A 70,363-nucleotide genomic window follows, 5' to 3' on the forward strand; every position below is an offset into this window, starting at 1 on the left:
ACGATCTTGCACCCCCTCCTACTACAGGAGCTAAGGGCGAAGAGGAAGATGCTGGCACAGGAGTAATAGAAGACGGGAGAGAAGAGCAAGAAGCTGAAGAGGAAGAGATAGAAGAAGAAAGTGAAGAAGAAGATGCTGAATAAGATGATGAGAACATTGAGGAGCACTCTTCACGAGTAAAGGGGAGCAAGGGAAAGAAACGGTCAATTTCGGATGTGGAAGACGACAGATTGGTTGGGGTTCCTGCTTTTAAGAAGAAACATGACTCCTGGGCAAGTCTTGAGGTGAGCCCGCGTGAATACATGGAGAAAATGCATCAAAAGATTGTGATCAAAGAAGTTATCCATACGGCTCGACGCAACGCTGCACTTCGATCTCAAGTTCGATTCAAGGGACGGCCGGACTCCGAGATCCCCCTTGTTCCTTCGGAGCTAAAACCCTTCCAACGCAAGTACATTTGTACTCACGGTTGGTCGGAGCGTGAAAGATCTACCGGAAAAAGAACGTTACACACGCTACGGCGCACGGAGTGTCCGCTCCAGATGCTGGCGTAGCTAACGCAGAAGACGGACGGATCGTGGGTCGTCATGATGAGGCGCGAGGTCTACCAACACAACAACTTGGTTTCAGAGGACATCTACAGGTATTATCCAGGTATCCGTCAGGTTACCGATGACTCGCCTCTTATACCTGGCGTAGAGGTGCTACTGGAGGCACATGCCGGTACTACGAGCATCTATGACTACATCCGAAGTAATTCTAACCCCCGCGTTACCATGGATGATGTTCGCAACCTTACTTGATTGAAGCGCAAAGGTAAGCTTGGGAAATCATGAGCAATGTGTAATCATTTTTTATCTATTTGCTGGTGTGTGTGTACAGGCGCAGATCTGTCCGACAATGACGCAGTTGCGGAAATGATTTTGGATTTCAATATTGAGTCACCTAAGAACGTTTCTACGGTCAATGAAAATGCTCGTAGGGATACTGGCGTGATTTCATTCTTAAGTGGACACATGCGTGCAATGATGGATAGCTTTCCGGAAGTAATCCAGATGGACTGTACACATAAGACCAACGAGTAAGTACTTCCTGTGGTGGTGCCGGATAATGGTATGCAGGTTTTCTCCAGGTATTTTCCAGGTATTAATTGTTCTTGTGAACAGGTACAACTATCAGTTACTGAGCATAGTTGCCATGGATCAGTTCGGAGGAGGCAAACCGATTCAGTACTCGCTTTTGAAGACAAATTCTGATTGGCACATGGGCAAGTGCCTTGATCATTTTAAGTGCTCTAACGAACATTGGCGACTGGTTCGAATTGTGATTGTTGACAAGGTCATGAAAGACATTGAAGTGATCCGCCAGAAACTCCCTGAGGCACGTATACTGTTGTGTCATTTTCACGTTATTAAATGGCTACACAACTATCCGGAACTCAAAGAAGTACGGACCCTACGAAGATTCGGCTCTCGTGCAGATGAAGCACAATATCTCCAACATGACCTACGCACGGACGGTTGCCGACTATGAAATGTACCGAGGGGAGTTTGAACACCTGTCGTGCATCGACGGAAGGAAGGATCTATGGGAGTACTTCAAAAAAAAAACCTGGGATTCTCTCTCATAAATGTGGGTGATGGCGCATCGCGTGTATCTCCCTCACTTTGGTATCCACACCAACAACCGAGTGGAAAGTCTCTTTGGGAAGTTGAAGCTAAGGCTGAAAGCCAAGCTGAAGATGAAAGCTAGTTTGGCGGCACTGTTTGAATATCAAAGACGCCTGGAAGAAGACTATTATTCGAAGGTGGAAATGCCAAAGACCTTGCGCGACGTGGCTTTCCCTGATGAGATGAACGTTGTATTAGGAATGACTACGCGTTGGGTGGCAGACGCAATTAAGCCACACTATGATGTAGCCATGGACCCAACAATTTGTGACTCCTACGTTTTTAGAGACAACGGAGCCACTGTTACTGTCAGAAGAAATGAACGGGAGTTTCTTCTCGAGAAGGAGAGCTGGAAATGCGATTGCGAGTTTTCCCAGACAATGCAGCTTCCATGTCGGCATGCGATGGTATACAGGAAGACGTGTGGGCGCCCGTTTGTCATTCCCTACGCTGCAAATTCACCCAGGTAAGTGCATTTACTGTCCAGGTATTATAGGTTTTTTCTGCATCACCTCAGTAACATAATGCTTGGTATTTTGCGTTTGATAGATGGTTTGGACAGTGTCGCTGTTCACCTGTGCATCTACCCGAGATATCCGAGCCGTTCCTGGCCAAAATATATAAAGCCAGGAAAAGTTCTGCGTCAGCGAGAGCTGGTCTTAGTGAGCCAGAAAAGTATAGGCGAGTCCAACAAGTTTTTGTTTGCATCGGTGGGGAAGTAGCACGACTTGAAGACGATAAATTCAGCACCGCCCTTCAAGAATTAGACCTGTGGTGGTACACTTTGAGGCAAGGAACCCAAGTTGCAGCCCCTATAGGGCAAACAAATGATCATACCAACACCTGTGATGATGATAAAGACGACGAGGTAGAAGGTAGAGAGACAGAGAAACCGACCCAACAGACTACTGGCCAATCTTGCTCGAGTGCCGTAGGGAAGCTAAAAGGTGGTACTGTACCGAAGACTTTGGTGCCAACAGTGCGGCTTTCGGGCAAAGTTCGAAGAATGGGGCGGCCGAACTTGAACCGGGCACAAGCGAGGGAAAAGGCGAGAACAGGCCACAAAGAGTACAGCCGAGGGATGAAATTGAGAGTCCTCCTTCGTGATAGTGACGTTTGCGACGTTGTCACTACCTTAAGGGAAATAATGCCTGCTGTACGTGAAGTTGGGTCTTATTTGGCCACCCATGTCGTCAAGAAGGATGCAAACAAGGGGGTGGCTAAGTGGAGTACCAACGATGATTTTGTGCCTTCACGAGTGCGTTTTAGGCTCTACATGGAAGAGATCAGCAGCGTGCTAAGGCTTTTGACAACCGAGAGAGTCGACGGTGACACAGAGATTAAACTTGGCAGCAACGGAGAACGAACCGGTGATATTAATCGCTGTGTGGTGACAATTGAAAAACTGGGCCAGTTTACTCGTGAGCAACTCAAAGCCATGCAATGGATTTGAAACCTGCAATCAGCTTGCAGAGACGCTGTACTGTGTTGCACGTGGCTCTCTAACTCAGTTAAAAAGGTGGAAATTGACACTGCACAGCCACATGTGGCTTTACTGCAGTTATTGGAGTGCTGGCCGTACGCGGCGATAAAAGGGTTCGGATTTGACCTGACTTACGCTGACCTGTTTTGCCTGAGGGACTCGGAATGGCTGAACGATAACGCAATGAGGGCAGTGGCGGTAAGCTTGGCCCGCTACAAGAACAATCAGAGTGTCATGCCGCCTCCTCCTAGAAGTGACGAAAAGCTACAATTAGCCCTGCATGAAAAAACGATTGGTTTGGTCGCCCAAGCGGTATCATCGCGTCCTTTCGTCCTGATACCTGTTATAATCTTGGAGGCGTTCATTGGACATGCATTGTCGTGGATCGCAGTGAAAAGAGGGTAAAGATTTACGACAGCTTGAATGGGACCAAGAACCGGAAGATGTTGAAAAAGATGGCGGGTGACATCATTGCGAAGGCACTGAAAGGTGATGCGTACGAGCAGGTGGCTGTTACGGAACCGAAGCAGAAAGATGGCAACAATTGCGGAGTGTTCGTGTCACTGTTCTTCTGGCGCTGTGTAAGTGATGAGGCGCCGAGTGATCTGTCAGCTTCTGGCATAACAAAGCTGCGTTGGGCTCTGCTCCAAGCCATTTTGAAGATGAAGCAGTGCTAGTTCAGAGACGTTGGTGACTACGTTTTCAATACCCGTTTAATACTGGATCAATACCTGTGTTCGTCTAATGAGGTCTTGGGTTTGTGGCATTGCAGAACTTGCAGTCGACACAATGAAGTGGTGTTCATTCCATCTTTTTTTTCAGTCGGGTACATGCTAATTAACCAGGTTTTATACCTGGACAATACATGGACCGCATTTGACCGTATTGGTTGGCTGCGAGACCATCAGCTCTGGTCACTTCCGTTTTTTGCTTAGCGCTGCACATACGTATTGTCCAGATCCTTACCTGGAAAAAACCTGGTAGTGAAAAATACACATCCAAAATAAATTACGCCTTCTGATTCGGAGATACCTGCATGAAACCTGGATCACAACCTGGAGAATACATGGAGAATCAGAATTCTGAGTATTATCTCTATCTGGAAAACCTGGACGCGAAGGTCGTCCTAATATTATTTTCAACCAGGAAATAAAGCTTTATTCAATGGCACCTTAGTGACATCACCAATTTCCCTCACGCCTCCTGTTTGTACTCTATACATTAATACGAAAAACGTTTTGTTCCAGGAACAAACCCAGTTCTAGAATCTTTCTAATTTAAGAACATTGCTCTAATTAATTTCTAGAAGACTCTCAATAATTAACGATATTCTAAATTACAAACCTTTCATGTCTCAGATATACTGATATATTTATGTCTATTTCGGCCAATCGAAAGGTCCAAAAAGCGTGACGTGACGAGACGGACATCCATTTTATTTATTTAGATATTAAAACTACTAGCGCTCTGGGCGCCCGCTCCGCGGACGCTAGGGCATGGTTGGTTGGTATAGGGTGGGTTGACCGCCTCCGCTGCGCTGCGGCGGATTAAAGAACATTTCGAAATCAAAGCTAAATGTATTATATGCATTACGTGACCTACCAAGTCCGCGTTCGAACGACCTCTCTGTACACAATATTGTTGGTGTGTACGTTCCCGTCCTCATCGATGACCTCTGGATCCACAGCAATCTTGATAGCCTTCCTTGAAGTAACTCTCGACAAAGCCACATACAGCTGCCCATGTGCGAAGACCGGTGATTCCAAGTAGATTCCCACGTGGTGGATCGATTGTCCTTGGGCCTTGTTGATAGTCATGGCGAGCGCTGGAACCACGGGGAACTGCTTACGCTTGAGTTTGAACGGGAACTCCTTGTCATCGTCCTCACTATAAAAGACGATCCGAGGAATGAACACCTTTTTACCCTTAAACGGCCCGGACATAATGCTGGCCTCGATGCTTCTCTCGCGCAGCGACACAACCCGAAGCCGCGTTCCGTTGCAAAGTCCTGCGTCGCTATTCAGGCTTCTAATCATGATGATAGGTGTTCCAACCTTCAGAACAATCCTGTGCGTAGGGATACCGGAGAAGTTAAGAGAGTTTAAGAACTCCTGCTCAAACATATTTGCATCCGCGACCCCTTCGAGGCTGTCCACCGAGAGATACTCCTTCGTTTCACCCGACAGCCGTTCCGCAACCATGTCGTTGATACGCCGAACACTTGCATTTGCGGGGGCTAGTATGGCTCGCTCAACAAAGTATTCATCGGGTAAATTCTCCGTATCAACGCTCGGGTACACCGCATCTATGAGTGCGTTGACGTTGCGGACTCGTCGGTTATCTTCAACTTCGCCCAAGTCTCGCTCGTGTTCCTCGTCCGCCGGAGGGCGTAACCTGAAACTTGGGGAGGCTCCATACCCACGTCTTCTACATCAGAGGTCATTTGTTGTACCCGTCGTTCTGGGATTATACACATGTCGCGTGGGAGGCATATATCGCCATCACCGATCTCATGGCTGACTGGATAACGACCTTCTCCGATTTGAAGTAAAAATTCAGAGAATTCGGCTAGCTCAGCTGCACTGGCCACGTCTGGAGCGGTGCCAACACGCATATTCTCGGTCAGGCGCATTTGACGCAAATGCTCGCATAGCGGCGAAGACTTGAAGCAAGCTTGAATCGTCTCCGCCCGCGATGCATCCTTCAGTACAGGTAGAATCTGGCGGCGATCACCGCTGAACACCATTACCTTTCCGCCGAACGGCTCCAGCCCGTTCTTCATAATATCCCGAAGCGACCTGTCAACAGCTTCAAAGCCAGCTCGGTTCATCATCGGCGCTTCGTCCCAAATGATCAAACTCGCGCTACGAATCAATTCGGCTTTCCGGCTCTGCCATGAAAGGCTGCACGTCGACGTCTCTGTTAGTTTGAGGGAATCCGGAACGTAGAATGCACGATATGGCCTCCAGTTAACAGAGTGGCTGCAATCCCACTCCATGCAACCGCGATGGCAACCTTACGCTGCATCCGAACGTGAGCGAGTATTTGATCGAGTAGAAACGACTTCCCTGTTTCACCCGGACCATCCAAAAAGAAAAGCGTCTCCCCTCTTGCTCACAGCCGCAATAACTTAGTCAAAACCGCTCTCTCTCTCTGGCTGCTGCTCAAGTGGCTCGCCTGCTCTGCAACAGGCTCCAGCTCGCTCTGGGGGTACGCGTCAATCTCTTGCTGGACAACATCAACAGACGCTGTATCCGGGTCGCCCACTTGAGCAGATACATCGTCGTAATCGGCTAGCAGAGGAAGGCCGCACATGTCGAGGGACGTTTGGTTCGAAACCAAGTAATCAGCTAAGTTCTTCAATGCCTTGTACTCCGCCATTCGAAGCCGCACCTCCTCATCGCGTACATTAGCAGGTCTGCGTCTCTTACCTCTATGCTTCGTGCATAATTTTCTGACATATCCTTCTTGAACCTGTCCCATAGATCTTTGGCATTACCAGGCATCGAGTAAACCAAAATGATGCCGAAGCGTTGGCGTAGCTGGTATGGCATCTTGACCTCGGCGGCTTCGCGTAAGCAATGTATCCACTCGTCGTCATTTTTCAAATACCCAAGCGCCAAAGCTGCTTGCTGATATGTAGGATGTTCGGTACCATCAACCGTTCGAAGATCCGCAAAGGACTTAGGCGAGCATCGGCTACACAGGAGAAGTCGCAAGTAGAAGCGTTCCGGGCCTGCGGCGATACATGTACCAAGCGTCCCAGAGAAGCACCGTACTTCTTGTACGGTTCCCACGTCTTGTGTTCCGTCCACCTGTACTTCCGCGGTACATCCTTGTACAGTAGATTGACCGTAGCTTCTGGGTTACGCGCGCACGGCTTGAAAAACTCCGTCAGCATTGATCTGTCCCCGCGGTTAATCAAGTTGTGAAGCTGGGGGTCGTCGCTTGGTCGCGATAAGCAACCATGCTCATTCTTTCCAAATGGATATGTGGTGAAGTGCTTTCTCAGAAATAAGAGAATGGGCCTGACGCGGGGTCACTATCCCGAATCAGTGACAATTTCAAGTGATTAGAGAGGATTTGGGTTGTTTGGCACGGGTGCAAGTTGCCTGTGGTGGATTAGCCATGACGAGCGGCACCCCGTATGGAATGACGATGAATATGGTATGAGCGATGTACGAGAAGGCAAGATCCACCAAGACTTATCTCGGATCCACCCTTACCTGGATTCACTTAGGTGGATATGGGATATACTATGTACCAGTGGATCGAGTGTGGATCTTATGAAGGAATGGTGGTAGGTGCCATCCGAAGGTGGATCTAGTAGCCACGGCTAACGAGAAGTCAGGATCCACCGCGAGGTACCCCGGATCCCATACTTCCGAGTTCGGATCCAAGGAGGGAGAATCCCGCATAGAAGGACCTGGATCCAGGGTACTGGGATGAGGGATGCAGTGGATCTGGAACTTTCGTGGGACAATGGAGATCACAGACGGTTGCAAGATGATGTTGGATGATTGGAGAGCTCGGATCCACGGCGAGTGTACAATTACAGTGAGGTGGATCCAAGCGACCTGGATCCGGATGAGTGTACCCATAATAGGGTGACCATGATGATTACGTCATGGATCCGGTGGATCTGAAGATAACACAGCTGGGATGATGGGTCAAGGGAAGAAGGGACATGCAGCCGAGCCTGGTAAGGAATTTAGCAGATGAAAGACATAGAAGGTAGAAATCCAGGCAGGTATAGGCTTAAATATTAATACAGACTTCTATTTGCACGATAACACGCAAGTGCCTTCCTGCCCTCAAGAACCGGAACTACATTGGCCGTACGAGCTCGGAGAAGGTTGGGAATTGCGAACCTAGTGTTGGTATTGATAACTGGATAATACATTGGCCAGATCCTACAACCTAGCGAGATTTTCCTATACACGTGCAGATCCAACAGGTTAACCGAATTACTACTTGGTCGGTTACACCCTAGAGGATCTCAACTCTCAAGATCCCGTCACAGGAGGCGGCAAGTATAACGCAAAGGAACTACAAAGGCAAGGGAACACACCCGCAAGGCAACCCTACGGCCAGATCCACGATCTAGGCCCCGGATCCATAAGCTCGAATATTCGCTTAGGATTCGGAACCATCCACGGACGCAGAGTGAAGATTTTTCACTGCTGCTCCACCCCACCCCCGCGTCTCGCCAAGACACTCAAGCTTCACCACTTGAACGCTTAGGAAGTTACCGAGAGAGCAAGATCCCGCCCTACCGACGGGTACACAAGGTGAGGAAAGTTCAGCAGAACACGGATCATCGGGGGACCCCCTCCGTTAGTCGGTGTCTGGGCGCAGTTGGTAAGTTGGATCTGGCAATCTCGCAGATTTTGCTTATCCCGCTACACCACAATGGTGCGCGTGCCCGGATCTTTTGGTGACTCGGGATTTCACCGTGAGTCCCAAAAAGATGCTCAAGTGAAGATTGAGCCAGGGGAAGAGGCGTCGTCGGAGGTCGGATCGACGAAGACGCTGCTGAATGAAACAAGATCCGCGGATCGAAGGAGTTTTATGAGGAACTCTGTCGACGGAAAAGAGGTGGATCCGGATCCGGATCTAGAAGAGAAACCTCTCTATCCTCCCCATGGTCCCCTCCGGGGGACTCCTGCCGATCCTGGACGCATAGTCCAAGATCCGCTAACATATCATGGGAAAAGTGAAGGCGAAAACGGTATGCATTTGCAGAGTCACCGGTTAAGCCCAACACCGTACCTAAACCCAAGCCCCGCTAGTCGAAGAAACGAGAAAGAAGACGAAAACGAGTAAGGCTACGCGTAAGAAGATGCAAGCTCCAGAGTGGGAAGAAGACCAAGCTGGATCCAGGTCAAGCTGGTCCGACAAGGATCTCGAGTTTGTGTAGCGCCACCAAGCTTTACGCGACTTCCTGCATCAAGATCCTGTCATGCAGATCCTGAATCCACGACAGATCGACGATCCAAAGGAACCGGTGAGAGCACCAACGAAAACGGCGAACAAGTTGGTGGCAGTCAAAGATCTATTGCGTTTGCTTACGGAGTCAGGCATCGTAGCTGGTGTGTTCGACGCAGAGGATATCTTCGAGCTAGACCTGGATCTCATAGTATCCGCGACGCGGGACCTCTTTGCCAGAGTTAAGTCCATCACCGGAGAAAGGTCGCGCACTATGGATCCAGAGTCGTCGCCGAGGATCAGCCAAGCTGCATCCTCGAACTACGAATCCGCCGCTGAGGATGAGTCAGACACGTCGTCCGAACCACGACGCATGACTTTAGGACCCTCCGGAGCATCCATGCTGGAAGCGCGGGCGAGGATCCGGGGACAGGAAGTCCCTGTGAACGTGAAGGCTCGGGATCCAGGACGCCCTACCCGTGATCTGATACAATCCAGCCAGGATCGAGCCAGATCCGGCAAGAAGCCAGTGGGGTGATCGTCAGATCGGGTTCAAGGTAATCGCCTCACGGATCCTGTCTCGCCAGTGGGCCAGCCGGCCACAGGCTCTTCCGACACCTCCTCGGGCACCCTGCAGCGACACTTCGAAGCTGCGATGAGTCGTTTCCTGGTCGAACAGGGTATGAGAACGCCCGTATCACAAGCGCAAGTGCTCCACGAACATGGAGCACGAGACGTGGAGATGGAGTCAGTGGAGGGAGACAACTCCCATGATGAGTTCGACCCAGATGATCTGGATGGCCCATCCACTTCGTCAGCCGTGGTAGCAACAGCCACAGCCGGGGGCAGGTGGATCGTCCATGATCCAGAGGGTACGGATCTCAGCCATATCGGATCTGAAGGAGTTCACGGGCAAGGATCAAGATGAGGACCGAGCGAGAACATGGATCAGCAAAGTCAAGTCGGCCCTCATGAGAGATCAAGCGTCGGATGCTGAGAAGTGTTTGACCTTTGCGGATCAGTTAGCGGGGCCAGCCAGGAACTGGTATCGGCAGCTGGGCAGATCCACCAGGAACAAGTGGCCAGCTTTGCTGCGCAGTTTCCAGACCCAGTACTGTGAATTGGGAGTGTCAATGGCACGACAATACTATCATGCTCGCCGCAGATCGGATGAATCCCCGCTAGAATACCTACATCGACTAAATGTGGCCGGTCTACGGGCCAAGTTGAAGATCAAGGACGGGGGATCCAAGGTACTGCGAGAACACGTGGATCATTTCATCGAGACGTTGGGAGACGTGGATCTGGCCGCCAGGCTGATCCTGTTACGACTTCCCGACGCAGACGAGCTCGAGGAAGTACTGCGGGCTGTAGATCGTGCGAAACACCGCCAGAAGAAGGCGGCGGTCGGATCTGGCAAGTATCGCCAAAAGGCTCCGACGCCTACGGCCCCAGCGCGACGTGTCCACCAAGTCACGGCGCCCGACTCAGGAACTGAATCAGGATCCGACGGTTCGGACTCCCACCCTGAAGATTACCGTCGCGTTTGTCTCACTGCGTCCAACGATCGAACGGCGAAGACCGGAGACAACTCTCGACCGGGGATACCGTACCCGGGGACCGAGGGATGTACAGATCCCGAGATCTCATGGACGGGACAGCCCAAGTCAGGTGTTAAAAAAAAAAGTGGCAGTGCTGATCCCGGAAGCACACTGAATCTGGATGCTGGAAACATCTGGTCTGTGAGAAGTGTGGCAAGAAGGGTCATCCCGGAGATCATTGCTTCTACGTGTGTCGCGGGTGTGGCGAGATTGACGACGTCGGCAAGTGTCCGATGGAAGAATTCTACAACCCGATCCGCCAATGGTTTGATCCAGCCAAGCACAGAGGGATGTTGCCAGAAGTGGCCGAGAAGATGTTAAACTGGAACGCTCGCCGGGTTTGAATCCGGTACGAGCCGAGCGTTCTAGGTATTGCATTTATGCATTTGTGAGCAAGACGTCGCTAGATCCAGGTAGCAGGACCCTAGATCCAGTCGATAATACACGTGATCTACATGAAGTGTCAGTTGTCAAGATCTCTAGTGTGCGCCAAGTGGATGAGTTTTCCAGATCCGAAGTCTCTTCAACCCTGGATCTACAAAGGGGAGAAGCACGAGGTTATTGGGAAAAACGCCAACAAGGTCGATGGTTTGAGCCTACCAAGGGAGAGGTCACTGCAGATCCACCTAAGGTCTGTCAGGTCACTGGATCACGTGGATCTGAGGATGTTGGATCCATGGATCTGCTAACAGGGGAGTACCATGCCCCAGGAAAGTGGTTCAGACAAGCCAAGGTAGGGGGCAAGATCAACAATGAGAAAGCAATCCTACTCGTAGATAGTGGTGCCGAGGTGTCTATACTAGACACCGCCTTTGCTCGTAAGGTTGGGTGCCAAGTGGATGGGAGTCGGATCCAAGATTTAGTTGGGATTGGTGAAGGCGTATACCGTATGAGCGGGAGAACGCGAATCAAGATCACGTTGGCAGGTTGTTTGGTGTACTGGTTTGATATTTGGGTAGGAGATCTCGCTGGTCAAGACGCCATCCTCGGGATGGATTTCATGGTACCAGCCGGAGTGAGGTTGGATTTGGCGGATGAGACACTTTGTTTCCCTGACGAGATGCGGATCCAGCTCAGCGGACGGCGGCCGTTGTATGGAGCGAAGCTGAGGATCATAAGGGCGGATAAGACAACCTGGATCGAGCCCGGGGGAATCTGGGAGCTGCCAGATCGGTTAAAGTGGGTGGAACATGAGAAACTGTGGGTCACTCGGGGCGAGAAATGGGTGCCTACCGTAATCCAGGGACCAGGTCGATCACAATACCTCCAGGTCACGAACGTCAGCGACAAGATCCTATTACTGAACCATTATGAGGAGATCGGACGATGGTTGGCGAAGGACGGTATCCCTAGGCGACCTGGATATGTGTCAGTGGGATCCCGCCGCTACAAAGAATGGCAGAATCTGGTGTACGAGGCGACTACCGAGATCGAATCTCTCGGAGAGGTGGAGCTCCCGGCGGAGCCAACTGGCCCCTTGGTGGATCGGCCTTCATATCCAACTCCGCGAAAGATCCTGCAGAGAGATCGACGGGTTGAGATCCAAGCAATGGAGGTTGGATCCACGACGGGGGACGATCTCCAGAGTCGGCTCTTAGATAACGCAGGGTCGATGGACGAAGGTTTGCAGAGGGCTAAAGTCTGAACAGCTCGGATCCCGCTGATCCACAAGTGGATCCAAGCTTTCCACTGGATAAAGTGCCTGGATCCCTATCGAGAGTGGCAACGCTAGTCAAACCCGAACCGTCGGGTTTAGACTCGTTAGAGGACCGGCTGGATCCGACAGGTGACTTCCCCAGTACCAGGATACCCGACCCCACGAAGACAGAAGGGATGACGGTCGAAGGAGAGTCGCGGTGCCTGGATCCAAGGGTGGATCAGACAAAGACCGAAGATGAACAAGTCTGCTACCGTGAAGGCGGGGATCTACACGCCGAGGATCTGGGAGAAGGTATGGCGGTAATCCCGGAGGTACCACTGACCACCGAGGAGGTCACGATTGATGATATCCAAGTGGATCCAGGGGCGAACGAACCCACTGAAGTGGATCGTCTGCGTCAGAAGATCTGGGAAAGCCGACATCTGCTGATTGGTAAAGGTAATGCGTTACCGCCCGCTGCCCGCGGAGTCAAATGTGACATCGATGTCGGCGACGCGAAACCGATCGCTCAAAGGGTGCGGAAGGTGGCACCTCAGTTCCGAGAAAACTATCGGATCTGATTAAGCGCCTGCTGCAAGCCAATATCATCAGCTTCTCAACGTCCCCGTGGGCATCTTCGGTGGTAATCATCATCAAAAAGAACGGGGTGGATATACGTCTGTGCATTGATTACCGGCTGGTTAACAGCCTGACTCGATTGATGGTGTATCCGATGCCTCTAATCAATGAGCTGTTGGAAGATTTGGATAAAGTACTCTGGTACTGTTCTCGAGACATGGCCAGTGGTTTCTGGGTGGTGACTATGACGGATCGAGCTCGCGCAATATCACACCGTTTGGACTGTTCGAGTGGAACCGGATGCCGTTTGGATTGAAGAACGCACCCCAGATCTACCAACGCCTGATCGATAACGCCCTCTATGGATTCACCCGAATACCGGAGCCCGAAACGGGTGGATACGGGGAAGGCCATACGGAAGTGGATCCATTCGAAGCGGGGGAGCCAGGGGATCCTGGGACCCCGTCTGTGTTAGGACGCAGATCTTACATCGACGACATTCTAATCCCGGCGGAATCGTGGGATCAGTTGTGCGAAAGAGTGACATCCCTACTGGAGGCGTGTACTAAGTGGAATCTCTCTATCAGTGTAGTAAAGAGCTATTGGAAGATGCGCAAGGTGGATTACTTAGGCCATCGAATTCCAAGGAGGGATTGGAAGCGAATCCTAAGGACCTGTCTTCATTAGCCGATTTGTCCTTCCCACAGTCGTTACGGGCAATGCAATCCTTCTTGGGCAGTTTGAACTACTACAGTCGGTTCATCAAGGATTACGCCCTGTTTGCCGCGGTATTGTATGAATTGAGAGAGGTAGATTTTGCTGCGATGGCCACTCCAGCTGTCCGGATAAAAATCCAACAAGCTCTGGCCCGGGAGATGTCGGATCCACGAAGGGATCCAAGTGGTACGACGCCAGAAGAGGACCTAAAACAGGAGCTGGATCCACCCCGGGACCAACGGAGAGAGGATCCAGTCTTTATAGAGACGACGGATCAGAACTCTGAAAAGGTGGAGTTTCGGTGGATCCGAGCTCAACACGCATTCGTGGAGTTGAGGAGCAGGATCGCAACCACGCCTATCCTCCGTCATTTCGATCCGGAACGTCAACTAACGGTGATAGCTTATGCCAGTGACTGGGCAGTCTCAGCAGCTCTGGTTCAAGAACATGAGGGGATCTGTCATCCAGTCACCTTCGTCAGCCGGACACTGAAGCCGAATGAGCTGAACTACGGAGCGGTGGAGAAAGCGATACTCGCGCTCCTGCGCGTGTTGGATCTCAATTACAACCTGCTGGTGGGAAGATCCATCCGGATCCTGACTCAACACTCTACGCTAGCCTGGCTATTCAAGTCGTCCGGGTTACAAGGACGTTTGGGACAGTGGGCAGCTTTACTCTTGCCTTGGACACTGGAGATTGTGAAATGTTCGAAAGGAGAAGACGAGATCCTGGGAGTCTTGGCCGCGAGCATCACTCCTCGAGCTAAGATGGATGAGGCGCTGACCAAGATCGCTCCTAAGAAAGAGCCCAAACGCCGGATCCAGATCCCGATCCCGACGGTACAGGTGGATGAGGATCTGTACGTCCTGAGTTTCGATGGATCCGCTCGTGTACGACGCAGAGGGGCAGCATACAGTGCAATACTGTGGAGACTGCCCGGATGGGAAGTTGTACAGGCCAGATCCACTTACGCGGAAGGCCTCACCGTCAATGAAGCGGAGTATAACGGGCTCCTTCTGGGTTTGGATCTACTAAAGGGACAAGATACAAAAAGGCTGGTGATTTGTGGGGATTCAAATTTGGTGATTAGACAAGTGCGAGGTGAGATTGACTGCAAGGCCCCGGCCCTAACACGGTTACGGCAGAATATGATGATCCACTTGCGTGGTTGGATGAATCACGAGTTGGCGCATATTAAACGAGATTGGAATGCCAGTGCAGATAGCTTGGCCAGTGCCGCTTTACGGAATCAATGCGGTGTTGAAGTGGAGAGAGAGGCCGAGCATCAGGATCTCGTTACGTTGAACCGACTAGACGAAGTGGTGGTAGTGGGATCCGGGAAAAGGACAGTCCAGGTGATGGCCGTCACTAGGTCCAGAGGAAGGATTGGATCCAGCCCCCAAATTCTCGAGGAAACATTTGTGAAGAGAGTCCGCATTGAGTGGATCCTCAAAGCACAGAACGAGGAAGCGTGGATCCTAGGACTAAAGAAGTATCTGATGGGGGATGTACGAGACCTGAGTCGGGAAGATGCCAAATCCTACAGCATTATCGCTACGGATTACGCGGTGGATCTGAATGACTTGCTCTTCTATTGCCCCTGGTTACATGAAGTGTGACACGTCATACTTCGGACATTTGGTACAAGGTACCAAGGCCGTCCAAAGCCAACCATTGGCTGATGACATTGCTTTTCTATAGGTGACTTATAGTTTGTATTTAGCTCAAGTTTAACCTACCTATAAGTATACTCAGTTTACAATCTACCTTAAATTGGTCACTTCGCTCCCTTTCGGTAAAAGGGGACCTGTGAACTGCCGTTCACTGAGCGTTTGTATACTCTCGAACGCCAACTTCCTCTAGCGCAAGGTGCTGTGTGACCCCGTCTCGCTTAGTAGCACTAGTAGTCCATCCACGCTACCGCGGGTAGACTACCTGACCTGTCCGAAGCTCGTTGCCATGGATAGGAACGACTTCTCCCATATGAACGTCTCACAGCTCGAGTCGGTTCGGAAGATGGCAGGCATCTTCGGGATGGAGGCCCTGCAGAGCCTAGTGGTGTCAGCACCGGCCGAGCAGCTCGAGCGCGTCAATGCGTTCGACGCCTACGAGCAGGGGCTCATCGCGCATGTGCGGGAGAACCTGCAGGCTCTGGCGGCGGAAGCAAATCCGCCACACCCGAAGCCAATACAGCTGAAAGCTTGGCCCGGTGAAGGAAAAGGAAGGGAAGGAAGGTGAGAACCTTCACTTCTGGGTCCGAGAGGTAGAGCTCGCGATAAACGCGGCTCTGATCTCGACCAAGCAACTTCGTGTTGCTTTTGCACTCTCCAACCTTAGCGGTGGCGCTAAGAGTAGGGTGTACACGCGGGAGGCAACATCCCCTGGATGTTTCACATTCTGGGCTGTGCGAACAACTCCGAGCCGCGCTCCTCCCGGCGAGCTACGAGTACTGCCAGCGCTCGCGCTTCCTCTCGTGCAAACAAGGGAGGCGTGAGCTGCACGAGTACGTCCAAGAGATACGGGAGCTCACGGCGTCCCTAGTGGGAAACTTACTCAACAAACACATCAAGATGACTATGTTCATGGGCGGCCTTCGAGTGGGCCCAGCGCGCGCTCAGCTGTTCCGGGTGCAGTCAAGCACCCTTGAAGAGGCGATTCATGTGGCTCTTCAGAAAGAATACAGCCATCGCCAGGCGCGTAAGCCGGCTTCAGCATGGCCTTGGTGCTCCTTGTCGACTCCCGGTCAAGCGAGCCCAACGGATCAGTTCCCATGGAACTCGGGTCCGCCGAGCAGCGCGACTGCCCCGCGGAAAGACTCCGCAGACGGGCTTTCCCCAAGCCCGTCCTCAAGGGTCGCTGGCAGAAGCCAGGATCTCGGGGACAGGGGAACGCCGGAAACTAGTAGGGGCGGGGCACCATACTGGGAAAGAACTAAGTCTTCGTGAAGCGTGCGCGGGTGGCGCGTACCACGGGGACTTAGCCCCTGAGAATCTTCGCACTCTCGAATAGGCGAAGAGCAGCGGCGGGTTGTTCGTAGTATACGGAAGTATACGGGGATACGATCACCCCTTTAGAATCTTGATCGATTCTGGGGCATCGAAGAATTTCGCACGCCGCCAGACGGTTGCTCGTAATAGCAACAAGTTGTCCGATGCTTTGAGAGAAAGCAAGGGCAACGGGACGGTGTTAGTGCGACTGGCCGACGGGAAGGTCACCACTGTCCCCAACGTCCAAGTGGATCTGGCCGTCAAGTTTGAAGACTTTGACAGCCTCGGACAGTTCACTGTTCTCGGCATGGATCCATACGATATGATCCTGTGTATACCCTGGCTTGAGGAGCACGAGCCCGGCGAGGCAAGGCAATCGGTGCCAGCCTCCCTGCGAAGTCCGACAGAGCATTGGTGAGTCATGTTCCCATCTCTGTCAGGACCCGGGGCGCCCGCAAGGGTTGCCAGGGTGCCAAAGCATCCGGCAGATGCTTGGGAGTCGTCGACGTATATGACGACTCCGAGGATGCTTTGATGGTGGCAGCGCCCAGAGGAGGCGCTGGCCAAGTGGGTAACTTAGGTCCACAAGCGGGTAACATAGCTCCGCAGACAGCTGCAGCTGTCACGAGCACTGGCAATAGCGTGTTCAAGGTGGGTAACAGAGATCCACACACGGTCGCCCAGACCTTAACGGAAGAGGAAGACGTTAATTACACTTCCTGTGTGGGTAACATAGTGCCACACGCGGTCGCCCAGACCTAAACAGAAGAGGAAGGCGTCCGACATGCTTCCTGTGTGGGTAACACAGTTCCACACGAGGCCACGAGTGCCTCGGATGTCGGCGCTCCGACATCCCCAGACGTGGGTAGCAAAGCTCTACGTCACGGTCGCCGTCGACGACGACGTCGCTTCAAGCGACTCGGAGTCCAGGGACCGGCTCCTCCGCCAAGGCCGGTGGAAGAGTGTTATCACATCTTCGATGGCGAGACCGGTTTACCAGTCAAGGCATCAGGTGTCCACTTGGAACCGTTGCCAGAGGCTGCAGAGATACTGAACCTCGAGGAAATGACGGTCGAGTCTTTCCTGGCCAACCTCAAGGCTGGAAAGTTTGCCGAGATGGTGCTCATAAGACCTGAGACCACTCGGGAGGAGCTGAACTTCTCCTCTGTCTTGGACGAGGACGTCCTGGAAGGCTAAACCAAGCAGTGTCAGACGCGCTTAGGCTCCGAGATCCTTAAGCACCCCAAGGATCCGGTGTATCCTTTGGTGACGGAGTATGCGGACGTGGTGAGCAAACACCTACCGACCCAGCTCCCACCAGATAGAGGTGTACGGCATGAGATAGATCTCGTGCCTGGCACAAAGTATTGTGTCACGAGGCAATGGCCTCTTCTGCGCGAACAGTGCGATGTCATTGATGCCTTCTTCGCTGCGAAAGCAAAGGCAGGCATGGTGCGGGAGGCGAAGTCCACACTCGACGCCAACTTTCTGCGTTCGGAAGCCGAACGGTAAGTGGCGTCTAGCTCATGCTTATAACAAGCTAACAACGCGACGGTGCCGGCCCAAACACCAATCCTACGAAAGGATGTGTTGTTAAACAACAGCGTACTGTACAGTGCGCAGGATTTGGTAGACGGATACTACCAGATTCTGATGCGAGAAAGTAACATCCCGCTCTCCGCGGTAAGCACTCCAAGCGGCATGCTTTGGGAGTGGCTCGTCATGCCGCAGGGTTTGTGTAACGCCCCAGCGACGTTCAATCGCCTGGTGACGCAATTGTTCCGCCCTTTGCGTACCTTCGTACAGACGTACCTCGATGACATATTCGTCCATAGCCGTACCGAGGGAGGCAAGACGGCCATGGAGGTGCATCTAGGACACCTCCGTCGAGTGTTGGACGTAATGCGAGCAACCAAGCTCTACGCCAACATCGACAAGTACGTCTTAGCGTCACCAGAGATCAAGGTGATCGGTTGCTTCGTAAGCAACGTGGGCGTTCGGGCTGACCCAGACAAGGTCAAGGCCATAGCAACATGGCCAACGCCCCGGTCCCAGAAGGATCTTTGAAAGTGGTTGAGCTTGGTCAACTACCTTCACAAGTACAGCGCAGGGTACGCGGGCCTCGCTAAGCCCTTGTCGGGTCTCCTTCGGAAGGACGTCGACCGGCCCTGGGAGCAAGAGCACCAGGATGCCTTTGACAGCATCAAGTCCAGCCTCCAAGAGGCCCCTGTCCTTTTAGCGTCGTCTGCGATGCCTCCGATTACGCCATCGGGTGTGCACTGCTGCAGACCGACACGGCTGGACATGAACGAGTCATCTCGTTCCAGTCCAGGTAGCTCAAAGCCGCCGAACGGAACTACCCTGTCCACGACAAGGAGCTCCTGGCAATGAAGTATGCCCTTGTGAAGTTTCGAATTCACCTTCTGGGCTCACGACCATTCGTGATCTACACAGACCACGCATTCTTGAGGACAGCGACAAATTCGCCGCATCTCTCCCAACGGATGGCGAGGTGGGTGGCCTTCTTCGCGGAGTACAACTTTCGCGTCGAGTACAAGCCGGGCAGCTTGTGGACGCCCTCTCTTGGTGTCCAGACAAGGAGTTGGCCCACATCACACGGGTGACAGCGGATCTATATGATCGGATACGCATGGCGTATCGGGATGATGAGGCTTTCGCGCCTATCGTCAAGTACCTCACGGCAGGAACGAGCGCGAAGTCCGACTAGCTTTCGTCGCAGCAGCGCTCCCGGCTCCACCAATATGAGTTGAAGTATGGCCTCCTCTATTACCGGGTGGAGCCCAACGAACCTCCACGGGTGGTCGTGCCCAACGACCAGGATCTGAAGTTCGATATCCTTGCGGAGGCGCACGCCGCGCCCTCCAGCGGCCACTTGGGCGCGAGAAGACCTTTCTGTCGGTCTCTCAGTCCTTCTGGTGGACCCACATGTACAAGTGGGTCGCCCGATACGTGAAGACATGTGAAAAATGTCAGCGGTTCGAACCCGCAGGGCACTCTTCGGCTACACTACAGAGCCTGCACGTACCGGCTGACTGTTGGAAGTTGATAAGTCTTGACTTCATCTTTTGGCTTCCCGCCGACGGACACGGCAACACCGGAATTTTGGTGCTCGTGTGTCGGCTGGGCAAGATCGTACATCTTGCTCCGGTTCCCGTTACTGTTACGGGCGAACAAACCGCAAGGTTGTTCGTCGATGGCGTGTTCCGCTATCACGGAGGATTGTCTCCCGCGGTTCACGGCTGCGTTTTGGAAAACGCTGTTTCCTTTACTGGGAACACGTCTGCTGATGCCCACTGCGGATTATCCACAGACAGACGGCCAGACTGAGCGCGTCAATCGAGTGCTCAAGGACACTCTGCGCAGTGTATGCGCGGCAGCACCACGTACGTGGTCGACGCAGCTTCCAGTTGTTGCGTTTGCGCTCAACAACGCAGTGCACGCGTCCACGGGGCTCACGCCGTCCCACTTGAGCGGCTTCCGTCACCCCAGAGTGCCTCTCACTCTTCGAGGAGACACTGACACCTCTATTCTAAGTGGGGGAGAGGCTCGGAAAGCCCTTTCCTCCCAGGTCTCGAATGTGAGACCAGTTTCGCTGCGGAAACAAGTGGAATCCTTTATGGATACCAAGCTGAGCGTTGTCAGCAGGGTCCGCGATGACATGGCAGCAGCCCAAGATAAACAAAAGGAGTACTCAGACAAACAAGGAAGAGGAAACTTAAGTATATTTGAGGTTGGTGACTTAGTGTTACTAGACACGAGGAATCTACCTCTAGACACTGTTAGCTCTGTCGGCAGCAACAAGCTGAAGCACCGCTTCATCGGACCATTTGCAGTCCTGGCCAGACATGGTGCGTCGTACACCATCGACCTGCCAAAGTCAATGACGACGCACCCGACGATTTATGTTGGACGTCTTAAGCGGTACTTTGATCCGCAGGGGGTTGCTGACTCGCATACCCACCTTGACCCAGCTCCTCGAAGCGAGGGCCGGTCACAGACGTCGACGACGGCGTCGGAGCAGGCACCCAAGCCTCGGTCGAAACGGCAAGGCTGCGGTCAAGACCGTACGCCGGAGGGGCTCCGTACGAACGGACCCCGGCGCAATACGCCGAGTACGCTGGGTACGCCGGGTACGCATCATACGCGTACGTCTGGGAGTGTGCCGCAGGCGGCTCCTGACGTGGCAGCAGAGCCTCGATCCGTTGGATCGTGCGAAAGGCCTCGTCCAGATCGGACGAAGAGGCCCGGCGATCCACCCGCAGATGCAGGCTTGCGACCTCTCGCTCCAACAGGTCCAGGTGGCCCGCAAGACGAGCGAGCTCGCCCTGATTCCCGGCCTGGACGGCAGCAGCACCGCCAGTCCCAAGGCCAAGTGCAATCTCAAGCACGAGGACGCGTTGACGGAGGCGGTCAACCTCAGGGCCCTGTGTCGGACCCGCAGTCGGAGCACTCGGACGAGAGTGGCGTTCGGGAGGCGCCGAGTACTCGTACTCGTACGAGGGTACCTCCGCCCCTTCTTGACCGGAATGGAAAAGTCCACTTCCACGTGGAGCGAATCCTCCAGGAGCAACGGCGTCGCGGTAAGCGACAGCTCCTCGTGAAGTGGAGGACTCCGAGAGCTCATGGGAACCGATTGAGCGGCTCCTGATTGACTACCCGAATGCTGTCGCAATCTGGGAACAGAAGCGGCGGCAGCTTCATAAGTAGTCCGGGGCTTCTTGACCAAACGGGGTACGGACGTTGACGACACTTCGTACCCGCGCTCATCGTGAGCACTAGAAGCCGCACGCTTCGTAATGTCCCTTGGCAGCATGCGCTTGCTGACCACGTGGGCAAACCGAACACGAAGATCACGCTGGTCCAGGATGCAGACAGCAGCTGATCTTCGTGGAGTTCCCGTAACTCCGAGGATGAGTACTTGAGAGACTCCATCCAAGCCCAGAACATGTCTTCACATGAGTTCCAGGTGGGACAGTCCTCGGGAAGAACCAGGGGAAGCCCCAGAGAGGGTAGAGACCACCCCGGCTATCGGGCATTTTACGACAAGTCGTAAAGTCCTTAAGAGGGATACAGTGTGGCGCGAGAAGCACACACCGAGCCGCCTTCAAGTTGTCAACAAACAACTGCTCTTTTTGCACAAGGATACGCTCATAAACGCCCCTAGAGGTGTGGCCGCCAGCAAGGCCACGAGGAGCGACGAGAAGCTCCAGAAAGTGGTCAGCCCCCTAGCTCTCCTCGGGAGGCCAATACCCTCTTGATTTAATGGCAGCTCCCTGGCTGACGGGTGCCACCACCGAACCCCCACGCGTACGCTGGGCAGCTTGGAAGTCCTCCTGCTGCTGTTCAAGGTCGTTAGAGAACTCCCGGGGCTCAGGAATAGCACCCACTCCCTCTTCCTCCTGCTCGTCCTCTTCATCCGAGGAATCGAAGAGGCCCCGATGGGAGTACCAGTCTCCTTCTCCTCGCGGAGTGGAGACTTCGAAGCCGTACGCTTCTTAGAGGGCTTGGCGCCTTCAGTTTTAGCGGCCTTAGCACGCGCAAGACCCTCGGCAAGCGAGAGACGTTTGCGAGGTTTCTCTTCCTCGTCGATACCAGGTTTGGGAGTGCCCTTAGCCTTGACGGCCGGGCTCTCAGAGTGCACCGATGTCCTGGGGCTGTGATCACCGTGATCACTAGCGAGCGACTGCACGCTGTCGTCTTTGTGCTCGCTGGACACTGGGCTATGCCCTCCCGTAGAGCCCACAGGAGCATCGTGCGTGCTCCCGGACTCGGCTTCGTCCTCACTGCCTGAGTCGAACTCACGTTCAGCGAACCGAGGGTTCGGACGGCTGTCTGGGGAGGCCGAGGGGGACGGACTGCGGCGCTTGCTCGTTCGCTTGCGCACAGCCGCGTCACCAGTTGAGCCAATCGCCTCGGAGGCCACCTGAGTAGCCTCCTGGAGTGCCGAGCCTTTCCCGTGAGGCTTAGTTCTCTTGGCCTGCGCCTTTCCGGCAGCAGCCTTGGAGCGTGTCTTCGCACCGCTCTTCGCAGTGCCGCGGGGCATGGTAACGCTCGATGTGGAGACCAAGAAGAGGAGCGCACAGACTTCTGCTCGAGGCTCTAACTGTGAAGTGAGCCTTCGCCGCGTTCGCGCGGCCAAGTCGATGTTTTTCGACTTTGAGAATGAAAGTTTGTGACGTACACTTCTTCATTCTGATTAATCGGTAAACCGAACCTAAGTGGGGGAGAATGTAACGGGGTACGTAGCCCTAAGTGTTTTCCTGGTTACATGAAGTGTGACACGTCATACTTCGAGATTTTTGGTACAAGGTACCAAGGTCGTAAAAAGCCAACCATTGGCTGATGACATTGCTTTTTTATAGGTGACTTATAGTTTGTATTTAGCTCAAGTTTAACCTACCTATAAACATACTCAGTTTACAATCTACCTTAAATTGGTCACTACGCTCCCTTTCGGTAAAAGGGGGCCTGTGACCTGCCGTTCACTGAGAGTTTGTATACTCTCGGAAGCCAACTTACTCTAGCGCAAGGGGCTGTGTGACCCCGTCACAGTTTGTCCCTGAATAAGGTGGGTGGCGTGAATGTGTTGGTGCGAGAGCAGGGGGAGGGCAGTATAAAAATCGTTGGCTAAAACGAGCGATGAAGCGAGACTGTAAAAAGGCAGATTTGATAAAGGGTTAAGAGGTCGTAGATTAACGATTGATGGATATAGACATCAGTGCTGACTTTTATTCCACGTAAAAGTAACGCGGTTTAATGGCGAGTTGATCTGCACACCTTGCTTAAGTGTCTCCAGATACTCTGCTCTAATGGCCCCGCCGATCGTTTCGTCGCGTTTTACCACCACAACTTCGCTCTCGTTTCTTTTTTTTAACTTTCACAAGCACAAATTCGTTAGCAGAGCGCTACCATCCCACTCCTCTCGTCTACAAGAACTCAGCTAACTGTGCATGGACCCCCCCCCCCGGTAGACAGAAATATATTACAGAAAATTCATCGCACTGGAGCAATTTGTCCCGTACCCGGGAACGAAGGGGTCATTCCAGGAGCTATGCGCCCCGTCGGATGACCCGAGGCCCTGTGGCTACTCCTCGCCCGGCCGTCCCGTCAGGATGATTCCCGTTGAACTCGACGGCTCGCGTGCCCCTGACCGAGCCCGTTAGAGTGGTTCTATAAGGAGGTCCAAGAACGCTGATTCTCAGGCGTCGTGGGACCAAAGCACCTAGCGTCATCAAGTCCCTTCCCAGAACTCCCTGCTGTCCCACGATGGCGGACGTCAGGTGAAGTGAACTCTTCTTTCTAGTATAACAGAAGTGGTGTAGTGTATGTAGGGAAGGGGCGGTGTTAGACCTCTCTTCCAGTTAGCTCTCAGTCTTATATTTCTCTACTTCTACTCAAGAGGAAGACAAGTCAATAAACAAGCTTATATTCTTTTAAGTGTTCCTATATACCGTTCTGGCCACTGAACAAGACCGTACTCCCCGAACAGCCGCGGACTACCCGACCCTTGAAGGAGATGGTATACGACAAATCATTTATATTGCCTTCTCACTTCTTGCTGTAAGGACATGTAAATCGTTTTTGTGGTCAATATATCGTTTTCCTGGCAGGATAGAAGTCTATAGGTCGAGACGGAGTTCGACAACTTGACGGTGCTTGAAATGAAGAATGCTCTAGAATAAATCTCAGACGGATACGCTACCCATAAGATCACGAACATTTTTTACTTGCGAGAAGAGGGTGACGTGTGTGAAGCCAGCACATAAACTATTCTCTTGCGTAAAAATTCGTGAAGTTCACCAAAATAGTTAAACTATTTATTACAAACATTGCAACATTTAACATACCTGTCGCCGCAAAATTAAGTTGACTTAGAAGACACCATCCTTATTACTGGACATATTGATGTCGCGAGTGTAGCCATATTCAATCTGCTGGTCTTCAGATGCCTTAAAGTTAAACCCTTTAAAGGATTCACTGAACCCCCCATCGCTCCCAGGACTGTCAATACGTCCTAGCGACACTCTTGTAAAATCGTCGCGAAAGCTACTATTGATACCATCGATCTTCACAACAACAAAAACGACAAACAAGGGTTAGAAAGACCCACATGGTAGCAGAATTACAGACGTACGATTGTTTCTGTAGATAAACAAGGTTGGATCAGTGGTTGGGCCTCCCGAAAAGTAATCATTTCCCAGTCGATATGACGAAAGAATAGATGCTCCTTTAATTCTGAGCCCCCATGCAAAGAGCCCAATCTCTCATACGGGTTCCGGTTGAGTAGCTTTCGCAACAAATCCTCGGCTTCCGGCGATATAAATTCTGGGATCGAAAGTGGTGCGAATAGAACTTGCTTGCACGTTTCTTTCGCATTCTGGCTGTACCATGGCGGTAATCCTGTCAGGAGTTCATATACCACTGCTCCAAAAGCCCACCAATCCGCAGCTGTGCCGTATTCCTTCCCCTTTAGTATTTCAGGAGCTACCAGGGTGATAGCAAAACCACAGTCATACATTGACCTCTCAAATGCACCTTCAATCATAGCAATACCCACCTAAATACTCGTAACTACCACAGGCAGTCGTCGCCCCTCGAGTAGCTTCGGTAATTCCGAACTTGCTGATACCGAAGTCAACAAGTTTAAGATGTCCGTCTTTTGTGAGAAGGATATTTTCTGGCTTCAGATCTCGGTGCAGAATGCCGTGTTGATGAAGCTGCTGCACAGCGAGAAGTAGCTCAGCCGCATAAAACGCTGTCACTTCTTCCGTAAACCTCGTTGCTCGCTCCAGATGCGTGGACAACTCTCCACCAGGGCAATACTCCATCACATAATACAGGTTGTCTTTGGTCTGAAAAGCCCAATACAGTTGAACTAGACCACAGTTTGTCAACAACCACTATATCACCACTACTGTGATCATAGATGTAAAAACATTCAGCTACCTACCCAACGCATGGTGGCAAGTTCCCCCGAGAACGTCACGCTCCGCCAAAACTCTCGCAGCCATATCCTTCTCCTTCACCGACTTTTTAGACATGACTTTCATCGCGTACAGCTTTCCATCTCGTCGATGACGAACCAGCAGCACTCTTCCCATCCCACCAACTCCGATCACTTTTATCTTGTGAAAATGACGAGGCGACATAGGGTCTGCGCCATTCTCTGTAGCGTCTGCAGTAGTTCGTGCGAGTTTCCTCGCTCTACGCTTGACCAAGTGAAGCTGTTCCTCTTGATTCACCACCTGCGTTTCAATTTTGCGAAATGTGCGACCGGTGGAGCTCAATGCGCTCGGCAGCGCCATCCACACGCCGTTCTCCTCATCTGTATTGCTGTCACTTCCACTAACGTCACTCTCTGAGTCCGAAAACATGCCCGTCTCCGCTTGACGGTGCAGCTCCAGAGGCTTCGACGTGATCGCGCCCAAATGCTCGGAGCTGGTGCGCGATTGCTGGACGCCCATGCCGACTGACTATATGAAGTGAGGCTTGTCATTGGTCAAAAGTCAATAAAGAGTCCATTTACAAGTAATAATTGACAATGGGGAACCAGCTCAACTGCTTGGCGCAATGTCAGGCACGGCAGGAAGGTGCGCAGAGACTGCTGGTGCTGCAGAAAGGTGAGATGCATGAACAGACTAGATGTGTCGCTACGGGGTACTTCACGAAGTATTTTATTTGTCGACTGTGCGGCATCCAGGTGCCTACTTCATGCGGAAAAGGACGATTCTAGGGATGAACACCGGGACGGAAAGGATTTATGTGAAACTTGATGAGGACGGACACACGTGCGTTACAACCACAGTAAGATATTAAAATCAACAGTGGTGTGCTGACATTTGGTATTAGATTGTTGTGGAAACTACACGACTCGATCAAGGGGCCGAGGAAGATCGAGTTACACTCAGTGAACTTAATCCAAGCACAAGGTTTGTGACTGCGCCAAGGTGCATTAATCTCTGCATTTGCATTTTTGCACTAAGTGCTACACAGGCAAGATTGGGTTTACCATTACGTCCCAGAAGGGCGATACTTTACTGGATGTGGAGGCGGACTCGGAGGAGATTCGCGAATCCTGGGTGCGCTGTTCAGATTCGGCAGATGAGAATGACTGCAGCAAAATATAAAGACTGGACGCATTACTTATGGAAGTGTATTCCAACAGGTAACGCATTTGCAAATGGTGTGCGAAGATAGCAGCCCCGACAGCGAGACCGAAGAAGAAGTACAGTCTGGTTTGAAGTTACGCAAGATGGTTGAGGACCGCGCCAAGAAGCAAGTTTATTGGACGAAACGCACACAGGAGCTGGAACAGCGGAAACAGGAAGCTGAGGAGCGAAAGAAAAAGTTTGCTGGCGTCGGCATGAAGTATACAGCACTTGCTATGAGCAACAGACCCGGGACGTTGAGCAAGGGTTAATTATGAAGTGCCTCTAACCTACTCGAGATACGAAACGGAGCTTATTTGCATTAACTACAGGCAACGGTGTTCTTCATGTATAATACTGAAGTATTGGTTTACTTCTGTATCGTTTATAGAATATGGAAAATAGCTTGGTCGCATTAAACTTCTTTGTCGTTCTTGACCAGTGGCCATTGACCACTAAATAAAAACGGCATGAACGCGATGATGGTTGTGATCCACGACAGTCTGTGATGCATCAGCGCGTTTCCAGAAATCCAAAACGACCCGATCGTACCTTACGTCGTGAGGCTACAACAGTTAGATCCACTGGGCCAAGAAATACTACAATTCTATCGTCTTTGCCTTCATCTGCCTCCCCACTGGGGAGTCCCCAGTGCGTGCCCGCCTACTCGAACACGCCCGGTTACCTGGTTGCTCTTAGATTAATATCCACCCGATGTCGCTAGTCCACCAGCAGGCTAATCCAATAGGTTGTTGGGGCACTTCCAAAGCTTGCCATAAATATGCTCCAGGTCGTTCACCTCATTACTTATCTTCGTCAGCGCTTTCTAGGCTAGAAAGCGCTTCTAGCGGATGGGTAGATTTTTTCAGTGCGACTTCGAGCTCTGGAACACTGTCCTTTGGGTCATTTTCATCGTACTCGTTGTCGATACCCGCAGCAACCACAGATGGGTACGACTTGACGATCTCTCACACCTTCTTTTGTCTGGCACTCGTCTTCGTTGCCCAATGTGGACTCTGTTACTTCCGCTGTCTCCTCCCGCCTCACCGACACAGACCTTGAAGTGGAGAACCCAAAAGTCGTGCAGCCGTCTTTGGGCCGATCTGGCAGTTTGTCCCGCCCACCATTATGCAAACTTAGCATGAACGGAGCATGCTCCAGGCGCCACGTGATTGCGATACTGTCCGGTACTGGGTTCTTGTATATAATAGGCTAATCACAGATCTACATCTATGACCAGATCTTACAGCAGAAGACCTTCCAGGAGATCTTCCTTGACTCAAGGCCTTGAGGCGAGGGAGACGCTGCTGTTGTCCGTTCTAAGGCTGGTGATAGTACTATGCTTGCCAGTGTTGCTGGTGCGAACCGTCACGTCGGCGCTATGCTTGGACCTATCACGAAGTCACTGGACCCCTAAGCTGTTGCGATGGCCTTTGGCGAAGTCTTTATTATTGGGCGGGAGTTTGCAACCTACTCAGTGGCCCCAATCTCGCCATATAAAAAGCCAGTCAGATGTACAAAGCCATGAAGGTCACTCCGACGCTGGACGATGCTCGAGCTTTTCAGCAACTAACGCTCGCAGATGAGCATCTCGTACGTGCACAGCTACGTTGGAGAGGTTGTTGTCTATACTTAACGCTTATTGGTATCTCGGTAGATGATCTGTGTGTGTGGAGTGGACCAAGATGCCGACGCTCGAGTGCTTCAGGAAGCGATGCTGAAGATTGTTCGAATCAAAATGCAAATGGGGGGCAGCGTGAGTGGCGACACCGGCGTCCGTTTGGGAATAAACAAAATAACTCTTAACGTTAGCCCCTTTTGCAGCACCAGATTAGTCTTGCCACCGTTCAGGGATCAAGACTCGATGTTAAGCAGGAGGTTGACACTGGCTGGTATTGACTGGCATTTGGTTATTTGCTGACAAGAGGCACTTTGGAGCAGTGCACGAAAGACGTCAATGCTTTGGTGGCGGCGGTGCCTGGCTTGTTCACTTCAGCTGAGTGTGATTCTGAAGTGGACCTTGATGCTCTATTGGCCGATGTCGCTCGCTACTTCGATGCCCGACGAAAATTGGTCCGATAGGAATAGTTCTCTGCTCTGCTTGTTTGGAAACACTAAAATGGAGATTGTTATAGTATGAACCCCAGGAGCGCCAAAGCACTTCGCCGTTTCGCCTACTGGTCGTCTGCAGACAAGTGAAACAGGTACAATACTACAGTACTTGCTCTACTGTTAAACTTGCAACTTCGGCTTCAATAATTCAATTTGATCTGTACAGAGACCATCGCTGCAGTCGAGCCAGGGGGAAACTTCCAGGACGTTTATCAACGACCCTGTTTATCATCTGGATGTCATCTATTGGCACCAAGACGTCCTGCAAGAGGCAGCTCAGGTTACATAGTTCATTGAGTCACTCGTCAGCTTGACTTTTTCTTTCTCACGCCTGCTGCTTTTGCAGAGTGCGTTCAACCAGTTCTGCGCATATGACAACACGAACCCGTTTGCCAAGTTTTACTTCCTAGAAGTCGGTCAATCACTTGAAAGGTTGCACCAGGTACGATTCGGTACATATATGTTCGATACGCACGAGGGATTGCCAGCAGAAGCGTCTAAAAAGAATTACGTTGGTGATGTTGGCTACTTAGGCGCTCGTGCTAATGTTGTCGCACCCAGCACATCGAATGAGCCAAAATGCTGCAGAACAGCTTCTGGGGTCGTGGTTTTCACCGAGCAAAAGGATCGACTCCCAGCAGGGTTAAATAGTTGGGCAATCCTGCTGTTGGTTCATGTGAGTGGACCAGTCGTCGCTAACGAGGTAGCCGGCATACTGAAGAGTTTGCTAACATGGTGCGCAATGACTGACGTCGCAATTCCTCACTTATGGAATGTCTGCAAAAAAGTCAGAGATGCCTTCGCTATCGTCAAGACTGAAGCAGAAATCTGGATCGGTCTGTTAGCACAGTGGGCACAGTACATGATTAATAGGAAACAGTGTGGATGCAATAGAGTTGTGTTCTAATTGCTTCAATACCTTTAACGGGGCCAGTTTGAATAATCCGCTGTCCGAATCGTATGATTTCTGCTGTAGCAAAGCGACAAGAAGAGTTGTAAAGATAAGCCGAGATTGCATATAAATATAGACAAAAAGTGTGTCAGAGCACATAGCTATACTAACCTGGTCTAAAGGAGGCGCTGGGCTATCAGGAGCTGCAAGTGCTCGGGCATCCTTCGCCGACTCGCTGCCATCAGCATTCTTTTCATCCATCCGTCGAACTAAATACACATCCACCGGTCCATCTGAGAAGACAACAACAGTTGTATTGTAAATCAAAGTAGTAGCAGGATGCAGTATCTCATACCTGTAGACTTGAGGAAGATCTGAAACCGGCGTTTCCCCGCGGGCATACCTTCATCCGGGTCGGGCACTTCAAGAGTTGTTCCAGGTGGGGCTTTGATTGCCATAACGCTCTGGTCTGCAAAACTCTCCTGTCGTCGCATGTCGTTGTGTGTGACATAGCAAAAGTTTTCGAAACTGCCTTTGTCGAACGCTTCTTCTTCGTATAGATGTCGAATGTTCTGGCTGACCGTCTTGATATGTTGATCGTACTTGAGCTCCTCTTGTCTAAGATCTGAAATGCTCTGTCGAAGATGATCCATACCCTGGTAGCTGTCGGCGGCGCCAGTTGGCCCGCTTGCACCCCTGCACAACACCAAAAGTGCATTATCATCGTCAGCGTAAGGACAAAGAGTCATCCTAACAGTTACCTAATTCGATGCACTAATCCACATACTTCCAGTGAATGTTGTTCTTGGATGTCTTCTCTATCAGCCCGATACCTTCCAGCACGTTCGTGATGTCGTATATACGTCGTTTCTGTCAATGCGCAGCACCAAGAGCCAAAGTCACCAAAACTTTATTGCATAATTTGCGCAGTTGCGTCTTCCGACCTGAACGCCGAGCGATTCCGCCGCTGTGTTCAGGTCTAAATCCTTCGACGGCGCAGCTTGGATCAACTCCACAAACCGTTTAGTCAACAGGCCTAACGAACTGTCATATCTGCTCGCCGGTGATGGTTTAGACCCTAAGCGCATCAAGTTCGTTAGACTTGCTACGAAGCGTTTAATGCCACCCCTGTTTCCAGAGCACTATTGGAAATCAGTGAGACGACGCACCCCGAGCACTGGAACTTGGCGACTGCAACGTGGGCGGCGCCCCAAGTGACGCGAGGGTAGCGTAGCCAGGGGTTGGGACGGACGTCGCCGCCACCGATTCGTGCCGCGCCTTGGGACGCTTCATCTTGCGCTTAAGCTCCTCACTCGAAACCTTGGTTTTTGCCATCGTATCAAGCCCGGTGCTGCAGCTACTTATCCTCGCCGGGTTGCTGCCTCTTGGCAAAGCTTCCAGTGGCTGCGTTTTCAGTATTCAAACAGATTATCACACTATCGGATGGCATACAGAATACTCAACATGTACATGTAATCTCGGTAAATTACAGTATGTGTTAAGATAGGTTTGTGTCTGAAGAAGGGATTATCTCGCTGAAAGTGCCACATCATCCCCTCGGAGTCCGAGTCACAGACAGCTATGGGCTCCTCATTCAGTACCGCTTCCCCGGAGCGCAAGGACTCAGAGGACGAAATGGTACTGAACGGTACGTAATGGTGGTGCTAAGAAATGTTGGCTTATTGGTACTTGCGGTCTAATTTACCAACATTTTTTTACGCAATCAGACCTGCATATCGAGACTGGAGACCAGAACGCCGTCAAGAATCTACTAGATGACACTATCGTCGGGTTGTTCCAAGGGAAGAAGGAATTTAAGCTCCACTATGAATGGGATAATGCTAAGCTACTGCTCATGGTGCTGGCGACGATCATCGCGGCTGTGTCCCACTTTTACAAGCACCCAGCCATCCCCGAGGACGTGCTAGTCTATTCCTGCGTCGCTGGGTAAGTGTGAATGGACTGGGGCTCTACATACTATCGTTGTGGCGCTATCCACATTCTGGAGTGAGATAAGCTTATTATGACTGGTGGGCAGGTTCTTCTTTATTCACGCGCTGTTGTTCGGTTACACAACGTTTATTGAGAAGGATATCCTGCTGCGGGTGACGCGATCGGTACGCAGCGCAACTAAGAAGTCGTGTGCGTGGTGGGATATTGTTGAAAGATTCGCTTACAGTGTATGCATGTGGATAACTACATTGCAGGGATCGAATCCAGGTAAGACCATTCTGGTGCGGACTACGTTTCCTTACACGGACTCGCACTACACGGTCAGTATCCACCATGCTGACGCGAAGGGAAAACAACGAAAGGAAGAGCTTTATGTTGGCCGTTACTTCGATAAGGACGGCTACTTCAGCAAAGAGGCATTCACCAAGGACATAGAGACCGTTCTGTCGCGTTTTGAAAACAAGGACAAGAAGCAGTAAGCAGGCACGGTATTGGAATCTGCTGTGATTTTGTGGCAACTAGATGTCGGCTTCAGGGTTCTTATACGCTACCATCGCATCGACCTTGTGGACCTGCAAATTAATCGTCACTCGGATTAATTGAAAATCAGCACAGAATACACCTTTTGATGACCACAACTCGCACCTTTGTTGAGAACGAACGCAGTCGAACTTCGGCCGAGTCCTTGATGTAACGAGGATCTGACTCCTCCCACAGCGCGGGCACTTCAGAGTTCTTGTCCGTGTACACAAGCAGGTCAAAAGCACACCGTTCCTCCAAAATAGGCAAGAACGAAACGCTGGCTGTGATCTGCCGAATGATAGCTTGAATCTCAGCCATGATCTCCTTCTTGGGCTTCGAAGCAGGCGTACTATCACTACAAACAATACATCTCATGTGCGATTCAGCAAGAAAATCATCAGCCGCACTACAGTAATGCGCATGCACCTTTCTCCAGTGCCGTTGTCCGCGTGAACTTCAAAAACCCACCGCTCCAGCACTTCCTGAGTCTCTATTCCAGTGATGACCAGCACAAGCTTTTGCACTTCTCCCTTCAACAACCAGTCTACGAATTAAAGTGTGTCATCTCGTGCAAGCATAACACAACAATCAAAAATGGAGGCTGCCGTACTTGATAACTGATGGAGAAACTTTGTGAAAAAGTCACTGAGCTTGTCGTCGTCCGTAACGAGCATGTTCAAGCCATACTTCTGGATCTGCTTGAAACTCTCGGCGGGGTAAATACCACGCTGGTACAAAATGCTACACATGTCAGCACAAACACGATTAGTTCGTTGCATCGCCAGTCGCCGCCAGCAACGTCAAACGCTGAAAGTACGTGTTGATGCTGCAAGAAAAGAACTCGGTTACGATCTCAGTCGAGCCCTTCAGCGTGATGATGTTCTCAGCGACCTGTGCTGTTGCCTGTAGCAGTGTACCACAGTGATCATAAAACTTCATCAGTCATCGCTAGTGCTGCAGCGCGAACGCCGTCAAGCCGTTCATGCGGTATGAGCCGTACCATCTTGATCGAAGCCCACGTTTGAAAATGCGGATCAGAGTGTGTTCACCACTCCAATATCCTGTCAAATTGATTGTTGAACCTTCCATAGCACATAAGTTGCAGTAGGTCATTCCCTCCAAATTTCCGCATTGGAGCGCGCGCAACACTCCATGTCGAGTCTTCAAGCTGTGGTATCCCATTTTACGATTCGATGAGCTCAAGTATTAATATTTATTAGGTCTAACGTGGAATACGCACAGCAACGAGGGGAGGGGGAGGAGGAGGAACGGCCCCATCCGTCCGACGTTGAAGACTTCAATGAAGTAGAGGAGGAGGAACTAGTTTTCATGTCGATTCTTTTTGACCGAGGCGAACTGGGCGTCGCGATTTATAACGCGCTGACGACGAGTCTCAAGACGCTGCAACTTCGAATTGCGGATCCACAGGAACTGGAGGAGGTGAGTAGTGAGTTGACTGTTCGGTTTGTGGACCGACAGCCAATCCGAATCACTGTTGCCTAGATTATTGATCGCCTGCACACTCAATTCGGAGTAAATCATGTGCTTGTTTCCTCTCGGAACGCAAGTACGAACGGGATACTTCGAATGGTAAAGAAGCTGGGCGATATGCACCAGACGAGAACGGGCATTAGCGTCCGCAAGGTACTCTACAATCCGGTTTATGATGCCTTACGGGTTGGTTGGCTTTTATTTACCATTTTTGCTTCATGTAATGTAGCATTCGGGTATGGTGTCGTCGCAAAAAGAGAATTCGTCGCATTGACCCATGCTGGTTTTGCCAAGCAGATTTTAACTACCACAAAGCTTGCCAAGCAGTTGAGCGTGTTCAAGTCGGTACAGCTTCGGACGAGTTCAGGGTGCATCGGGCTCGATTATCGCGGTAGGTGACGTGCTGAATTGTCAGCAGGGTTGCACTTCAGATAAATGACGGCGATGTTTTAGGCGAGAAGCAAACACCTTTCTTGGCAGTTTCTTCGATTTCGATAGTACTCAACTTATTCGCGCTACTGGTGGTAGGATTACTTGCTCCGGTATATGTGTGTGTTTCGCCTCCTTAACGTTGTGTGCAGCTTTGTTGCTCTATTTGGTCTCTGAAAAGGTACGTTGGATTATTAAATGTAAAGTCAAGTTTTACCTGTGTCTAACTGCCGCCAGATTGGGAATCAGTTCGACGACGTCGAATCGCTGTACTTTTCAACCGTGGAGCTAGTTGCACTCGATGGCTTTATGTGTATCGACAAGTCCACGCTACAGTCCCTTCAGATATTCAACCATGTAGGCCGATGCAATATTTAAGTTTGAGATCGATTGTGTTTATGAGCAATATGCCTATTCGTATCTACTGTGATACAGGAGGCGCATCCATCACTAATCAAGGTATAGTGCGATGAAACTTGTCAATTATCTTTGTATCTTTGATATTGCGACTCTGTCTTACAGGGGTCTGGTCGAGCTAAAGAAGGCTTCAGGTTTTGTGAATTTTGTGCTTCTTAATTTCGAACAGACCTCCTGGCTAATAACTCCGCGCAGTCTCTTTGGTCTTCTCAACCGAACCGTGACAAAATCGGGTGGATGTTTGCTTCGCCGTTGGATGCTGGCTCCACTCGTAAACAGTGCTCATATTAACGAGCGTCACAATTCGGTCGCATTTTTCACTGGCGCCGAAAACGACGAACTGCGGCAACTACTGGTAATTGTTTTTACTAGCTTCTTCGGCCAACGCAATGCATGTTTCTTACTCCTTCATTCACTGGCTGTAGCTTGAAAAGCTGAAGCACTTCCGAGATGTTGCTGGAATTTTCCAACGCATTAAAAGACGCTGCGCTTCAGTTGGAGACTGGTGTCGGTTCGCCACCTCAATCCGAAGCTTTTTGGAAGCACAGTAAGGCATACTGCTGATGTATTGCACTCCAGTAATGGTACATGCCACTGTTAAAGGTAATAAATGGCAATGAATTGCTCACTGCAGGTCGATGATCAAAGGCGTTTGTGAAACAAACATGTCTTCACTGCCCGATGTGCTCACAAGGGTAAAATCTGAGCACAATATCACCCACGTGAGTAACCTTCTTGGGAACGTTGTGGACTTCGAAGAGAGTCAACAAGAAAGCACAGTGATAATCCGAAGTGGCGTATCGGAGGCTTTGGATGCAGCACGGGAGCGCTACGAGGATCTTGACAATGTACGAAGCAAAGGCTGCCTGCAGCACGATCCAATGCTCAATCTCTGTGAGTGGGCAGGTGCTGTCGGAGATCGCGTTTCAGGTTCAAGAGGCAAATCCGGTTCTGTCGTCGATTACCGTCCAGTATATTCCCCAAGTAGGGTATGTGATTTGCTGTGAATCGCCCACGACACTGCCAGACTTTGTGTTCCAATTCCAAGAAGACGACACAACGTTCTATTACAAGGTACACCATGATACACTCCCATTGATCTTTTAGTTTGATTCAAATTAACTCTGTTGGAAATGCTCACGGGTGCCCTGGTTAGGATGATTGCTGCCGTGATTTGGATGAGTCAGTTGGAGATATCTTTGGTATATCATATTACACAATGCTTGACGTTCATGCAACTAACACAACCGGGTTGCAGGATACATTCTTGATCTGCAGCAAGGTAGGAAAACCCCTTTGGCGTAACACTTAACAACTGCTGTTGACAAACCAATATTAATGTATACAGACCTCCTGGAAGAGCTAACGATGGCATTGTTGGAGTATGAAGGCAGCATCCATGGTAAATATCCGCGTTGCTAGAGCTTGAACTCCCAAAGTCTGACAATGTGTGTTCTCAAGAAATGACCTCGATCATGTCGAACCTCGATTGCTTGATTTCGTTCGCGTCCTGCGGAAAGAGCTTCAGTTTTACCCGGTACGGTATATCAAAAACTAGAGGATACGTTGTTTAGCTCATTTTCATGCTTAGTCCTCAAATTTCTGGACGCAGCACATTGAAGGCAACCCAAGCACGCCACCCTCTTCAAGAGCTACTTGTCGAGCACTACATTCCGAACGATATTTTCCTCAACTCGAGTGATTTCATGAAAATTGTCACGGGACACAATGGATCGGGTGAGCCAAGCAAGTTTAGGATACTCGCTTTTGTTTAACATTCCTGTCTTTTTAGGCAAATCCGTGTATTTGAAAATGGTTGGCCTTCTCCAATACATGACGCAAATTGGGTCTTTTGTTCCAGCAGAGAAAGGTACACGTGCAAAGTGTGGCTAGATAGTTTGCAGAACTTTAACAATGAAAACTTGAAGCGGAGATCGGACTGGTTACGAAAGTCTTCACCAGAATACAGAGGTGAGAGTAAAAATTCTTAGCATTGTTGGCCAGCTTACAGGAGCTGAGCAAGGCATCAGTATGGAATCCGCGACAGTGTCCCAAAGCTCGTTTACAATCGACTGCAATCAGGTACAATAGCAAGAAACAAGCAATTGTACGAAGGTATATTATAATAATTTGTGGGTTTTCAGATGGCGTGGATGCTAAACCACGGAGATGGCCACTCGCTGTTCTTGATCGATGAGTTTGGAAAAGGTTTGCAGTACTTTCATTGGGTGAGCTGATCCGATAGCTCATAGTCGTGCTTCGCAGGAACGGCGGAACTCGACGGAATTGCTTTGCTCGTATGAAGCCCTTTTCGATTTTAGTTGTTTTACGATGACACTTCTCATATATTTCTACTGCCACAGAGTTCGTTTATCAACTATCTAGCCAGAAAGCGCTTTACAGCGGGTAGACCACGCGTTGTGTTGACAACCCACTTTCTGGTGCGTTTTATCCTAGCGCTAATTCATCGCAGATATGCTCACCTGGCTGTTTTGCAAACAGGACATATTTCGGAAAGATCTAATTGTGCCAGAACTGGTAGTCGACCCATCCCTTACTCAGAATGGAGATGAAAGCTCGTCCGATACAGCTCGTGTTGTTTGCACCGTCATGGCGTCGACGGACGTGCCAAAATCATATTCTGCAACGTCAAACGCTGTTCCGCTATACGAACTTCGGCGTGGTATCTCGAGTCACAGCAATGCTCTAGCTTGCGCGGCAAAGTGCGGTGAGTTAATCCTTCGTGGCCCGTGCAGGATATATATACGATTAACCGTACTGAACCGCAGGAATACAGCAAAAACTGGTTGAGCGAGCACAAGCAGTATTGGATTGCTTTAGGTGCGGGGTGACAGCTTCGTCTCGGTGGCAGTCCGCAGGACCATCACCTGAGCTGCATCTCTCTATGTTATTCTCGTCGATTGGTGACTGGCAAACAGCAGGTGATGACACGGTATCCAAGCTCTTAGCGATTGCACGGATGGGCACCCAGTGAAGTGGTTGATTTTCGATTAGATACGGTAAGATTACGAAGAAGTTACGCTCGAATGCATCTTGAGAGAAAAACACACACACACATGAGCAGCATATTTTCAAAGCAATTGCAGCCAAAACTTAATCGCTGCACACCGCTTCAACGTCCACGTTGAGGATGTTTTCAAGCAATCCGTCATCATCGAGATCGTTAATCGCATCTTTGGGAACGTTATCCGGCGGAGGCAGGTCCTTCAGATCATCACCTTCCACTTGCTCTCTTTCCTCCAACTCTTTTGCATCCGGATCTTTTGCTTCTCTTTTCGTCTGTTGATTCGGTGAAGCCCACCAGAGAGAAGGGGTCTCCCCGCTTTCCAGCATGACCCTCTCGCGGCTATCATCCCAGACTTCGACGACGCGTGTGGGATTAAAATCGTCAAAAAGTGTTGGCGTTTCACGAGTCAAAAGGTCTTGCCAAATCGCATCGTCCAAGCCCTTTACGCACGCTGATTCTGCCTTGGGAGACGAAACTCCACCGTACGCGAATTCGATATCCTGGAGGAGAGATCGCACAGATTGTCGAAAATGAGTCATCTAGTGAAAGTGTGCTAGTTCTCATCAGCATAACGCACCAGTACTTCTTCAACGCGTGGGGTATTGATTGCACTCTGAGAGGCCGCTCGTACTTTTGGTGCTAACGAAGCCCGTGGCTTCGGCGTTAGATGAGCTCGCGACTTTGATCGCAACGGTGTCAGGGGTGTCCTCTTGTTGGGGCTACGCTTCTTCGGCTGTCCACCCAGCCCTTTCTTGGTAGATGCAATACCGTCCACATTACTATTCCCGTGACGGCCCCGCTGTTTGTTCGAAATATCGCTGAGCACACGCCTATAGGATTATCACTTAGTTAATCAGCGACATGGAGGTACCAGCACTGGAAACGTAGGCATAATGCCGACCTGCTCTCTGTCGATTTTTCTTTCAGCCCCTTTCGGCCTGTGTCCTCATGAATCACGAATCCGCGGTTCGGCGTCAAGAACTTATTTGTGTCTTTGAGTGCAAAAAAGCAATGGCATGTAGTAAGCATGTAAGAAGGGCAGCCACGATAGGGATAAAGCGGCATAGCTTGGGAGCAACTGCGAAACAAAGCTTACTACTAGCCCCGACACCGTTGAAATTGGCGCCCACGTTCTCCTTCTGCGCGTGCAGCGTGTCCATCTAGCAATCGCTTGTTGTTGCCAGTGTTCGTAAAATGGAATTTGGATTTTTAGTTTTTTGGGTTTATTAAACGACCCACCCACTCAGTGATTTCAAATATCCGGTTTATTGGATTATTTCGAGAAGTAAGAAATACTGCGATAAGCACTGTTCTGATATATTTAAGACACGGAGCACTTATAAAACTGAACATCACACATTCGCCCTCTTCATTTCAACCGCTCATCGTGGGAAACGCTCCTGGCGTTAGAAAACTGGAGTTAGTAGACCACGCAAAATAGCTGCTGCTGGAGTGGAGACCGCAGAGGCTTTATACGAAAAAGAGCTTGGTGACAAGGTAGTTTATTGTATACTTAAAATTAATCTCGAAACCAAATTTATAGCCGTGAGTCACCAGTAAGGCCTCAGCATGCAACTAGCCGTCATGTCTGCGCTATTAGAATTTAGCACCGACAACGGAACGAAGATGTATCGCTTACGTGCTCCGCTTGACGTCGCCTATTTTGTCCAATTGCTACATGACGTCATCAAATTAAAAAAAAACTGAGTTTTTAACCCACCACCCTCAAAAACATCACTGGGTTTTGGCGAGCCCTGGTTGTTGTGGCGGTATTTGAATTTTCAAACAAAAAAGTTTCTTCCACCTTCAAACCTTTTCGACCAGTAATATAATATATTTTTAAATAAACTAATTTTCTAAGATAAAGCTTTTACAGCAGGTATTAGTACTACTTCCTCTCGTTGGTAATAATTGCAACAGTCTCCCTAGTCAAGAACGTGGTTTTCCTACAGACTCGCTTTAGAAGCGCTGATTGGCGGAATCGTCGCGGTGTGATCTCCACTTTCCAACGCTGGTTTGCGCGCGAAAAACGCTGCTCAGACGCCAGAGTTATCGACGGAAATGTACCGCAGGCAGCTTGCTATTTCACAATTTTCAGCATCTTTAACACCAGACACTCCTCATTTCCAAGCCGCATGACCAGCGCAGCCGACGCAACTGGGGCCACTTCGAGGCCAAACCTAACGAACCGAGAACGCCAGGATGTCGTCCTCTTCATCCTCATGCACAGCGTGCGGGGGGAAATCTGACTGGGGTTGCTTGACCCGTGCATCTGACCTTTTTGGCGTCGACAAGAGCACAATCAGCCGTGTTTGGTCCGCTCCGCACTGCTGGAGCAGATAGCCGACGTCCCTTTCAGACGCCGCATGACCCAAGACAGTTTAGCAAAAGAGGTGGGTGTGTCTCGTTCGGTCATTCGCGACGCGCTAAAGGAAGGTAAGCTGCTGCGGCACTTAAAGGTGTGGATAGTACAATGTTGCACTTTTTTCGTCCCGGAGGAAGTACCGTATTTGAGATCTCCTACTTCAGACCCAATATTTTTGAAGCTGTATTGTTGCAAAATACACAAGATCTGTACATGTACCGACGCATCTCTATCACGTATTATTTAAACAAAACAATTTAGTTATCAAGTTATTCTTCGGGAACTACGAAGTTTTCTGTCGTGACGCGTATCCACAGCATGGCGCACTACGGGCACTTCTTCCAGCAACCGTCGTAGCAGCTCCCAATCAGGTTCCCTCCACAACCGAAAGCTTGTAGGCGTATGAAATGGCAACGCGCTTGAACTTCTTGGGAGGCTTGCCAGTGCCAGAAATACGGGTTCTCCCTTTCCGTTGGCCGTGAGGGGAGTGCGCGCCATTGCGAATTTCTGGGTGGATAGTTACAGTTTAGCACGTTTTTTGTACTCTGAATTAGGAGATCTAGAGTTGTGCGCTGTTCCATTCTCGATATGTGATTGGTTGGAGGGCAGTCTGAATTAGGAGATCACTCTGAAGTAGGAGATCTCAAATACGGTAATAGTTTTCAATCTATTTGTCCACCTTTAGTACCGGTAGTCAATACCGGTACCGTAGTAGACAGGATAATTCAAAACAGAAATAGTGACATTGTTTATGTACTAAAATGTGATTCAAATTTAAATTAAAATGCGCATAGCTTTTAAGGCCAAGAGGTTGCATTGAGAACCTGGTTTCTTTCTACTGGAGTTCTTGTGGTATTAACAGTTTCGCACCTGTCAGTTATTTAGGCGGTCAAGATGTTTAATCCGCTCGAATTATTGATAACCCTAGTCAAATGTACCCGCAAAGTAGCTATAGGCTCGCGATGTCTCTGCTGCAGTTTGAATTAAGCCCGCGTTATTTGACTCGGGGTGGTTTGGCGGATTGCTACACGCTAATCGTGTTGAGCTACGCTGTATATCGATCTCAGGCTTGATTTAGTTTTCTTTCGTCCGCCGGACCGCCATGACGGTCTCGACATATCTGATTAAATTCCTTCTACCCGAGGTAGATTCTTTTTTACAGACCTTAGCTACCTGAGACCTGCTATTAACTACGTACACGATTTGCGTCCCCGTGGCGCACCTTGTAGACACTTGATTCGCATCAATTACCGGCTGCGACCCTATGGCCCAGTCGGTTTTGCTGCCACAAATTCGTACTTATGCGAATCGGAATTTTCCGACGTCGAACCCGCAACCTCGCGATAAGAAGTTCAGTGTTTAACCACTGCACTACCTGACCGGTCTATCTCGACAGATCTGAGGTGGCGGGCAATAGTTCTCGTTTACATGTACGACATTAGTATGACAATTGTGTCCTGTGTTCTAGGTGTATCAGCTCGATCTATTGAGTAATGGCACGGTATTTTTAAATCAAAGGGAAACGTGTTGCCAAAGGATAGCAAGAACAAATCGGCTAGATGACCCAAAGAGGCGATATAGTTTGTATTCGTTTTCATCCATGTTTTTACTTAGAGGAACTGCAGGAGGCACTGAAGGACAAGTTTGTCAACACACTGAACAACTCTACTCCTGCACTATGTCGCTTGCTTAAGTTTGACCTCAGATTTACCAGAAAAGTACTAACTAAGCGCGAAAGTGTGCCTGCCGAAGTGGATTCGCAAACTACGGCTATTTTTATAGTGAGCCTGACCAGTTAGGTATTGATGAAGCCTCTAAAGACGGTAGAGATGCACTTTGAAGGTATGTATGGTCGCGTCGAGGCACACCAGCGATTGTAGCACTTCTTTTTCGTCGTGGGGAGCGTTGTCAGCTCTGGCTGCTTTTGGCGTTACCGATTTCTTTGCGTAGGGGACCGCTTGTGGAACATTTGATAGAATTGCTTTCCACGACATGTTCCGGTGGAAGATAACACCATACCGTAAAAATTCCAACTGTCCGACCGGGTTCCAACCTGATACCGGTACGATCTGCCAGTTAAAAATCGGACTTTGCGCGGTACATGTGTTACACATAATAAAAACAAAATTAAAAAATCCCTTCTCTCTGAGGGCCCACAGCCATTCTACAAACCACGGCCACGAGCGCGCAGCGGTGAGGGCGGAGCGCAATTCTACGGCCCTCCTGCGACCTCAAGGCCTCGGTTGCACCTCTACGCGCGCGGCATCACTACCAGGGACTCACGCCTCACTACATCCGCCGTTGCCGTCCCCGTAGATGAATCATGTGAAGTGAAATAACCCGTAAGGGCGAGCGGAATGCTGCGAAGACTATCTACGACCTACATCGAGGCCACACTAGTATTAAATATGGTAAGTCTTTGCTGCTGCATAACATGAGTGAGCATGTCGTTTCTAACTTGCTGTTGCAGCTTTGTTTGTAATATAAGATAATGCGTTAGTGAGGAAGCTGTTATCTATTGCCAGGAATTATACTGTTCAAAGCGTAAGGTGAGATCTGGTGCTGTTACTTAACTGTACTATGTGTACTACAGGTTCAGCGCTTGGGGGGTTTGTTACGAATGAATTTTGGCAGCGCCGAAGGTGGTGTTGGATCGACAACGTCACCACGCTCAGCACGCTCGTGGAACTGGGTTATATGTGCGTCAAGCCTTCCAGCCTTGTGTAGATTGCGAAGGGCTTTCAGTGCGCGTACCCGCTGCTGCTGCTGAGAGACCGTTGCGTCTTCAAGAAGAGTCCCGCGTGCTCACTGGCGGCTTTCTCACCAGAGCGCGAACCACTTCATCTTCTGGAAAGCGCAGAGAACGAAGACATTCAAGTGAAAATCCCTGGAGGTAAGAAAAAGACTCACTTATACTCTGCGGTGTGTCTAAGCTCGTACAGCGTCGTTTTCTTCACAGAGCGCGAGGCATAAACGCGGGGCTCGGCCGTAAACCATTCGTACCAGACTGCTGCAAGAGACTGCGAGCCCTTCTTCTTCGGACGAACAGTTCGGATGGCAATTTGTTGGTCAGGCTGTGATACACAACCCGCAACAGTTTTGGCTGGAGCCGACGGTGAGTGCAATTTCGCCTCTACAGCTAACAGTCGTTCCTCTAGGCGCTGATTTTGCAGGATTAAAACGCTGATCTGCTCGGACTGGTGCTTCATGAGGCTTAACACCTCAGCAGAGTGAGAGTCGCTAACGCTGGGCTTGGTTATCGCTGATGGTGGCATGAAAGCACGGCGGATTGTGCTGCTCCATGCAAGTACTTCCGCTTCCCCGATGGCTCGTGCTGACATGGCCGCCCAAATGCGGGCAACCAGTGCTCCTTCGCGTGAGAGCAGCAGCATGTCGGGGTAGTGCATGATGAGGGTGGCTGACAAGACCTCTGCTACGTCTTCGTTTAGGTTCATGCCAGGCTCTGCAAAGCCCAGGGAGCTCGTGAAAAGTAGACCATGCAGTGCTTGGGCGCGGAACAGCACAGACGGCTCCAAGATACGCAACGAAGGAAGACGTGCGCCTTCTTTTGGTTTCCATCCGCTCAGGACACGCGCAACTTGCTGATCTGCCTGCGTTGTACCCAACATGTACCCAAACGCCTTATTGACGCGGTCAAGCTGCCAACCGCCCCGCTCTATAATCCAGTTTTCTGCAAATGTTCCATCGTTGGCGTGCATGGCAGCTCCTCGACGAAAAGAGTGGGAGGTAAGTCCTTGTGTGAGTTTGACCTGCTTCTGATCTGCAATGTTCTTGACTCGAACCAGTAATCGGTTCACGTACGCTTGTGCACCAGGAACCGATCTGGTAGCTGGCGACTGTTGCAGGTCTGGCAAGGATGCGGGGCTGTCGTCTGCCTCGAGAAGCTCTACGAGACTGAGGTCTACTACATCGCCAGCATTAGCTCCGATATGCCTTGTACTGGTAAACTGAGGAAATAGACGCTTGCTTGGCGCATTCTGTATGGTTAGAGCAGCAGCTAAAACGAATAGTGGACAAGTTAAAAAACTTGTCGGGTCCTTGAACAAGGATACACCTTGTAGCAAAGCTGTTTTAATCCGCTTAAAGCGTAGGAAGAGTACACCACCTACATATTGCAAGGTTCCAGTTAGCGTAATTGTCAATATATAAAGAAATAAAATAGTCAATGATCTTACCAGGTAAAATCGAGAGCTGGTTTTTTTCAAGTTGCTCTGCGTCCGAGCTACGTCCGTATAAATACCACAGCATCACAACCAGAGCTGCATCCGGATAGATACTCTCAGCAGAATCAGAAGTATAAAGTAGGCGAGCGATATTTTCTAGATCTTGCTTGGGAAAACGGCGGAGAGCTTTCTTTTCAAAAGCCCCATTCTCGCGATTGGTACAGTACTTACCAGCCCCAGACACGAATCTTCTGCCAGCTGGGGCCCTTTACTGCTCCCCCCCCCTGGTCTGTGGGTTATTTAATCAACAAACATTCTTACGTTTCCGAATAGGCTAGACATGTATTGGTAGATCGAGTTTTGTCTGTCGATCTAGCTAGAGAATACGCATATTTATCTAGCACAATTCGAAGTACCCTACCGGTCTTGTCAGCGTCGATAAGCTGTTGAACATGCTCTAGTGTGATGTTTTCTGAAGAAAGAAACGTGCTGAACGAGTTGATCGCCGTCACCCGGGCCTTCTTACTGTTAGGTGGCGCTAGCGACGCGATAGACATGGTCACAGCTCTGCAAAATGATGTCTTTTAGGAAACAGCTGCCAACCGCCACCTCGGGTTGGAAACTTCCTGATATTTTTAGTATATGCTACTATATGGATATTTGTAAAGAGTACAACATATTCTGAAAAAATTCCAACTGAATATGGTCGGATTGGTAGGAATTGGTGGCTACTTTTTAAGACTTCGTCATTGGATAAAATCACATTAATCTTGCAATCTAATTGGTGAATTGGCTGAGTACAGTTCTTCATGGACGATGCATGGTTGGAATCTTGCGAATATTATACCATACCGTAAAAATTCCAACTGTCCGACCGGGTTCCAACCTGATACCGGTACGATCTGCCAGTTAAAAATCGGACTTTGCGCGGTACATGTGTTACACATAATAAAAACAAAATTAAAAAATCCCTTCTCTCTGAGGGCCCACAGCCATTCTACAAACCACGGCCACGAGCGCGCAGCGGTGAGGGCGGAGCGCAATTCTACGGCCCTCCTGCGACCTCAAGGCCTCGGTTGCACCTCTACGCGCGCGGCATCACTACCAGGGACTCACGCCTCACTACTCCCGCCGTTGCCGTCCCCGTAGATGAATCATGTGAAGTGAAATAACCCGTAAGGGCGAGCGGAATGCTGCGAAGACTATCTACGACCTACATCGAGGCCACACTAGTATTAAATATGGTAAGTCTTTGCTGCTGCATAACATGAGTGAGCATGTCGTTTCTAACTTGCTGTTGCAGCTTTGTTTGTAATATAAGATAATGCGTTAGTGAGGAAGCTGTTATCTATTGCCAGGAATTATACTGTTCAAAGCGTAAGGTGAGATCTGGTGCTGTTACTTAACTGTACTATGTGTACTACAGGTTCAGCGCTTGGGGGGTTTGTTACGAATGAATTTTGGCAGCGCCGAAGGTGGTGTTGGATCGACAACGTCACCACGCTCAGCACGCTCGTGGAACTGGGTTATATGTGCGTCAAGCCTTCCAGCCTTGTGTAGATTGCGAAGGGCTTTCAGTGCCGTACCCGCTGCTGCTGCTGAGGACCCGTTCGTCTTCAAGAAGTCCCGCGTGCTCACTTGCGCTTTCTCACCAAGCGCGACCACCTCACTCTTGAACGCAGGAGACGAAGCATCAAGTGAAAATCCATGAGGTAAGAAAAGCATCATGTAGCCTGCGGTGTGTCTAAGCTCGTACAGCGTCGTTTTCTTCACAGAGCGCGAGGCATAAACGCGGGGCTCGGCCGTAAACCATTCGTACCAGACTGCTGCAAGAGACTGCGAGCCCTTCTTCTTCGGACGAACAGTTCGGATGGCAATTTGTTGGTCAGGCTGTGATACACAACCCGCAACAGTTTTGGCTGGAGCCGACGGTGAGTGCAATTTCGCCTCTACAGCTAACAGTCGTTCCTCTAGGCGCTGATTTTGCAGGATTAAAACGCTGATCTGCTCGGACTGGTGCTTCATGAGGCTTAACACCTCAGCAGAGTGAGAGTCGCTAACGCTGGGCTTGGTTATCGCTGATGGTGGCATGAAAGCACGGCGGATTGTGCTGCTCCATGCAAGTACTTCCGCTTCCCCGATGGCTCGTGCTGACATGGCCGCCCAAATGCGGGCAACCAGTGCTCCTTCGCGTGAGAGCAGCAGCATGTCGGGGTAGTGCATGATGAGGGTGGCTGACAAGACCTCTGCTACGTCTTCGTTTAGGTTCATGCCAGGCTCTGCAAAGCCCAGGGAGCTCGTGAAAAGTAGACCATGCAGTGCTTGGGCGCGGAACAGCACAGACGGCTCCAAGATACGCAACGAAGGAAGACGTGCGCCTTCTTTTGGTTTCCATCCGCTCAGGACACGCGCAACTTGCTGATCTGCCTGCGTTGTACCCAACATGTACCCAAACGCCTTATTGACGCGGTCAAGCTGCCAACCGCCCCGCTCTATAATCCAGTTTTCTGCAAATGTTCCATCGTTGGCGTGCATGGCAGCTCCTCGACGAAAAGAGTGGGAGGTAAGTCCTTGTGTGAGTTTGACCTGCTTCTGATCTGCAATGTTCTTGACTCGAACCAGTAATCGGTTCACGTACGCTTGTGCACCAGGAACCGATCTGGTAGCTGGCGACTGTTGCAGGTCTGGCAAGGATGCGGGGCTGTCGTCTGCCTCGAGAAGCTCTACGAGACTGAGGTCTACTACATCGCCAGCATTAGCTCCGATATGCCTTGTACTGGTAAACTGAGGAAATAGACGCTTGCTTGGCGCATTCTGTATGGTTAGAGCAGCAGCTAAAACGAATAGTGGACAAGTTAAAAAACTTGTCGGGTCCTTGAACAAGGATACACCTTGTAGCAAAGCTGTTTTAATCCGCTTAAAGCGTAGGAAGAGTACACCACCTACATATTGCAAGGTTCCAGTTAGCGTAATTGTCAATATATAAAGAAATAAAATAGTCAATGATCTTACCAGGTAAAATCGAGAGCTGGTTTTTTTCAAGTTGCTCTGCGTCCGAGCTACGTCCGTATAAATACCACAGCATCACAACCAGAGCTGCATCCGGATAGATACTCTCAGCAGAATCAGAAGTATAAAGTAGGCGAGCGATATTTTCTAGATCTTGCTTGGAACACGGTGGAGCTTTCTTTTCAAAAGCCCCATCCTCGCGATTGGTACAGTACTTACCAAGCCCAGACAGGATCTTCTGCAGCTGGGGCTTTACTGTCCCCCCTTGCTGTGGGTATTTATCTATCAACCAGTTCTTTACGTTTCCGAAATAGGCTAGACATGTATTGGTAGATCGAGTTTTGTCTGTCGATCTAGCTAGAGAATACGCATATTTATCTAGCACAATTCGAAGTACCCTACCGGTCTTGTCAGCGTCGATAAGCTGTTGAACATGCTCTAGTGTGATGTTTTCTGAAGAAAGAAACGTGCTGAACGAGTTGATCGCCGTCACCCGGGCCTTCTTACTGTTAGGTGGCGCTAGCGACGCGATAGACATGGTCACAGCTCTGCAAAATGATGTCTTTTAGGAAACAGCTGCCAACCGCCACCTCGGGTTGGAAACTTCCTGATATTTTTAGTATATGCTACTATATGGATATTTGTAAAGAGTACAACATATTCTGAAAAAATTCCAACTGAATATGGTCGGATTGGTAGGAATTGGTGGCTACTTTTTAAGACTTCGTCATTGGATAAAATCACATTAATCTTGCAATCTAATTGGTGAATTGGCTGAGTACAGTTCTTCATGGACGATGCATGGTTGGAATCTTGCGAATATTATACCATACCGTAAAAATTCCAACTGTCCGACCGGGTTCCAACCTGATACCGGTACGATCTGCCAGTTAAAAATCGGACTTTGCGCGGTACATGTGTTACACATAATAAAAACAAAATTAAAAAATCCCTTCTCTCTGAGGGCCCACAGCCATTCTACAAACCACGGCCACGAGCGCGCAGCGGTGAGGGCGGAGCGCAATTCTACGGCCCTCCTGCGACCTCAAGGCCTCGGTTGCACCTCTACGCGCGCGGCATCACTACCAGGGACTCACGCCTCACTACTCCCGCCGTTGCCGTCCCCGTAGATGAATCATGTGAAGTGAAATAACCCGTAAGGGCGAGCGGAATGCTGCGAAGACTATCTACGACCTACATCGAGGCCACACTAGTATTAAATATGGTAAGTCTTTGCTGCTGCATAACATGAGTGAGCATGTCGTTTCTAACTTGCTGTTGCAGCTTTGTTTGTAATATAAGATAATGCGTTAGTGAGGAAGCTGTTATCTATTGCCAGGAATTATACTGTTCAAAGCGTAAGGTGAGATCTGGTGCTGTTACTTAACTGTACTATGTGTACTACAGGTTCAGCGCTTGGGGGTTTGTTACGAATGAATTTTGGCAGCGCCGAAGGTGGTGTTGGATCGACAACGTCACCACGCTCAGCACGCTCGTGGAACTGGGTTATATGTGCGTCAAGCCTTCCAGCCTTGTGTAGATTGCGAAGGGCTTTCAGTGCCGTACCCGCTGCTGCTGCTGAGGACCCGTTCGTCTTCAAGAAGTCCCGCGTGCTCACTTGCGCTTTCTCACCAAGCGCGACCACCTCACTCTTGAACGCAGGAGACGAAGCATCAAGTGAAAATCCATGAGGTAAGAAAAGCATCATGTAGCCTGCGGTGTGTCTAAGCTCGTACAGCGTCGTTTTCTTCACAGAGCGCGAGGCATAAACGCGGGGCTCGGCCGTAAACCATTTGTACCAGACTGCTGCAAGAGACTGCGAGCCCTTCTTCTTCGGACGAACAGTTCGGATGGCAATTTGTTGGTCAGGCTGTGATACACAACCCGCAACAGTTTTGGCTGGAGCCGACGGTGAGTGCAATTTCGCCTCTACAGCTAACAGTCGTTCCTCTAGGCGCTGATTTTGCAGGATTAAAACGCTGATCTGCTCGGACTGGTGCTTCATGAGGCTTAACACCTCAGCAGAGTGAGAGTCGCTAACGCTGGGCTTGGAAGCGTGAATATTGTATTATTGTGAGCAGTTTTGTATTATATTTATCACGAATAAATCAAAAGTAAGTTATTCCGTAAATGTAATACCCGTAATATTGATACTATACTATTTTTCCCATGCCCTGGTGGGGGCAACGTGTGCTTCCATGAAGAATTCACGGCAAACGGGACGTACGTGAAGCAGTTGCTGGAGAATGCATTCCATGATGGAGACCATCAATTACCTGAGTCTGTTCCGGTGGCACGGATAAAGACGAGCATGGAGACATATCTGCCTACGTGTGCACTGCTCAACAACTTAAAGTGCTACCAGTAGCAGACGCTGCAGCTGAGAATGTGCAGAGTTCCAGTGGGAGAGCGTCGACGGCTGACTCACCTACGACTAGTGACAATGCGATTACTAACAGTGCTGTGTCGCAGCCTGATGTTGCTGCACCGGCTGCCGTGCAAGAGCCGGCTGAGGAGACAGAAGTGGCTACCAAAGCGAAAAAGAAGCGCAAGCGAAGGTCGCGAAAGAAACCTGCTTCAACTAAGGAAGGGGTGGCCGGATTTGAGATTCAACAGCCACCGGTTGAGTTATGTCTAAAGCGCCCAAGACAAACGCAGAAACAGAGCGTACGACTACGAGATTATGTGGTGGGCCATGTGCTGGCCACTGGCATGGACATGGAGGTCCCGACCACCTACAAGTAGGCGCGTCGGAGCAAGCATTGGTTGCAGTGGAAAGAAGCCATGTTTGCAGAGTTGCAATCACTAAAGAGCCATAAGACATGAAAGTTGGTACCATGAGCGGTAGCCAAGGGCGTCAAAGTTATCACGTGTCGCTGGGTGTTTGCAGTCAAACGAGATGAGCGTGGGAGAATCAAGAGATTCAAAGCTCGTCTCGTCATCCACGGCTTTAAGCAGCGACTGGGGGTGGACTATTGCGAGACTTGTGCCCCAGTGATACGATTCGAAACCATTCGAACTGCCATCTACTATGCAGTGCAGCGTGGCTGGGAGGTTCTACAGTACGATGTGAAGACTGCGCTTCTCTACGGAGATTTGGAGGAGCTCATCGTAAAGGAACAACCGCCCGGCTTCCAAGTGGACGGACCTGGCTTTATCTGCAAGCTCCTCAAGCGTTTGTACGATTTGAAGCAGGCACCAAATATCTGGAACAAGACACTACACGCAAAGCTGATGACGATGGGATTCGAACGTATGGTCTCTGACTATGGTCTGTACGCACTGAAAGAGAACGGTGAAGCGAAGCTTTTATTGACGGTTTACGTGGATGATCTACTGCTGATGAGACCACGTGAAGTATGCCTGGGAGTTGCTGCTTCCTTGCAGGAGACGTTTGAGCTGACTACAATGGGAGCTGTGAAGTATCTCCTGGGAGTTGAGATCCTCATTAGTCGGCCGCGCCGACAGATTATCTACAGTCAGCGGCAGTATGTACTGGAGATCCTCAAACGGTTCCACATGTCGGACTGCAATGGGTGTGCGACACCTGAGTCGGCGACACCTTCGACAATGGCTGTGCCTACGAGCAAGGAATACCTGTCTTATCGAGAACTAGTAGGTGCATTGCAGTACCTAGGCAGCTCCTCGCGGCCTGACATTGCACATGCGACACGACATTTGAGCAAGTTCCTAGCGAACTACAATCATTCACACTTTGCCCAAGCCAAAAGAGTACTACGCTGCCGCAAGGCTACGAATGATTACGGACTTGTGATGGACGTGCATCTTGGAACGAGTGCTCGCATTTGCTGCTATTCTGATGCCGACTACGCAAACGATCCTGCTGATCGCCGCAGTATCAGCGGTTACGTTAGCATTCTGGATGGCAATGTGATTTCCTATGCTTCACGGAAGCAGGAGATCAACGCACTAAGCACGTGTGAAGCTGAGTATGTGGCGATGTCAGAAGCTACCAAGGATCTACTATGGCTAGCTGGTCTATGCAATGAGTTAGCCTGGAAGCACCCAACACCGTTGCTGCTGGGTGACAACGAGGGAGTAATTTCGTTGAGCACCAAGCCAGGCAAGCACATCGACAGCAAGTACCACATGGTGCGGCGTAGCGTGGAGCTAGAGAAGCTCACTACGCAGCACGTTGGTACTGAGGACATGGTGGCTGACACGATGACAAAGCGCTTGCTGTCGTGAAATTTGCACGCTTTCGTAAGGCCATGAATGTCTTACCGATTGTGATGAAGGACGCTAAGAGCAATGAGGACGGTAAGGATAGTGAAGATGGCACCACAACAACACGCGAGGCAAGTGCCTCAACTTCGGCTGCTATTACAACTGTTCGTCATCACTAGATGCGTCTGCTCAAGCTGCAACATTTGATGACCGAGGAGAAGAATATATACTGATGCTACACTTGCGTGGCTGGCTGTACGCGTGGAGCTTTGACCTATCCTGCTTTCGAGCTTAGTACGGGTAACTTGTCCGCGATCGTAGCTACGAGTGTGATCGCGTCGACCTGGCTCACGTCGCCGAGATCAAGTGGGAGTGTGACTTGAAGTCCCTTCGATACATGCTACGGTACAAGTCCCGATCCTGCTCTCAATCATACGCACCTGTGCTGCACTCCGGCTTCGCAACTGCAGCGGGACCGAGTACAAACATACTGATGTTTGTATGCATCGAGACATGGTTGGCAGTGAGCCACTGCACAAGTGTTGCCGCAGTGGACGGCATCTTATTGATGTCTACTATAGACTTACTTGAAGATACTATTAACTAATCCACTTTGCGGAACGCTGGCGCTCGGGTGTGTGACAGTGTTTCGCTTCGGCTTTTGCTATCTGCAGCAAGCAACTGCCCCACACCAGAACGCCACGGTCCTGTCGAGCTTTGCCCCGGTACTTACTGTGTTAAACGTACTTCTTCTACCGGCTCTTACTTCTACTGCTACTATAGTGTCAGTTTTCTCACGGCACCTACTCTAAGAAGCGATAGACAGCTTGAAAGCAGCCCGGTGACGCGCCCTGCGTCACCTCAACACCGCATGCAGTTTTGAAGAAAAACAGTACAGACGTCACTCTGAATAAGCGTAGGGGTCGCCTGACTAGTTTTCATAGGTCATTCTAAGTGCTTTTTGAAATTTTTGAAAGGTACCTTAATCCATGATATCCCATATAAAGGGGTATATGAAGTACAAGCCATTAATACGCTTATTCAGGGGGCATTTGTAGAAGATTCAGCCTAGGATACACGAAAGGGTCCAACATTTGCAAAACCGCATTCATGTATTCAAAATATAGGGGGTCAGAATCAACGTTTTTGCTGACATTGTCTGACCAACATAACTTTCAGTTTTGACCATTTACATTTTGAATATGGCTCACCAAACAGGCAAGCCATTTTCGACTGGCCATCGCTCTTTTAAACTTTTAATATGTAAGCCTTTCGATCCTTCAACCTCGACGTGCAACGCCACCTCCTCCCTTGCATGCGGCTAGCAAGCATTCGGGAGTCTTTGCATCACCCAGCATCGCTCTAAACCTACATATAAGATGTAGCTTGTGCTATAGCACACGGCAGTGTACAATGATGCTGTAAGGTGCTAGACCGAGCCGCCAAGCTCGCAGAAAGGCTCATGTGCAATAAGGCATGTTACATAGTCACTGTCCCAAATTTACACCTACAAACGCTGCGAGAAAGCATGTAGAAGCCCTTTTCATGCGAGCACCCTCCGTACGTGCTAAGCGTCTCCCGCAGGCCCTCACGTCTGCATGCAGCGAGTCGTAGGCGGCAAGGAGTAATGGTCATCTATTCCAGTTCTGACCGGTGCGAAGTTTTGGGAGATGTCTGACCATTTTATTGGCGTCCAAGTGGTATATTTCTCGTTCCAATTCCTAATTTTGGCTCCCCCTAATACAGACAATCATCTTGACCGTGATATCACTCTAAACAGGTAGTAGATGAATCAATTTCAAGTCAAATGCTCATCCCACCACTAGATGTACTTAATAAGCTACTTGAAATGCCACCATTTTAATAGTTACTTGAGATACCACCAGTACAGTGAATTTGAAGAGCGGCGTTATTAATACATGTACAGCCGCAACACAATGGTGACAGGACGACATCTCTTACTGCAACACACCAGCACTTTATGAACTACAATAAAACTTTTTCTAGCTGATATGACCCGTGGACGACTCCTCTATCCGGTATAGCAGCATATCATGTTACTCAGGTCGTCTTCAGTAAACGTGTCATTGCTAGAGCTAGAAGGTCTGTAGAAGGCGCCAATACCATGCATATGAACGAGGTGAGGAAGCATACCCCGTGTGCACGAGGCTACGTGAAACTTCAATCTCATCTTCTACGGCGTTGAGATGTTAATTTTTTCTGCTATTAGGAATCACCCTATGTTTAGTTTACTGGCGCATCTAAAACTAATTAGCAGCCAGACGAAAAATATCTAGAACACTGCTCCACATGAACGGTTTAGGCCATTCTAATGTGCAATTCTAAATCGCGTAGCTAGATTTGAGCTGCTACTAAATTTCGATGTAAAATTTGAAGGCACAAAACAATTTTGTTCTAATAGACCATCGCGGCATTAATACTCCTTCGCGGTATAATGATCAGCGATGTACTGAAAGTTTCAGATATCAACCGTATAAACATGGTGACTTCGTCACTGGCAATTGTCAGTTACTAGCCGAGTGCCGCCGCTACGCGGCGGGTAAGAATGAATGTCGCTCCTTGTGTTTTGCCACCGTTCCGCTCGCCACGGGCTCGCTTCACTGCTCGCATAGTAGGTTGGCAGATTGTGGCTCAGGCGGGCCCAAAGGCCCGCAGGGTTGCAGAAGGTGCCGATTTGGGCCGCCTCGCTGCGCTCGGCAGATTTTAGGCCAATCGGGGCCACCTTCGCTGCGCTCGGCAGCCAGTAGGAATATTTAAATTATTTTATCCGATGAATTGTCCGGAAAAGCGTAACAGGCACGACAATTTAGTGTGACGGACAGACAGGTTGCTGCAGTAGATGTTTAAGACTAGCCGTTCGCCGCCGCTACGCGGCGGAGTGACATGGTTTGTTGGAGATGCGGTGGCCGCAGATTTAAATGCTTCTTGGTGTCGCGTACTTTGTTAGCGTCGTTCACCCCAGTAGGTATTGGCTTCGTGTACTTAACTATTTAATATTCCGTAGTCTCATGCGGACCCGTATAATATCGCTGTTTGGTACGCTTCCGTTACCCCGTACTACAGGTTGGATGTCATGTTCGACAGTGGCCGGCGCTCTTCCGTGATCTTTCTGGCTTCGTGGCTACCTGCCCACCGGTGACCCACGCTGCTTATTGGTTATACGACCTCTCTTTTAGGATCATACTTGTTAGAACGGCCTCTTTCGTGGCCGTTGGCCTCCCATCGCTGGTACTCTGGCCGAAGAGTGCTATTCCGTGGTTTGGCGCATTCACGCAGTCGTATTATTCCATCACCCGTGTATCGTGCTCTCCTGGTGAGGTTCCATTGACCGCGGTATCACGCTATCGTGCAATCGCGGTGTGGTAATGCTGTCTATGGTATTGTGCTCGCGTAGTGCACCTGCGTTGCCCGTGCTATTGTGTTTTGCAATGGCATCGTACTCCACAATGTGGAATCGTGGTCCCCCTAAGAGCCCCCTCGTTTATTTCGTGGCTGATCCACCGTCCGTGCAATCGTGTTCTCATGTACTACTGTCCTTCGTGGCTCGGTAAGCTCAGGTTCTACACTGGTATGGTGTTCCGTGGCTTGATGGTCTTCGGTCTAGGGTGCTATTCCGTGGTTTGGTGCCTCCATGCAGTCGTGTGGCTCCGTCGCCCGTGCTTCGCGCTCTCCTGGTGAGGTTCCATCGACCGCGTTACCATGCTATTGTGCAATCGCGGTATGGCACTGATGTCTACGGTATTGTGCTCGCGTAGTGCATCTGCTTTGCCCGCGTATCGTGTTCTACAATGGTATCGTGCTCCGCGGTGTGCAACCGTGGTATCCCGAATCGTTCCCCTGTGACTTCGTGGCTGGCACGTCGTCCGTGCAATCATGTTGTAATGCACCCTGCCTGCCAGACAGCATGATATCGCAGACTCGCCAGGCCACTTCCAAGCATTGCAGATCGGGCAAACCGTTGTAGCCGGAAGCTTGTGGCGGCCGTTCACCACGTCGTCACCCGTTATCATGGCCGCGTCGAAGTCTGCGAGGGAAATAAGAGCGTGGCCATGACGGATGCATTGACGTCGAGTGCGCACCTACTCTAGTTCTTGCTGGTGTTGTTCATCTGTCATCCGAGACCGTCGATCCGCCTCTTGTTGACGGTGTAGGTCACGATCACCTTCGCGGTCATCTTCTAACATCTCTTCTCTACGATAAGCATGTTGTACACGGTTTAGCTCTCGGGCCTGCTGCTGTTGTTCGGCAGTCAGTTCCGCTCTATGCTCCGTCTGACGCTGCCTCTCCTGCCGCCGTCGTTCCTGAAGCTCTTCTCCGCGCATTCGAGCTCTACGGGCACGTTTGCGCTCAGCGTCCTTCTCCCGGGTACGGTCGCGCTGCGAGAGCGTCATATTGGCTCTTCTCGTACGGGTCCTCTGAGCATCACCGGCACGGCGGCGTTCGTTGTGAGATAGCGTCTCACTATCTCTATTCCTGCGAGCACGCTGCTCTGCCGAGACAGGGATCCCTTCCTGAACTGTAGCTTGAGGTATTACATGCACCGCACGTAAAGCCTCTTCAGCGACTCCCGCTTATAACGCCGCCTCCATTTGAGCTGCAAACCGACGCTGATGAAGTGCAGGATTTGACTCTTCCGTCTTTTCCTCTCGTTCGTCAACAGGTACCGTTCGGGCTCCCGTAACCTCTGTCTCCCCTTGCACGCTGAGAGCCTCCAGCTCTTTGTTCAAGTCGTATCGTTTCTTTCTGCGCTTGGTCTGACGTCGTTTCCGTGTATCCTTTTCCTTTTGAATGGGTGTCGCGTTAATACGTTCGTTCTCGCGCAGAGCCTCCTCGAGTTCCTCGCGCGTCCTCTTTCGCATACTCCGACCCATAGCTCTGCGAACACGAAAACGTGACGCGTTAGACAATGTCAAAGTACACCGCATGTAGCAGTAGGCTTTCATAAAGTAGGCTGTTGGCCATCTGCGTACTACCCGGGATTGCTTTCCCCCATCAAGGTTATCTCCGATCACTTATCCCACAGTCACGGGCCTTGAGGCCCGGAGCGGTTTTAGTTTGCAAATTGTGCAGTCGAATCTTCAGGGCTGGGCCCCCGGATAGTACTGTAGCTTGAGGTGCGATATCCTTTTGCCAAAAGGCGGCCGTTAATTGCAAAGGCTGGTTATTGATAGGTTATTACAGCTCCCATCCCATCTGTCGGTTAAAAGAGGCCAGTTACGGTACCCCTCCTGACCAACTGCACGCACGCAATGTGCGTACCCATCAATAACCATTAACGACCGGCTCAACTGGTTCGCTGTCGGGTTTGCGGTCAATTAACCAGGTGCCAAATGTGCTCTCGCGCAGAGTGGGCGGTGGGATAAAGCCCCAAGAACCCAGAGGGCTCTGGAGCTAAATCCCCATAGCACGGCTACCTACTTGCAGGGTAAAATCCCGCAAGTTATAAGCTACCCCCTAAGCAGCCCCAGGAACCTCGGACTATCTGTGTATGTGTGTCTTGCTAGCTACTAATGCAAACTAACATGCATACACGCAGCGTACCTTGAGTAACGTGGCGTTCCGCGGCTTCCGTTTTGAAAATGGGGGCAAAATGAAATTTGAACTGTGCATTTAAGCACGATGTGCTGACCACATACAGTGTGTACACCACATATTGCAATTTTAGCGAATCGAGGCCGCCTTCGCTGCGCTCGGCAGCCAGTAGAATGCCCGCATTTGCGTTACATTTATTAACCCTAGCCCGTGACAGACAGACGGACAGACAACACACTCCACTAGAGAGGTCATTGAGTAGTGTGTTGGAATACGCGTACTACCCGGGATTGCTTGCCCCCATCAAGGTTATTTCCGATCACTTATCCCACAGTCACGGGCCGTGAGGCCCGGAGCGGTTTTAGTTTGCAAATTGTGCAGTCGAATCTTCAGGGTTGGGCCCCCGGATAGTACTGTAGCTTGAGGTGCGATATCCTTTTGCCAAAAGGCGGCCGTTAATTGCAAAGGCTGGTTATTGATAGGCTATTACAGCCCCCATCCCATCTGTCGGTTAAAAGAGGCCAGTTACGGTACCCCTCCTGACCAACTGCACGCACGCAATGTGCGTGCCCATCAATAACCATTAACGACCGGCTCAACTGGCTCGCTGTCGGGTTTGCGGTCAATGGACCAGGTGCCAAATGTGCTCTCGCGCAGAGTGGGCGGTGGGATAAAGCCCAAGAACCCAGAGGGCTTTAGGACTAAATCCCCTTAGCACGGCTACCTACTTGCAGGATAAAATGCCGCAAGTTTTAAGCTACCCCCTAAGCAGCCCCAGGAACCTCGGACTATCTGTGTATGTGTGTCTTGCTAGCTACTAATGTAAACTAACATGCATACACGCAGCGTACCTTGAGTAACGTGGCGTTCCGCGGCTTCCGTTTTGAAAATGGGGGCAAAATAAAATTTGAACTGTGCATTTTAAGTACGATGTGTAGACCACATATAATATGTACACCACATATTGCAATTTTAGCCAATTGAGGCCGCCTTCGCTGCGCTCGGCAGCCAGTAGAACGCGCGTATTTGCGTTACATTTTAGAACCCTACCCTCGGACGGACTGACAAACGGACGGACAACACACTCCACTAGAGGGGTAAGACTAGCCGTTCGCCGCCGCTACGCGGCGGAGGTGGCAGGTTTTAGTCCAAGGGGAAATAGGCTCACGCCTTCGCTGCGCTCCGGCGTAAACATGATTTATGTAAACGTGATTATTAAATGCATATGAAATTGAGCATTCCTACTCCGAACCAAAGATCTGCCTGTAGACAATGTTCTGGGTGTAGACCCCATCCTCCTGCTCCAGCTTTGGGTACTCGACCAGCGCCTTGAATCTTGATCTTGAAGTAACTCGCGACATCGCAACGTACAGCTGCCCGTGGGAGAAGCAAGGCGTAGCAAGGCGTAGCAAGATACAGCCCCAAGTACTGCACCGTTTGTCCTTGCGCCTTGTTAATCGTCATCGCAAAGGCCGGTTGGACAGGAAACTGCTTGCGTCTCAAATGAAACGGAAAGCTCCGAATGTCTCCGTCACTGATGAAAACAATGCGGGGAATCAACACATGTTGCCCTTGTCGCTCACCGGTCATGATTGTGGCGTGGATGACATGTGGCTTAAGGGCCACAATTCGAAGCCGTGTTCCGTTGCACAGCCCTAGATCTGGATTCAGGTTCCGCATCATCATGATAGGCATTCCTACCTTGAGGGTCAATTTGTGGGGAGGCATTCCACTGATATTCATCGAGTGGAGTACCTCCTGCTCGAAGAAGTTGCCGTCACCGTCGTCTTGTACAGAGTCAGAAGACATGTATTCCCGCGCCTGTCCAGTTAATCGATCGGTCACCGCTTCATTGATGCGGTGCACGATTGCGTTCGTGGTCGTGAGGATCGTACGGTTAGCGAAATACTCATTGGTAGCAACCTCGGGGTTGCTAATCTCGCCATACATCTCGTCGATGATCCGATCCATGCCTCTTGGAATAACGCCAGGACGAATTTCCTGGTCCTCATCCTCAGGCACAGGTGGATTCTCAATCAGCATATCGCGCGGGATCTTCATGTAATCCTTTCCTAGGGAAGGGTTTACATCATGCCTTCCCTCCCCAACGTGCAGCAGGAACTCGGAGAACGCAGCCATTTCCTCAGCAGTGTCTGCAGTATGAGCTGTGCGCACTCGCATGTTTTCCGTAAGACGGAACGTCTGGAATTGGGGCCACAGCCTAGACGACTTGAGGCAAGCGTCAATTGTCGCGACGGGTGTTCCATTCTTAACGACCGGGAGAATCTGGCGGAAATCTCCCGAAAGTACAAACACTTTCCCCCCAAAAGGCTCGGTATCGTTGTCAAGTATGTCCCGCAGTGTTCTGTCTACTGCCTCGAATGCGTGGCGATGGGCCATAGGTGCTTCGTCCCAAATAATTAAACTTGCATGCTTGATCAACTCCTGAATATGGGAGTTCTTCCTGATACCGCACGTCGAGCTCTCGTTCAATTTCAAAGGGATCTTGAATGTAGAATGAGCTGTCCTACCACCCATGAGCAAGAGCGAAACAATACCGCTAGACGCCACAGCGATGGCGATTTTCCCCGAGAGTCTGACGTTGGCCAGTATGTTTCGAAGCAGTGTAGATTTTCCAGTACCACCCGGGCCATCGACAAAAAATAGTTTCTTGCCTTCCTCCGGGCATTCAACCGCTTCAATAATCTGGTCGTAAACCACCCGCTGACTTTCGTTTAGCTGATCTTCTGTGCTTACAATTGCCTCCAAAGCTGACGCATCGTATCCAGTGAGCTCACGTCGTAGTAATCCGTTTTGGCGAAGCGCTTCACGAATCAATGTTGGGAACGACCCCAACTGAGGAAGCTCGTCAAAGTCAGCTACCGCATACCCACTCGCTTGAAGTAGTTCTTGAATGCTCATCAGCGTTTCAAATTCGACCAACGCCGACTTAAAGGGGTCCCTCAAAGCCTGATGTTTGCGTGCGAAGTCTTGGGAAAGATCCGCGAAAAACCGATCCCATAGAACACCAACATTTGCTGGAGCTGAATACACCAGAATGGTGACGAAGAGCTGGCGTAGTTGATACGGCATTTGGAACTCAGCCGCTTCCCTCAAACACGAAGCCCACTCGTTGTCATTCTCTAAGTAGCCAGCCTCCCGCGCCGCAATTTGGAATGTTGGGCAGACAATCCCGTTAACCGTTCTCAAGTCTTCAAACGACGTTGTACCTCTACGCTGACAGAGCAGTAGCCGAAGATAGAACCGCTCCATGTCTCGAGGAGACACATGAATCATGCGACCAACCGCAGCTTGATACTGTTTCCTGCGAACCCACCTTTTCGGTTGCCCTTTCTCCGGCGCTTTCCAGCAGAACTCTTTGGGGATATCCTGATACAGCATCGTCCTGGCAATATGATTCTGAGGCTCTTCACTCGCACACAACTCAAAGAATCTGGTCAGCATCGTGTGACTACCCCGTTCCAAAACCGCCTCCGGGTTTTCCGTCTCGCGAAAGCAAATTGTCTGGCCTGACTCGAGATGAACAGTTAGCTGTGTCACCGCATGGGTTTTCCCCTGAATTGTGAAATCGAGCAGGCGCATGCAAGCTTCCACCTGAGAAATGTACCGGGCGCTCAAGAAACGTAGAATCTCATTTGGTTCTCGACGCGCACTCTGCTGCCCTCCTCGGACTTCTTCCACAGTGAGTATAGCCATGTCGGGTCATTTGTACACATACTTGTACAGGTATTTAACCGCAGTAATATCCGTGCACACTTCGACGTTGATGTGGCAGTTGTACCTCTGGGATAAGTACGGGTTGTACGGTACAACCCACTGGTTGATCGTAGCATTGTCGTATTCTCTGCCTTTGAACTTTAGAACACCTTCTTGCCGTCGACGTCGTCTGTACACTGGATATCCGTTGGCATTGGCTTGTGTAACTTCTGCTAAGGGCTTCGGATATCCTTTGGTGCACTTGCCGTCCTTCATACACGCGCAGGAAGGATTTGCAGGCCCGCATGGACCATGGAGCATGCATGACATGACCGTCTCATACAGCTGAGGGTTTTTATCCTTATCTGGGATCTCAGCGCATACCATCTTGTCTACGATCTCGCGGGTTCGAGGTTTGTCTTCGTCAGCCAAAATAATCAGTACGTGAGCGTGGGGGAGCCCTCGTTTTTGAAACTCGACAACGTAAATCTGCGCGCGCACTCGCCCCAGAACGCCTTGGTTTAAATCATCGAGCGTCGCTCGCAATTTCTGCTGCCACACGCGAGCCACGATGTCTGGTCGATCTTGAGCTGTCTGGGTCTCGGAAGGTAACGCTTCAAGAATCTCGTCCCATTTGGGGTTGCACGTTTCAGTCAGGAAGACGTCGGGCCGTCCATACTCCCGAACAATTGCCATCGAATCTTGATACGACTTGTACATGGACCGCGGGCTACCCAGGTGCGAAGCCGGTAGTATGATACGCTTGCCAACCTGATTAAGAAAGTGGGTTGGTCGTCCTCTGCTGCATCCGTCCCGGTCCGGGTGCACCAATCTGTTCTGGGCCCGGTCATATTCCGACAGCAGCACTTCTCCTTCCGCCAGAGCCAAAGTATCCTCATTGAGCAAGGCGTCTTGAACACCCCTGTATTGATCGGCGCGAAGTGTTTTCTGATTGTCGGCCACCAAGCGAAGCTGTTCTTGCTCACATTTTGCACGCTGATCTACACACCACTGTTGAAATAGACGCCCACCTTGGTGGAGAGCGGACTGATCATCCGCTTTCTGATGAAGGCGGAACGCAACGTGTTCACGAAGCGACATCGCCGTCTTGTTTCGATACTCAGCACCATTCGCAAACTCGTCTGTGTAGGTCCAGCCCTTCTCTCCATATGGAAGGAGAAGCGGGTATTGGAGTGGATCGTAATCGGCGTGAGTCTCATACAAACGTAGCAGCCTTTGATCGCGTGTAAAGAGAAGTAGATCCCGAGGCTGAGCCAGGTTGCCTTCCTCAATGAGAGTCGCAGCCACTTCAGACACAGTGGGGCGGTTATGCGTCCTTGGTCGCGAGGAGTTATCATGCAGACGGAATACCAAGTCTACTGGAGCCTCCGTGTTGTGTTGACGCACTTGCTGCCCAAAGTGGAGGAACCGTTGCGCTAATGGGTTGTGCTCTGCCATCATTTTCTCGATGTCTAGTAGTGCAACACGATCCAAATCCGCGAATATATCAAGACGTCGCTCCGCGCGGTGTTGCATGTCTGGATCCACAATGTAGATCTGCGCAAACTTGGGTGCTACCCGCGCGCCTGTCCGACGGTCTATGTGGGGGAGGAGAGCCCCTAGGTAGTGGCCCATAGCCCCTTGAATGCGATATGTGTACACCCCGTGTGTACCGGCAACGCTCTCGTCTTGACGTACGTTTTGAAACGATCGGTTTGAGCACGAAGCACCAATCGATTTAAACGCGAAGGCTTGGTTGTAAGCACGAATTTGACGGCGGAACTCGGGATCTCCGTACAGCTGAAGCAACTTCCGTGGCGCGGGGTGCAGTGGAGGCAGATTTACCCTGCCTGCGAGACAGCATGATATCGCAGACTCCCCAGGCCACTTCCAATCGGACAAATCGTTGTAGCCGGGAGCTTGTGTCGACCATTGACGACGTCGTAGCCCGTAATCTTTGATGCGTCGAAGTCTTCGAGGGAAATAAGAGCATGTCCATGACGGACACATTGTCGTCTAGTGCGCACCCGCTCGAGCTCGTACTGACGCTCGTCTTGTGTCTGCTCAGCTCGTCGATCAGCATGCCGTTGTCGGTTTAGCTCGCGTTCAGCCACCATGCTCTGGTCCGACAGGTTTGCTCGCCAATGCGCATGTTGTTGACGGTTAAGCTCGCGTGCATGCTCCTGTTGCTGTCCCGACATCTGTGCCCGTCGACTCGCATGTTGCAGGCGGTCTCGACCGCGTACGGCTTCCCGGTCTGGCTCCCTTAGCTCCGCTCTGTGTGCTGTTTGCTGCTGTCGATTCTGCTCCCGCTGCTCGTGAAGCTCTTCTCCGCGTAACTGAGCTCTTCGGGCACGTTTGCGCTCAGCGTCTTTCTTCCTCGCACGATCACGCTGAGATAGTGTCATATTAATGCGCCTGGTTCAAGCTCGCTGTGCGTCGCGTGTGCGTTCGCGATCTGCCTGAGACAGTGTCCTATTAGCTCTTTTGTCGCGAGCTCGCTGCGCAGCCGAGACCGGGACATCTTCTCGATCCGCTGATCCAGATACGACAGGTACTGTAAATAAAGCCGTATCCTCAGTTTCAGCTTGGTACGCCGCCTCCATTTCAGCCGCAAACCGGCGCTGAAGTAGCACAGGATCGGACTCTTCTGTCTTTTCCTCCCGCTCTTCAATACCGTTGGCTTGACCTTCCGTAAATTCCGTAACCGCCGTAGCTTCTTGATGCACACTGAGGGCCTTCAGCTCTTTGTTCAAGTCGTATCGTTTCTTTCTGCGCTTGGTCTGACGTCGATTTCGTGCATCCTTTTCCTCTCGCATGGGTGTCGCGTTAATGCGCTCGTTCTCGTGCAGGGCCTCCTCGAGTTCCTCGCGCGTCCTCTTTCGCTTACTCCGAACCATAGTTCTGCGAACACGTAAACGTGACGCGTTAGACAATGTCTAAGTACACCGCACGTAGCAGTAGGTTTTCATAGAGTAGTGTGTTGGAATACGCGTACTACCCGGGATTGCTTGCCCCCATCAAGGTTATCTCCGATCACTTATCCCACAGTCACGGGCCGTGAGGCCCGGAGCGGTTTTAGTTTGCAAATTGTGCAGTCGAATCTTCAGGGTTGGGCCCCCGGATAGTACTGTAGCTTGAGGTGCTATAATTTTTTGCCAAAAGGCGGTCGTTAATTGCAAAGGCTGGTTATTGATAGGCTATTACAGCCCCCATCCCATCTGTCGGTTAAAAGAGGCCAGTTACGGTACCCCTCCTGACCAACTGCACGCACGCAATGTGCGTGCCCATCAATAACCATTAACGACCGGCTCAACTGGTTCGCTGTCGGGTTTGCGGTCAATGGACCAGGTGCCAAATGTGCTCTCGCGCAGAGTGGGCGGTGGGATAAAGCCCCAAGAACCCAGAGGCTTTAGGACTAAATCCCCTTAGCACGGCTACCTACTTGCAGGATAAAATCCCGCAAGTTTTAAGCTACCCCCTAAGCAGCCCCAGGAACCTCGGACTATCTGTGTATGTGTGTCTTGCTAGCTACTAATGTAAACTAACATGCATACACGCAGCGTACCTTGAGTAACGTGGCGTTCCGCGGCTTCCGTTTTGAAAATGGGGGCAAAATAAAATTTGAACTGTGCATTTTAAGTACGATGTGTAGACCACATATAATATGTACACCACATATTGCAATTTTAGCCAATTGAGGCCGCCTTCGCTGCGCTCGGCAGCCAGTAGAACGCGCGTATTTGCGTTACATTTTAGAATCCTACCCTCGGACGGACTGACAAACGGACGGACAACACACTCCACTAGAGGGGTAAGACTAGCCGTTCGCCGCCGCTACGCGGCGGAGTGGCATGGTTTGTTGGAGATGAGGTGGCCGCAAATATAGTGCTTCTTGGTGTCGCGTGCTTTGTGGGCGTCGTTCAACCTAGTACGTCGTGGTTTCGTGTAGTCAACCACTTAACTATCCGTAATCTCATGTGGCTTTGTACAATATCGTGGTTTGGTACGTTTCCGTTACCCCGTACTACAGGTTGAATGTCGTGTTCTTCAATGGGCTGTGCTCTTCCGTGTTCTACTTGGTTTCGTGGCTCTCTGTTCACCCGTGGTCCACGCTGTTTGTGGATATGCGCTCTGTTTTGAGCTTATGCACTTTAGTACAGCCTCTTTCGTGGCTCCTAGCTATTCTCTGTTCTCAAACGTTTACGCGGGCTGTACCGCTTTCGTGATACATAGGCATTCGTGGTCGTTGGCCTCCCATCGCCGGTACTCTAACCAAAGGGTGCTATTCCGTGCTTTGGTGCCTCCATGCAGTCGTGTGGCTCCGTCGCCCGTGCATCGTGATCTCCTGATAAAGTGTCATCGACCGCGGTATCACGCTATCGTGCAATCGCGGTGTGGTTATGCTTTCTATGGTATTGTGCACGTGTAGTGCATCTGCGTTGTCCGTGTTATCGTGCTCTACGATGCCATCGTGCTCCACGGTGTGTAATCGTGGTCATACCAAGCTCACCCCTGTGCATTTGGTGGGCGGTCCGCAGTCCGTGCAATCGTGTTATCATGTACTGCTGTCCTCCGTGGCTCGGTAAGCTCAGGTTCTACACTGGTATGGTGCTCCGTGACTCGGTGATTTCGCGTGGCAGCGTGTTCTCCGATGGTTTAGTGGATAACCCACCGTCCATGCTGTCGTGTTATCTCTGGTGTCGGGGCTGGGCTGTCGTCTGTCTTATCGTTAGCTACCGTAGTGTCGCGCTCCGTGGATCGGTGAGCTCATGTTCTACCTAGGCATCGTGCTCCAAAAATTGATGATTTCTGATTTCCCGTATCTGGCCTCCTGCGGGCTCAGGTTTGGTCGGTTGACTGTGCTCCATGTTTACCCGTGGTGTTGTTGGAGTATTGTTTCTGTGCACTCTCACCGATACGTGTTCTACCGTGGCTTCGAACGTCCGTGCTCTTCCGTAGCCCGTGCTTTTCAGCATGCTGGGGTGTCTATGTATTTAGTTCCCTTCCGTGGCCCGTACGTTCCTGTCATGTTCTCTCCATCTGTTCTTTTCATGGCTGCGTGCTCTTTCATCTTTCATGCTACTTATAAAACTTCGTGGTTTGCATCGGCTAAGTCTTCTATCATCGTCCATGGCCTTCCGTGCTTCGTGTTGGTCTTCTATCCCATCGTGTACATAGTGTAGGTCGGTATTCCTTCGTGTTTCGTGTCCTTGCTTAGACATGTGCATCCGCGCCAGCTTAATCACAAACGCTGTTCCCATTTTGTTTGATGTACACAACGTATATTGTTTGATGTATATTGTTGGAAAGTTCACATAATATCTGAAGGTCGCACACTACGCGCGCAAATACAAAGGAAGACAATAGTTTATTACGGAGGTGCAGGGGTGTAAGCCACAATAGTCATATTTTAAAGTTTTCACATTATTATTAATAGTAATACAATTGTTATTTATTATTAAACGCTGATATAATTATTATGTGTACTACTACTACAAATGACTGCAAGCAAAAATATGAAATGCCTTGATAATAGTACTAAGAAAAATAATATTGTTAGTTAAATTAGTACAGCAGTACTACGAAGCCTAAAACATCATTCTAAACTCAATAAGTACTAAAGTTTCGATTGAGGCCAAAATATAAGTCACCAGGGCCTATATATTTTTTCTTCAGCTTCTACGACGATATAGTACGTGTTTGCTCATCGGCGCCTTTTAATTGTGCTAATTAACGCGTACACAGGCAGCGCCCTTTGCGTGAGGTGGCGAACCGCAGGAGCAAAATGAAATTTAAACGGTGCAGTTAAGTACGATGTGTAGTCCACATACAGTAAGTACAGCACATAATATCTGTTTTAGCCAATGGGGGTCGCCTTCGCTGCGCTCGGCAGCTTTTTAGCGAATCGACGCCGCCTTCGCTGCGCTTTGCAGCCAGTAGAACGCCCGCATTTGCGTTACATTTTAGAACCCTACCCTCGGACGGGCGGACAACACACGGGAAAGATGCTCACCAACAAGCAATAATGTAACTCCGTCAATGATTGTACTGAGAGTCAGGTACTTCGTACCCCGGGTGTCCCACACAGTGTAACTCCGCTACATAGATTAACTTTACTCGCTTATAATAACTATTTGCGTTCTACTTAAAACTTCCGTGTGCGGTTCTTTGCGCACGGAATTTGAAAAGTGCAAATCTGTTATTGACTTGCCTTGACAGATAATCAATCCACTTAGGCACGAAATGCGACCACTTAAGTACGATCTGGGCCGTTTCAAAATACCAAGAATTTTGTGTTCAAGTGACACACTGAATTGGTCCAAAACGGCAAATTTGGTCAAAATTCACAATAAAATCTGTAAGCAGTTCAAAGCGAAACGCAAATCTAAGGAAAATCTGTGAAAAGCTGATTATTTTTTGTACTTTTCGTTTCGTTGTCTGGAAACGAAAAAAATTGCAAGTGTTTTATGCAACGAAACAGAATCAGAGACACAGTCAGTACCAAATACACAACCAAGCTACTGTATGGACTCGGACAGCGACGGTAACGTTCTTGAGTGTCAACGGGTGGTGAGCGAGTTACTGGACGCTTCACTAGTGCAGCGCCTCCGAGGTGAGTGATGGTCGCTCCTCGGCTACGCCGAGTGGTGACCATTGTGATGAAGGAAGTAGTCGTAACAACAGTAAGTTGCAGGGACTGAAAGTCCAGCAGGGGAGAAAACCGAGTGCTGCTGCTTGCTCTTGACGGCGCAAGTTGTCGAGTGTGTAGCAGCACACGGAAAAACCCCGGTAACATATATTGGTAGGATTAGCAGTAGGATGGGGCTGGCGGCTCGCCAGCCAATGGTCCGTCGAAGTCCGGCTTCTGGACGCGAGCATCGCGTCCTGGAGGCACCTGAGCCTCAGGTTTGAGCTGGACGCAGTCCTGGCTCTTCCTCCACACTTCACACTCCCACTTGATCTAGTCGAAGCGCAGCTTCAACATGATCACCTTGTAGAGCTCACCACGATGTTCTTGGCATCTTCTAGCTGCGCTGCAGCACGACGCTTCGTCCTTGGTAGCGCTCTTCCTCCTTCTTGTCCTTCGCATGCATGAACGGGTAGTAGTAGCTTGCATTCACGCATGGCGATGATGTTTGGCTCCCACTGAACGAGCTGAGCCTTGCTGACGGTCGATGCGCAGCACCTTCATCCCATCACGGCAATGTTCGAACTTGTCCTTCGGCAATGGCTTCGTCATCGCGTCGGCGATCATGTCGTCGGTGCCAACATGGCGAATCCGTAGCTGCTCGTTCTCCACGAGGTGGCGCACCAAGTGGAACTTGTTCATAATGTGCTTGTTCTTGCTGTGCTTGCCAGGCTTGGCAGTCAGATAGATGCACGACTTGTTATCGCCGATAATCTCCGGAGTCGCGAACTCCCAGCATAGTTCTTCACAGAGTCCACGTAGCCACTGTAGATCTCTAGTGCCTTCATTCATGGCAATATACTCTGCTTCCGTTGTGCTCTGTGCGTTAATCTCTTGCTTTCTTGATCCGTACGAAACCACGTTACCATTGACGAACGTCACGAACCCGCTAACACTCTTTCGGTCATCAGGGTCATTAGCGTAGTCAGCATCGGTGTAACACGTCAGCTTGACGTCGTTCCCAATAACAATGTCCATCACTAAGCCGTGGTCTTGAGTACCACTCAGGTAGCGTAGCACCCTCTTTCCCATAGCGTAGTGTGTGTGGTCGAAGCAGGACAGGTACTTGCTGAGATTACGCACAGCGTGCGCAATGTCCGGCCTTGAGGCTGAGACCAGATATTGTAGTGCACCAACGAGCTCTCGGTACGGGGGCGGGGAGTCATCTTTCGCATCTGTGACCACCTCAGCGCGCAGCGCTTCCGGTGTTGCAACCGCGTTGCAACCCTCCATGTGAAATCGCTTTAGCACCTCCGTAATATGTTGCCGCTGGCAAAATACCGCATGTCGACGCTCGCTGTCGATCAGTATCTCCACGCCTAGTAGATACTTGACTGGTCCGAGAGATGTGAGTTCATACTCCTCACTGAGTTGCTTAGCAACCTTAGCGCAAAGATCACTAGGGCCGAGGAGCAGTAGGTCGTCGACGTACACCGTGAGCAACATGGTGACTTCTCCTCCCACTTTCCTGGCGTAGAGTCCGTAGTCAGAGTCGAGGCGCTCGAGTTTGATCTTCGTCAGGAACTTGTGGAATGTCTTGTTCCAAACGCGAGGCGCTTGCTTTAGCCCATACAAACTCTTCTGTAGCTTGCATACGTAGCGCGTAGAGTCTTCTCCGAAGCCTGGAGGCTGCTCTATATAGACCTCCTCGTCGAGATCACCGTACAAGAACGCGGTCTTGCCGTCGAACTGCAAGATGGCCCATCCGCGTTGCAGTGCGTATACGATCACGCATCTGATCGTCTCAAATCTGATAACAGGTGCGTATGTTTCACTGTAGTCGATGCCCATGCGTTGTAAAAAGCCTCTGATCACTAGTCGAGCTTTATATCGCTTAATCCGGCCCGTAGAGTCTCTCTCGAGCGCGTACACCCACTTGCACGAAATAACGCGCTTGCCCTTGGCCTCCGTGCGTCGCACGAGCACCCAAGTTTCGTGCTGCTGCTGTGAGTCCATCTCGACTTGCATCGCTGCTTTCCACTCCTTCCACTTCTTTGACCTTGCCGCATGCTTGTGACTAATGGGGATCTGCACATCCTCGACGTTCTGCTTCGTCACATTCGTCACTACGTAGTCCTTGAGTCGGGCGGATGGCTGTCGCTTCCGCTTCGGTCGCGAGGTAGCTGCACTGTCGTCTGGCGACGACTTCTGCGTCATGCATGGCTCCCAGTTCTCGTCCATTCGTGAGCGTCACGTCGACTGTCCTTGGTCTTCGAGGCTCCCACTCGATTTGCACATGCTTTCGCCTTATTCTGGCCCTTTGTGTCTTCGCTTGGAACCTCCCACTGAAGCTGCTGGCTTCTTAGCTTCCTCGCTTGGTAGCTGTGGGTCATCACTTCGAGTCGCAGACTCGGCTTCAACTTCAACACCTTGGTCATGGCTCTCACCAGCAGTGGCCAGCTTCGCCATCTCCGCTGCTCGCCTTTCTGCAAGCTCTGCAGGAAGCTGCAGGTACGTAGACATTGTCGTCCGGATCGGCACGATCGGGATCTCCGCAGGTAAGTCGTAGTCTCCGTAAGCGTAGGTGTTTGCAAGAAGTTGCTCAATATACACAGTGTTCACCGTGTACTTCTCATGTGCCTTCATGTTTCCATCTCTGCACGTCGTCACTGATCCTGTGCGCAGGTTCAGCAGCTTATAGCCCTTAGTCTTCTCGCTGTAGCCAAGTAGTAAGCACATCTGCGTCCTTGGAGTGAGCTTCTCCTTTCTCTGCCGAGAATCATCAGGGATGTGCGCGTGTACCAAGCACCCCCACGTGCGCAGCACGCTGAGGTCTGGCCGCTCTCCGTACAGGGCCTCGTACGGGGACTGCTGGTCCTTCAACACCGGCGTCGGCGTCTTGTTGAGCGTCTCAATTGCATGTAGGAAGGCTTCTCCCCATAATGAAACAGGCATTTGCGTAGCTTGTAACATAGATCTGACCTGCCGCATGGCGGTCTGGTTCGTGCGCTCCACGATAGCGTTCTCCTGCGGGCTGTAGGGATTGGATGAACGCGTGTCGATGCCGAGGTCCTTGCAGAAGGTCTCGAGCTGCATGTT

The 70,363-nt window shown here is 50.6% G+C and overlaps 9 protein-coding genes across 9 annotated transcripts; 5 read left to right on the plus strand and 4 right to left on the minus strand.

Annotated features, from left to right (window-relative positions):
• Positions 1-24,496: 24,496 nt before the first annotated feature.
• PITG_01576 (protein kinase, putative) lies at positions 24,497-26,089 on the minus strand (the record flags this gene model as incomplete). Its single annotated transcript, XM_002908170.1, has 4 exons — positions 24,497-24,691; positions 24,760-25,109; positions 25,183-25,500; positions 25,576-26,089. 4 exons carry the CDS (start codon positions 26,087-26,089, stop codon positions 24,497-24,499), a joined length of 1,377 nt encoding a protein of 458 aa, XP_002908216.1.
• Positions 26,090-26,145: 56 nt separating this feature from the next.
• PITG_01577 (uncharacterized protein) lies at positions 26,146-27,152 on the plus strand (the record flags this gene model as incomplete). The annotated part of the gene is made up of 5 exons (XM_002908171.1): positions 26,146-26,245; positions 26,326-26,413; positions 26,475-26,554; positions 26,619-26,704; positions 26,791-27,152. 5 exons carry the CDS (start codon positions 26,167-26,169, stop codon positions 27,043-27,045), a joined length of 588 nt encoding a protein of 195 aa, XP_002908217.1.
• Positions 27,153-28,297: 1,145 nt separating this feature from the next.
• On the plus strand, positions 28,298-29,532 carry PITG_01578 (uncharacterized protein; the record flags this gene model as incomplete). Its single annotated transcript, XM_002908172.1, has 5 exons — positions 28,298-28,366; positions 28,431-28,529; positions 28,909-28,977; positions 29,232-29,327; positions 29,419-29,532. The coding sequence occupies 5 exons, from the start codon at positions 28,298-28,300 to the stop codon at positions 29,530-29,532; spliced, it is 447 nt and encodes a 148-aa protein (XP_002908218.1).
• Positions 29,533-29,616: 84 nt separating this feature from the next.
• On the minus strand, positions 29,617-31,169 carry PITG_01579 (transcription factor, putative; the record flags this gene model as incomplete). The annotated part of the gene is made up of 7 exons (XM_002908173.1): positions 29,617-29,723; positions 29,805-29,855; positions 29,949-30,073; positions 30,133-30,473; positions 30,565-30,647; positions 30,722-30,855; positions 30,947-31,169. 7 exons carry the CDS (start codon positions 31,110-31,112, stop codon positions 29,652-29,654), a joined length of 972 nt encoding a protein of 323 aa, XP_002908219.1.
• A 157-nt stretch (positions 31,170-31,326) lies between these two features.
• Positions 31,327-31,836, plus strand: PITG_01580 (uncharacterized protein; the record flags this gene model as incomplete). The annotated part of the gene is made up of 2 exons (XM_002908174.1): positions 31,327-31,425; positions 31,505-31,836. 2 exons carry the CDS (start codon positions 31,359-31,361, stop codon positions 31,726-31,728), a joined length of 291 nt encoding a protein of 96 aa, XP_002908220.1.
• A 412-nt stretch (positions 31,837-32,248) lies between these two features.
• Positions 32,249-33,255, minus strand: PITG_01581 (mitotic spindle checkpoint component mad2; the record flags this gene model as incomplete). Its single annotated transcript, XM_002908175.1, has 6 exons — positions 32,249-32,302; positions 32,376-32,607; positions 32,679-32,796; positions 32,863-32,993; positions 33,070-33,155; positions 33,253-33,255. The coding sequence occupies 6 exons, from the start codon at positions 33,253-33,255 to the stop codon at positions 32,249-32,251; spliced, it is 624 nt and encodes a 207-aa protein (XP_002908221.1).
• A 326-nt stretch (positions 33,256-33,581) lies between these two features.
• Positions 33,582-34,182, plus strand: PITG_01582 (uncharacterized protein; the record flags this gene model as incomplete). Its single annotated transcript, XM_002908176.1, has 3 exons — positions 33,582-33,699; positions 33,973-34,134; positions 34,175-34,182. The coding sequence occupies 3 exons, from the start codon at positions 33,582-33,584 to the stop codon at positions 34,180-34,182; spliced, it is 288 nt and encodes a 95-aa protein (XP_002908222.1).
• Positions 34,183-36,306: 2,124 nt separating this feature from the next.
• On the plus strand, positions 36,307-37,584 carry PITG_01583 (uncharacterized protein; the record flags this gene model as incomplete). The annotated part of the gene is made up of 9 exons (XM_002908177.1): positions 36,307-36,326; positions 36,382-36,459; positions 36,518-36,560; positions 36,620-36,671; positions 36,734-36,797; positions 36,855-36,886; positions 36,953-37,030; positions 37,092-37,317; positions 37,379-37,584. The coding sequence occupies 5 exons, from the start codon at positions 36,734-36,736 to the stop codon at positions 37,582-37,584; spliced, it is 606 nt and encodes a 201-aa protein (XP_002908223.1).
• A 119-nt stretch (positions 37,585-37,703) lies between these two features.
• On the minus strand, positions 37,704-40,209 carry PITG_01584 (uncharacterized protein; the record flags this gene model as incomplete). The annotated part of the gene is made up of 7 exons (XM_002908178.1): positions 37,704-38,117; positions 38,195-38,447; positions 38,519-38,609; positions 38,714-38,777; positions 39,228-39,275; positions 39,807-39,969; positions 40,202-40,209. 7 exons carry the CDS (start codon positions 40,207-40,209, stop codon positions 37,704-37,706), a joined length of 1,041 nt encoding a protein of 346 aa, XP_002908224.1.
• Positions 40,210-70,363: the final 30,154 nt, after the last annotated feature.

Source organism: Phytophthora infestans, genomic scaffold (assembly GCF_000142945.1).
Source record: "Phytophthora infestans T30-4 supercont1.2 genomic scaffold, whole genome shotgun sequence".
Classification (NCBI taxonomy): domain Eukaryota; phylum Oomycota; class Peronosporomycetes; order Peronosporales; family Peronosporaceae; genus Phytophthora; species Phytophthora infestans.